General features: G+C 41.6%; 5 protein-coding genes across 5 annotated transcripts; 2 read left to right on the top strand and 3 right to left on the bottom strand.

Annotated features, from left to right (window-relative positions):
* Positions 1–20,895: 20,895 nt before the first annotated feature.
* Positions 20,896–24,333, bottom strand: LOC308288243 (E3 ubiquitin-protein ligase RNF128-like). The gene has a single exon (XM_080729627.1). The coding sequence runs from the start codon at positions 24,015–24,017 to the stop codon at positions 22,911–22,913; it is 1,107 nt and encodes a 368-aa protein (XP_080585753.1). The 5' UTR covers positions 24,018–24,333; the 3' UTR covers positions 20,896–22,910.
* Positions 24,223–32,007, bottom strand: LOC308288785 (RING finger protein 148-like; the record flags this gene model as incomplete). Its single annotated transcript, XM_080730255.1, has 2 exons — positions 24,223–24,270; positions 31,474–32,007. The coding sequence occupies 2 exons, from the start codon at positions 32,005–32,007 to the stop codon at positions 24,223–24,225; spliced, it is 582 nt and encodes a 193-aa protein (XP_080586381.1).
* A 3,194-nt stretch (positions 32,008–35,201) lies between these two features.
* On the top strand, positions 35,202–42,965 carry slc24a5 (solute carrier family 24 member 5; the record flags this gene model as incomplete). Its single annotated transcript, XM_080729253.1, has 9 exons — positions 35,202–35,355; positions 35,839–36,018; positions 36,747–36,830; positions 37,064–37,167; positions 37,653–37,753; positions 39,164–39,444; positions 40,062–40,268; positions 41,366–41,467; positions 42,643–42,965. 9 exons carry the CDS (start codon positions 35,202–35,204, stop codon positions 42,963–42,965), a joined length of 1,536 nt encoding a protein of 511 aa, XP_080585379.1.
* A 1,594-nt stretch (positions 42,966–44,559) lies between these two features.
* On the bottom strand, positions 44,560–58,412 carry myef2 (myelin expression factor 2). The gene is made up of 17 exons (XM_080729856.1): positions 58,224–58,412; positions 56,743–56,960; positions 55,952–56,004; positions 54,919–54,926; positions 54,721–54,814; positions 54,442–54,621; positions 53,238–53,391; positions 53,095–53,144; positions 52,936–52,996; positions 51,442–51,534; positions 49,501–49,545; positions 49,321–49,392; positions 47,045–47,140; positions 46,719–46,781; positions 45,473–45,636; positions 45,163–45,214; positions 44,560–44,953 (listed from the first exon to the last, which is right to left on the bottom strand). Exons 1-17 carry the CDS (start codon positions 58,388–58,390, stop codon positions 44,790–44,792), a joined length of 1,734 nt encoding a protein of 577 aa, XP_080585982.1. The 5' UTR covers positions 58,391–58,412; the 3' UTR covers positions 44,560–44,789.
* A 9,024-nt stretch (positions 58,413–67,436) lies between these two features.
* Positions 67,437–67,685, top strand: ctxn2 (cortexin 2; the record flags this gene model as incomplete). The annotated part of the gene is made up of 1 exon (XM_080729654.1): positions 67,437–67,685. One exon carries the CDS (start codon positions 67,437–67,439, stop codon positions 67,683–67,685), a length of 249 nt encoding a protein of 82 aa, XP_080585780.1.
* Positions 67,686–72,089: the final 4,404 nt, after the last annotated feature.

Genomic DNA, 72,089 nt, shown 5'->3' on the forward strand with positions numbered 1-72,089 from the left:
CAGGCCTCTCATTCTGTGTACCTTAATGACCAAATGAATAGAAAAAAACTAAAATAAAAAGTATGTTGTGACATCACAGGTTCACAGCTCAGTGATATGGAAGTTGAGGACCGCACAGCAAACCCACACCAAAAGTCTAGTGGCTGTGGTTTGGAAACAGTGAACACAAACTAAAACTCTGTCAAGTGCTATTGTCTCTGGTTCTCCCTGTGGTGTAATGATCCTGCTCTATAGCCTGGGGACAGGCTCTTATCTGTTTATGTAATGGTACACTGTGTGCTGGCTGACCCAGCCAGAAGCCACAGAACTCGTACAGTATACTTTTTCCCAGGGGTGTCACACCAAATTTTGGGCCATGGGTACAAGGATTCACTGCGGGGTTTAACCCATTTAGACTGGGAACGCATTATTACGCATTATTTTGTGCTTTAAAGGAATAGTTCACCCCCAAAATGACTTTTTTTTCTATTGATTACTCACGCCATGGAGACTTGTAAATTGTAAATTTACCCCCTTTGATTCCGGATGGGGACCCAAATGCATTTGGGTCCCCATCCGGAATCAATGGGGGTCAATTCATTGTAACCAAATTTTTGTCTTAGGAATGCAACAAAAACCCAAAAATATTATTGAGAGTAATCAATAGAAAAAGTCATTTTGGGGGTGAACTACTCCTTTAACTATTGAAAAATAGCAGATATACAAGCTCACAGCGTGGCACGAGTGATATTTTTGAAAAATCTTTGAACATTTCAAATCCTTCTAAGGTTTTTGAAAGACCTATGTCAGTGGTGCTCAAACCTTTTCATGTAAAGGACCCCCAAAATGATATGTATTTGGCCAAGGACCCAATCTCAAAATATTTCGTTCCAGGGACCCCCCAGAAGCAACATTTGAGTTACAAATGTTTGCTTAAAAAAATACATAATATATATGATTTTCACACATTTTCGCAACTTTTCAAAAATAGCAGATCTACAAGCTCGCAGCGCGGCACTCGGTGCCGCGCTGTGAGCTTGTATATCTGCTGTTTTTCAATAGCTAAAGTATAAAATAATTAAGGCCCATCCACCTTGGGCCCTAGTAACACACTTTACCTCCCCTTGTGACGCCCCTGCTTTTTCCTACCTGCGAGCTCGACCTCCCCTCCCCTGCTTCCAGACACGGAGCAGCCTCGGCCCAGCCACCCATTTGCTGGGACAAAGGATCCTTCAGTAGGATGTAATCCATGCCTTCGTACAGAAGAGCAGTACAATGTCTGCTCTTCTCCTGTGGCACCAATAACAGCCATTGTTTTCAAAACAAAGTCTTTTCACTGAAAGATTTGTATCGTTGCCCATTGAGTCAATAGATCGATCTAAATTAATTAATCATTATAGGGCTGTCAAGATTATGACATTTTACATGACGATTAATTGTCACTCAAATAATTGTGATTAACAATTTAATTGTTTTTGTCATTGACAATTACTTTTCTGTTTGGCTTGTAGGCTTTGAAGTTGCACATGGTAGATATGACACATAACCTAAATATACAAAGAAATTACTGACATTTTTGACAACTTTATACTTAAAATACCATGTCGCCCACTTCCACTGCGCTTTCTGCGGAGACGCGCATTTAACATAGAATGGCAGACAAATAAGACGCAGTAGGCCTACTATGCAGGAAAAAAGGGGGAAAATACCAACAAAGTGTTTATTCTTTTTATTTTCACGTCGCCCGCTACCACCGTGCTTTCAGCTGAGACGCGTTTGACACAAGAGGTCTCCCACTCTCCATCTCCCTTCTGCATCGCGAGCCTAGGGGGGCATCAACCTTGTCCAAAACCTCAGCCAATTGAGTTCCTTGGCTGATTTGATTATTGAATATCTCTCTAGTTCTTGGGATGCATGTCTGAATCTACTATGTATAACAGCTATTGTCAAAGTGGGGTATAGGCCTACTAGCACCCGCTGTGGTTCATGGATCGATCCCAAAATAACTATGTTTTACCGTCTCAAAAAATCCTGTTCAATAGCAGACTGCAGTCTAATTTACAAAAAGATTATGCATCCTAGTTAGTAATATGATATTATTACAGTGTAATAAATCTAATATGTATGTAACAAATTCATAGAATAATCTTAGGCAACGAAATAACCGACAGTGGGTGAATGACAAAGGGTTGAAAAGGTTTTCTGGAACATAAAGCCGCCTGCACAACCCATGAATCCATTAATTATGTTGAAAGAAAAATGGCAAAGTGATATAACTGTACAATGATTACCACTGGTTTACATTTTTTTTATATTATTCACAATTATTTTGGACAATTTAGTACTGTAGGCACTGATGGCATTTTGAGCGAGGGGTGCTGCAGTGCGAAAAGCCACTATAACAGGGGTCTTCAGCGTTTTCAGGCCAGGGACCCCTTAGCTGAGAGAGAGATGAAGCAGGGACCCCCTCTACTCTATATATTGTGTAAAATTGCGTTGCAGATTATAATTCTCCAGAGATTTCTTTGACAGCTTAGACTTGTTTGACAGCACTGTCATCATGTTGGAGTAGTGTGTATTTTCAGACATTTAACCACTTGAACCATCGAATACTTTAGTCTGCTCTTCTTTTCCCTTGCAAACCTCTTTGCAAAAATAGCCGATCTACAAGCTCTCATGGCAGATCTACAAGCTAAGCTTGTAGATCTGCCATTTTTGGCTAATGTTCCACTCAGAATAGGCTAGGGTTCAAGTGGTTAATGTAAAAAACACGATCCTATCACAAAGATTTGGGGGCCCCCCTGTAGTAACTCTGAGGACCACCTAGGGCTAGCCTGCTTCCAGACCAGAGACCCCGCCCACTCTCAGAGTGGACTCTTTCTCTGGTCTGGAGCTTAGTACATGAATCGGTTTTTATTTTCGGCTGTCCAATGAGCGCGCGGGGTGGGGGTGGGGGTGGGGTGGGTCTAACGAATATCCAATCCGCGCAGCAGTTGAAACGATTCAAACGAAGTTGACACACACACACACACACACGCACGAGCGCACTGATTTCACCAAGCTGTTTAATGTTGATTACAAGTTTCTGGTCGCAGTTCTGTGTGGAAGCAGTCACTGGCACAGACAGACACACACACAATCACACACCCACACACACTCCCCGACGGTGCGTCGCGTCCACCGTGCGTCTCGATCACCGTGCGTCGCGATCACTCGCGCGCGGACACGCGCGTGCACGCTCGCAAAAAAGTCCCCCGTAAATCGCTCAGAATGGAGCACAGTTTCAGACTAAAGCGTGAGCTGAGTCTGAAATCAGGCTAACCTAGGGCAGGGGTTCCCAAACCTTTTTGTCTCAGGGCACCCCATAAATATTTTTTTCATTCGAGGCACCTCTACATTATAATTTTCACTCCCAGCACCTTATATTAATAGCATATTGTCTTTCTTTCTTTCTTTCTTTCTTTTATTTATTTCGAACTTCATACAGTAAAATGTAACAATAAAACAATAGTAAAAATATAATATAAAAACAATTCCAATCATCTCAATGAACAATAAATCGTAAATGTGTTCGAAAAGGAGTAGGACAAAGCTGATGCTTATAATATCCTACCCCTCCTTTACAGTTTTATACAGTATATAAAACAAAATATACAGTATATATTAAAAGTAAAACGAAAAACAAATAGATGAACCAAGTTCACACTCATATTTGTACTTTACTTGACATATCAATTCAGTATCCTTTCTATCATCCCCATCAATTTGAAATTTCCTAATTTCTGTAAATATTAAAAATGCTTTTTTTATATCTATTTTTAAATTGTGGCATACTAATGCTTTGTCTTATGTCCTCCTGCAGTGCATTCCACAAATGGACACCACAGACTGAAATGCACATATTTCTTTGGGTAGTGCGTGCAAAAGGTTGCTCTAAATCTTCCTTTGTTCTTAAATCATACCTTCCCTCTTCTTTATCCTTAAACATATTTTGTAAGTTTCTTGGAAGCAAAGAATTCCGTGCTTTGTAAACCATCTGCATTGATCTAAATTTAACTAGGTCCATACATTTTAAAATCTTTGACTGTAAAAACAATACATTTGTGTGCTCAAGATACCCAACATTGTGCACTATCCTTATTGCTCTTTTTTGTAGAGTGCATATCATTTTTAGAGCGCTCTTATAGTTGTTTCCCCATACTTCTACACAATAATTCAAGTATGGTAGTATAAGTGCACAATATAGAGTATGCAAGGCTTTAAAATTCAATATGTGTTTAGTTCTGGCCAAGATGCCAATGCTCCTGGACATCTTTGAACACAGGTAACTTATGTGGGGTTTCCAGCATAGTTTATGGTCTAATATAACACCCAAGAACTTGTTTTCATACACCCTTTCTATCACCACATCTTCAATTTCCACATGAATATTTCCATAAATCTTACGGTTCCCAAAGACCATGAACTTTGTTTTATTTAAATTTAAGGATAATTTGTTTGTATCAAACCAGCATTTTATTTTCCTCATCTCCTTATTTACCACATCTATAAGGTGTTGCAGGTCCTCCCCGGAACAAAACATATTAGTGTCATCAGCGAAAACAACACAATTTAATTCATGCGAGACTCTACAAATATCATTAATATATAAAATAAACAGTTTTTTTTTTTTTTTATATTGTCATTGTCAGGTGAAAACCTTGTATGTCCAAAACCATTTGATTTGTATTTATCATATATAAAATGTACTAAACTAGTGAAAACAGCAGATCTACAAGCACAAAACACCTCGCATCGCAAGGCGTTGTGCGATGGCCTTGTATGATGAAGCAGGGCTTTACTTTGCGAAAGAACAGACAAATTTGAAACTTGGAGATACAAGGTTTCTGCCCGACAGTGACGATATCTTAGTGATTATGTTGCGAGGAAAGCGTTGAGATAATAGCCATTTTGGTTAGAACTGACTGAAAATAACTTCATGTTTAAAATTATACTAAATATTTTTTCAAGTGTCCAAATATTATCAAATGATCTCGCGGCACCCCTGGACTGCCACCACGGCACCCCAGGGTGCCCCGTCACGCACTTTGAAAACCCCTGCCCTAGGGGTCCCGGACCCCCTGTTGAAGACCCCTGCACTATAACCATGAATCAGCTAATTGCTCTTTTCAGTATATCTTTGCCCCAGACAATGGTTAGATTGTATTGTGCTTCATCTCAAGCACTCTCATTGTCATGTTGTTCTCTCACCGCATCTCTCTGTCTCTCTCTCTCTCGCATGCATGCACCAACACACTGTGTAACCTTGGCATCAGCTGATGCTTTCTGTAACAATGTGTGGCTAATAGGAGATAAATTAAAAAATATAAAAAGTAAACTAATTGTTTTATATTCTTCCCCCATGGTGCTGCGGGTACACAGCTGGTTGTAGTGAGACGCTACGTCTAAGGGTGATGATTGATAGTTATGGACCAAATGGGGTCTGTTAACACCCAAGAGTGTACAACTGGAACCAAATGGACCCATAAGGGTCCATTTGGTTCCGTTTGTACTCTCTCATGGTTAAATTAACACTGTAAAATGTTACAGTGTAGACTGGGGTCCCAGATTGATTGATTGAATGATTGATTGAAGACTTTATTAGAGGTTTGCATAGGAAAAGGTACAGTTCACTGATACAAGGTAGACATCTAGAACCTGAAACGCTAGCTATTGGCCAAGAGTTGGCTGCGATATTGAGGCAAACTCCTTATTTGGGCTACTTCCGGCAGTCTTCTGGGTGCTTCCACTGAGCAACTTTCATCGAAATTAATAGGAGGGGGCGGGGCATGTTATATAACTCTATGGGCCTAGAGCATGTCAGTCAAATTGTTGGGCCTTGAAATGAAAAAGGTTTATAATCACTAATGTACAGTGTGTACATTGTGTTTAGTGAGAATAAATAAAACAACATGGAGGTGACTGGCCAGCAAGTGTAAATCCAATTCGCTGGATTATATACGTACAGTATAAAGCCAATAATCAGATTATTGCAATCCATGTAAACACACAGTGAATGAGACCCAACGATTACCGTGCGCCCTTTTCAAATGGTCAAACGTAAAGCTATGAGCATGGATCAGCATCTAAGCACACCGACTGGATGTTTCTCTCTGTTTTTCATCTGAGGCTGTCCGGCCCTATTAAACTAATACAGCTTAGCCTGGCCAGACACCCAAGCCTGCTTCCATCTAGCCGCCTCTTTCCATATCCTCCTCTCCCTTCTAGTCAGGGACCCAGTCCCTGTTAATGGGAGAGGACCTGTGATGTTCTGCCGTACTTTTTATTTCTGTTTTATCTATTAGTTTGGTCATTAAGGTCCACAGAATGACAGGCCTGCTCTGCTAGAAACATCGCGAAAAAAAGTTATGGCCATTTGTATATTCACTGTCCCATCGACTTCACTATACAGGAAAAGAATACAAAAAAATAAATGTGCTTTAAGTAGCATGTGAGGGGTCAAACTAGGGGTTCTTCATGATTCTGAATCCATTGCAAGCATTTGTTTTGCATGAAAAACATTCCTTGGGCTAAATTTTTGCCCCCCAGAATTGTAAAAAGTGATGAGTCATCAAAAAATCTTCACTTTTCACAGTTTGGGGGGCCGATATTTTGCCCTAGGAATGCTTTTCATGCAAAACAAATGCTTGCAATGGATTCAGAATCATGAAGAACCCCTAACATGCTACTTAAAGCACATTTATTTTCTTTTTTTAATATTTTTCTTTTCCTGTAGAGTGAAGTCAATGGGACAGTGAATATACAAATGGCCATAACTTTTTTTCGCGATGTTTCCGGCAGAGCAGGCCTGTCATTCTGTGGACCTTAATGACCAAACTAATAGATAAAACAGAAATAAAAAGTACGGCAAGACATCACAGGTATCACCCCTATTCCTTGAGCTTTTGGACTTGTGGGTCCCTGACTATTCTCACTCCCCTCCTCTCCCTCCCTCTCTCTCTCTCTTTCTCTCTGTGTATGCTCCCTGGCAGTGAAAGCATCTGCTGCCTGCACCAGCCCGCGCCAGCGGACATAACCCACCCTGGCACACTGGCATGGCATGAATACAGATGCCCGAGAAAACCTGGCCCTGCTGGAGGAAAAGACTCACAGTGGAAACGCAATAACATGAAGAGAGAGAGCAGGGACGTGCTGGGCCCCTGATTCAGCCCGGGAAAAAGAGTTGGAGAGGCCCTCATTGCGCGCTATAGAGAGATCTCTCTCTATAGCGCTGCTGCTACTCAAAGATTTGCCATTTCAGATCATGACAAGTGACAAGCCAGTGGGCCAATTACATAAGTTATATTCTTTCGTTGTCGGGTGGAAACCTTGTATGTCCAAAACCGTTTGTTTTGTATTTATCATTTAAAAAATTATTTAAACTAGTGAAAACAGCCGATCTACAAGCACACAACGCCTCGCGGTGCGAGGCGTTGTGTGCTTGTAGATCTGCTGTTTTCACTACTTTTGTGCAACAGCCTTGTATGATGAAGCAGGGCTTTGCTTTGCGAAAAAGAATTACACATTTGAAACTTGGAGATACGAGGTTTCTGCCCGACAGTGACGATTTACTTTGTTGGCCGCCCAGCCCCCAAAATGGAACGAAGGCCGACATTTTATTTTAATTGTTTTCCTAATGGCCGGCCTGGACCGGCCAGGAATGAAGCGGCGGTTCGGGAGTTGTCCAGCTTTTCCCAATGGCCAGCACGTCCCTGAGAGAGAGAGAGAGATGTTCTACACAGCCAGGAAGGAAAACACACTGCATGAGGGCCAGAGGAAGGGATGGACCGGTGACCTCGAATCAAAGATAGAAAGAAACAGCATTACTATTCCCTTTGTTCTAAGCCCAGCTGCACTCGTAGCATTGCTCAGAATAACAAGCAACAGCAGGCATTCAGCGGAAACAGAAAGAGGAAGATCAATATGAGATAGAGCCTCATAATTATAACTTTTGGATTCTGTTTTTTTTACTTTGTACATTTTACCCATTTATACAATTTAGGCATTTAGCAGACACTCTTAATCCAGAGCGATTTACAATAAGCAAAGGTAATACATCAGTATATCAACATCAATACATCAAATGCATAGATATAATAATCTAAGAAAAAGGTAGACCAAGCCCTATATTCAGTAAAAACTATGAAAGATCAAATATAAAAGATGCTATTTAAATTACATGTATGGTCATTGATGGTATAGGCAAGAGCTACGGTAAGTGCTGTGGTAAGGGCTATGGGCTAAGGTGGAGTCTGAAGAGGTACATAGTTCAACCCTGATATGCTGGCGCCATATACAGTAGTTTCTTATACAGGAACCACTTATTTGCACAATAACATTTTAGGCATTTATCAGACATTTGTATCCAGAGCAAGTGTGTCTTTCAAGAGTGAAATCAGAGTAAGCAGAGTAAGCAGGAATGCTAATCAACAAACAACAGATGAAGTCACAAAAGTAAGTGCAAAGTAAGTGCAAAGAGAACAACGTATTGCTTTCCAGTACACACAGTTAGAAAAGTATTAAATGAAGAGAAACATTTAAAATTGTTATTAAGAGACAGAACTGGGGGGTGGGGCAGGTTTCATATTCACTGAAGGAGGCACTCAGTAGCTAGAGGAAAGGCTGTGGGCTCAACCAAAATCAGCAGGGCTCACCCATAAGGGAGCATAAGTGCACTCACCAATTTTAATAGCAATCTGCCTGTTAGATCAGGGCTCTATCAAAGTTTTCAGGCCAAGGACCCCTTAGTTGAGAGAGAGATGAAGCAGGGACCCACACAACCTCTTCATAGATTCCATATAGTTTCATCTTTTGACAGCACGTCAATCATCAGTGTATTTTGGGTTCATGTCAATTTGTGTTTTCAGATATTTAACCACTTGAACCGTCAATACTTATTAAACTTCACCTTTCACTCTGTACATAGTCTGCTCTTTTCCCCCTCTACACCAAAGCTCTTTGCGGAAAATAGTTGTGAGCTTGTAGATCGGCTATTTTCGGCTAAAGTTCCCAGAATATGGACGCTATAGGGATTCAAGTGGTTAATATAAAAATCAAACCTCGGTTCGAAGTGGAGCGGTGAATCTGAGCATATACCCTGTGTGTGTGTGTGTGTGTGTGTGTGTGTGTGTGTGTGTGTGTGTGTGTGTGTGTGTGTGTGTGTGTGTGTGTGTGTGTGTGTGTGTGTGTGTGTGTGTGTGTGTGTGTCTAGTCTGCACAATAGTGCCCTAGAAGCGCTATGTGTTCTAGATCGGTTTTTGATTCTGTGTTTTAGATCTGTTTTTGATTCTATGTGTTCTAGATCTATGTTTTTGATTCTGTGTTGATCTATGTTTTTGATTATATGTGTTCTAGATCTATGTTTTTGATCCTATGTGTTCTAGATCTATGTTTTTGATTCTGTGTTCTAGATCTATGTTGTTGATTCTATGTGTTCTAGATCTATGTTTTTGATTCTGTGTTCTAGAGCTATGTTGTTGATTCTATATGTTCTAGATCTGTGTTTTTGATTCTGTGTTCTAGATCTATGTTTTTGATTCTATGTGTTCTAGATCTATGTTTTTGATTCTATGTTCTAGATCTATGTTTTTGATTCTGTGTTCTAGATCTATGTTGTTGATTCTATGTGTTCTAGATCTATGTTTTTGATTCTATGTGTTCTAGAGCTATGTTGTTGATTCTGTGTTCTAGATCTGTGTTTTTGATTCTGTGTTCTAGATCTATGTTTTTGATTCTATGTGTTCTAGATCTATGTTTTTGATTTTACGTATTCTAGATCTATGTTTTTGATTCTGTGTTCTAGATCTATGTTTTTGATTCTATGTGTTCTAGATCTATGTTTTTGATTATGTGTGTTCTAGATCTGTTTTTTGATTCTATGTGTTCTAGATCTATGTTTTTGATTATGTGTGTTCTAGATCTGTTTTTTGATTATGTGTGTTCTAGATATATGTTTTTGATTCTATATGTTCTAGATCTGTTTTTGATTCTGTGTTCTAGATCTATGTTTTTACATTCTGTGTGTTCTAGATCTGTGTGCACGTGCGTGTGCGTGTGCGTGTGTGTGTGTGTGTGTGTGTGTGTGTGTGTGTGTGCCACTGTGCCTGCACAACAGCGCCCCTCCTTTAACTTGTGTGTTGTGTGTGGCCACTCAAGGTATTGCCAGGCTACAGACATAGCCAGCCAGCCAGCCAGCCAGCCAGCCACAGACATATACCTGTCTATTGGGAGCGCTTTCACCGCTCCAAAAAAGGAGAAAGAACAAGTTCTATCACACAAAGATTTGGAGGACCCCCTGTTGTAACTCTGAGGACCCCCTGTTGAAGACCCCTGTGTTAGATTATTTATTTTTGTATGCAAATGGACATTTTGACCTCAGAGTGGTCCTGGAACTACAACTATGGGGTCACCAGGGGCTCCTCTTCTGCAGAGCATGAAGGTGTACAGCCAATTCCACCACAATCCAGCTTTACAAAGTCTCTTGTCTGTGGGACTAAAGTGCTGGATGGACAGGTGGATATCTGTCAACATCAGCAAATGTCAACTTTAAATGATAAAATGCTGAAAGCAGCAAAACCGAGATGAAAAGCATGGTGGCTTGATAGATTGAACATTTTATTAGTCAGAAGTGTAAACAGCACAAGGTACAGTACAGTCAGACATTTAGGCTAGAAGGATCAAACAAAAAAGTCCTGGGTGCACTTGTTTCCATTGTGGTCCAATAAAGGCTCACAGTGTTAAGACACTCTCTACATCAGGGGTCTTCAACAGGGGGTCCTCAGAGTTACTACAGGGGGTCCTCCAAATCATTGAGTGATAGGATAATTATTTTCAATTAAAAACGTTGACCCCTCGCATCCCTATTCTGAGGAGAACTTTAGCCAAAAATAGCAGATCTACAAGCTCTCAGAGCTTGTAGATCTGCTATTTTCAGTAAAGGTTTGGTGTAGAGGTCAAAAAGAGCACACCAAGTACAGAGTGAAAGGTCAAGTTTACTACGTATCGACAATTGAAGTGGCTAAATGTCTGAAAAAAAACATTAACACAAATCCAACATAGACTGATGACAGCGCTGTCAAACAAGTCGATGAAAATCTGTATAACGCATTTATACAATATGTAGAGGGGGTCCCTGCTTCATCTCTCTCTCTCAGTTAAGGGGTCCTTGGTCTGAAAACGTTGAAGATGCTCTACATGTTCCCAAGCTCCTAGCTTCAAATCCCACCAAGAGTGGCTAATTATTTAGGAAACAGCACTCACAGAAAACATTTGGCAGAGGTGCCTGCACACGCACACTTCTAAATAAATGCTTATTGAATTTTCTTCATGAGCGTTAAGCCATGAACCAGCATTGACCTCTAAATGTACAAAAAAAAGGAGCCAAAACCTCCGACAGACATTTAATGGTCAACCAAATGGCTCTCACACAGATTGTCCCCAAACTGTGTACCAATAACGTCCAGGCTGGCCTGCATGTGGCAGATGGCCTAAGGATATGTGACTGATGTCACTGTGTTCAGGATGTCACATCCAACATAAAAGAGAAAGAGAGAGAGAGTTCATTTAACTCTGCCAAATGGACCTGTAGGCTGATGTGTCCATTTGGCTACATCTGTACATTTGTTTTGGTTACATCTGTACACTCTCAGAGTTACAAATAGGATTTTACTGTGTACAGTATGTCCAATCTACACTATTAACCGAAAAGATATCGAACCACAATCGAACCAATAATCTAATTATAACAAACTGAGTAATCAAGAAACAAGGTTTTCCTTATATTCTCTTCAAATTGAGATGAAAAAAATACAATAGAGTAGAATTAGAACTAAATCTGGTAAGAATAGTGAAAATAGCCGATCTATAAGCTCATGTCACATCGCATTGTGAGCTTCTAGATCTGCTTTTTCACCATTCAAAAGTAATAATGGTTATTTAATCGTAGAGGCAAAGGTTTGAATTCATGATATTCATAAACAAAACAGATAAATAGTACAATGAAACAACAGGAGATTATCTATTCACAAACTAATGTTCACCCTTCATCCTTCCTTCCACTTTACAGTCAGCAAAATCCTTCAAAGGGTCAATTTAAATCTCCAGAGGTTCTGTGTTTTACACCGTCAAGAGTTAAATTAACACTCATTAGCACTCTGACGGGTACATGTTTGACACTCTGGGGTTTAAATGAGCGGTCAGGATTTTACTGTGTGCGTAGCCTTTACAAACATCTCTCAGCATGCGTGTGTGCCGCACCCCCCACCAGCACCCCCCCCCCCCCCCCCCCCCCTCTGCCCTGCTAGTTCAGTGCAATTAAGCAAATGGGTCATTAATTAATCACCACAGGCAACAGGACACAAGAGGAGTTAAGCAGACAGGACGGATAGGACTGCAGTCCTGCAGAGACACACTACATACAGACCTTAAAAAAAAAGATAGTTTTCAAGATATTTACAGTCAATATTTTAATAGCCAAAATGTAAAATAGGGTTCAAGTGGTTAAAACCGGTTGTGATGCTACCTACGGTACCTATTAACAAATGTTTCTGGGGGGTTGTATTTTTTAACACAATTACAAAAAGTAGCAAAGAATAGCAAATCTATAAGGTCACAGCGATGCCACGCGTTGAGCTTGTTGATATTTGTTGATCTACAAGGGTATTTTGTTTTGGTAGTATGAAATATTACGATTTAATTGATTAAAAAGCTGAAAACTGATTAAAAATCAGTTTTCTGTATAGGCTATAAATATATATATTTATTTTTGAAAAAATTAAACATGTTTATCAATCATTCGATTAATTGAAAAAGTTATCAATAAAATAATCGCCAAGAGAATAATTCATAAGTGCAGATCTAAAATATGTACACACACAGACAGACAGACACACACACACACACACACACACTCACACACACGTGCACGCGCACGCACACAACATTTCAGAGAACCGAGCCTCCACTACATGAGTCTATGCGGGGGGGGAAAAAACGAAATGTCAAAGGATAATTAAAAACAGATTGATCATTGATTTCAGTTTGTCAGGCTCTGGTGAATGGCAGCTTGGCAGGAAGTTTTAAACTTGAACAAGAAGTCTCCCTCTAGGCTATCAGGCGGTGCAAGCAAGGCTGATGATGAAAGCCTTATCTATCTGATGGAAGAACGCTGACAAACCCTTCTTTTAAAAGGAAACACAACTAAGGCTGTTGTGCAGTGTTCTAAAGAAACAACATTAAAATAGTTTGATTACTGCAGCCTGGCTCTTAGATATTGGAAGATGCCGTGCTGAGACATCACTCCGGGAGAGGGCCGGTCCACGTGCATTCTGCACAGTGCACGCACTTCTCATTTAACCATTGAAAACCTGGAACGCGTCCGCGTTAGATTGTAACCACTTTAACCATTATTTTATGCCTTAACTATTGAAAAATAGCAGATATACAAGCTCACAGCGCGGCACCGAGTGCCGCGCTGCGAGCTTGTAGATCTGCTATTTTTGAAAAATCGTGAAAATGTGTGAAAGTCTTTGACCCGACTTCTAAATCCTTCCTCTAAATCAGTGGTTCTCAAACTTTTTCATGTCAAGGACCCCCAAAATTACATTTATTTGGCCGCAGACCCCCATCTCAAAATATCTTGTTCCAGGGACCCCCCAGAAGAAGAGGTTTTAGTTACAAAACTTTGCTTTGAAAAATACAGTATATATTGAAAAATCCGCACACATTTTCACGATTTTTCAAAGCGCGGCACTCGGTGCCAAGCTTGTATATCTGCTATTTTTCAATTGTTAAAGCATTCAATAATTCTAGGCCTAAATGGCTTAATACAACCCATTTCCAAAGTGAATCCGTCATATCAGTGGGCAGCTACAAATCAATCCAAGGCCCACAAAGGTGGAAAATCCATTAAAAGTGGGTGTGATCCCTTCACGTACACACATACAGATGCGCACAAGCACACGCACAAGCACACACACACACACGCGCATGCAGTCACACAGTAGACTCGGTCTGTCTCAAACCAGCGTGAGGCATCAATGACAGTGCAACCCTGTGTGTGACAGAACGGTGATGAATGTTTAGAAGGAAGAAATAAAATCACAAGCAGCCTAACATTATGCATCCCTTCAATTCATCTCCTCGAGCAATCAATCACCATAACTAGTCAACAAGTTACCTTAATGCCGTGTCAGCATCTCTCCAGAAGATGGCAGACTTGCCAGCCATTCATTAAAAGCAGGGCAAGCAGGTGAAATGCTCCGAGTTCATGATACAAGTAACACATTCAACAGGGGAGAGAACATTTTATTATAATGATGTAATCCTGTGACATCACTTCCTTCGACTCGACCGTTCAGTCCCGCTTCTCCTAGCTCTCAAATACCTGGAACGCGCCCGAGTCGCGTTAGATTTTAAACACTTTAACCATTATTTTATGCTTTAACTTTAGAAAAATAGCAGATATACAAGCTCACAGCGCGGCACCGAGTGCCGCGCTGCGAGCTTGTAGATCTGCTATTTTTGAAAAATCGTGAAAATGTGTCTTTGAATATCTTTGACCCGATCTTTGACCCGACTTCTAAATCCTTCCCCTAAATCATGTTGTTCTCAAACTTTTTTCATGTCAAGGACCCTCAAAATTACAGGTATTTGGCCACGGACCCCCCATCTCAAAATATGTTGTTCCAGGGACCACCCAGAAGCAAATATTTGAGTTACAAATGTTCGCTTTTAAATAGATATATTCAAACTTGCAAAGAAAAATCATGATTTTTCAAAAATAGCAGATCTACAAGCTCGCAGCGCGGCACTCGGTGCCGCGCTGTGAGCTTGTATATCTGCTATTTTTCAATGGTTAAAGCAGTCAATAACCCTAGGCCTAAATGGGCTAGAAAAGCCGCAGGGAGAAGAGCGGACGGACGGTGGGGCATCTTCCTCACAACACGTCAGTGACATCCCTTCATTCTCCATCTCTTCCTGCCATCTCATCTTGTTGTCTGTCAGCAGGAAGGCTACAGAGACCCGAGGGGGGCGAAAATGACACAGGAAGAGAGGTGGTGTTCCTCCTTGGTTTGTGGGTTTTTAGTCGCGTTCAGCACTATCTGATCTGCCCGTGTTAAAGCAACAGCAACAGGAAGGATGGGGCCACCGGTGCCCTGAGTCTCACACAGGAGGCCCACTGCTCAATGGTGTCGCATCAAATTCTGGGCCCTGTGTACAAGGATTTATTTCAATTATTTTGTGAAAAATAGCGGATATAAAAGCTCACAGCGCGGCGCGAGCTAGTAGATCTGCTATTTTTGAAAAATCGTGAATATTTCAAATCCTTCTAAGGGTTTTTGTAAAACCTAAGTTTCTATGTCAGTGGTGCTCAAACGTTTTCATGTGAAGGACCCCCAAAATGATATGTTTTTGGCCACAGACCTCCATCTCAAAATATTTAGTTCCAGGGACCCCTCAGAAGCAAAATTTGAGTTTGCTTCAAAAATACATATACCGGTATTAAAGATTTGCACACATTTTTTTGACTTTTCAAAAATAGCGCGGTACTCAGTGCCGCGCTGTGAGCTTGTATATCTGCTATTTTTCAATAGCTAAAGTATAAAATAATTAAAGCCCCTCCACCTTGGGCCCTAGTAACTCAGTCCCACTTCCCCCCCCCCACCTTGTGACGCCCCTGCCACTGCTGCTTGTGAGGGAGACCGCTTTGCCCATTCAACATCCAGAGCAGAGCTTCATGTCATAAGACAACATCACTCTACAGCTATGAGATATGGCAGAGCTAAACATGAATGTACAGTAACTATAAGACAACATCACTCTACAGCTATGAGATATGGCAGAGCTAAATATGAATGTACAGTAACTATAAGACAACACCACTCTACAACTATGAGATATGGCAGAGCTACATATGAATGTACACTAACTAAATTGACCTTTTATCCGGCATTTAGTCAGAGATTACTACGGATAAAAAGCCCCTCTGCGCTGCCAATAGACTAGACTTGTAAACTGCAGCAGACATTATTTCTCTCTATAGGGTCCCGTGCGTTTCATCCACTTCATCATCGAGCCCATACATAGAATGATCTGAATGTCTGCTCAGCAAAGCATTCCATTTGATATTCCGACTGCGCTCGCTGGCGTCAGAACAAGAAATGTTTTATGAACTACTTATTGACCAAAATGATTCATTTGGTTCTGCCCCAGCACTTCTGTAATCAAATTTGCCTCCCCTCATTAGGGAGATTACTCAGCGGGCCGGAGACAAGAGAGCGCAGGACCAGAGCGACTAGCCTACTGTAATTTCATTAGACGGCTTTTCTTGATCTGACACTAGACGCAGAGAGCACAGAACACTCTCTTTCTCTCCCCCCCCCCCCCACACACACACACACACAGGTTCCCAAACACTGAATCGGGACCCATTTGTGGGTCGCAGACAAATTTTTATGGGTCCCTTAATCTTTTTGTTTCCTACATGTCTGTTTTTCATTATTGTCATTTCAAAACATTTTCAAAAAACATTCCCAAAAAAAGCACATTTTAAGAAATACCATGTTCATATAGCTTGTAGATCTGCTATTTTCATGCAAAGAAACTGCTCTGGTTCGTTTGTGGTCAATTTTTGTCATTCAATGTTAAATGAGAATGGGGTTAGGGTTTCCTGTGTAAATAAGCCGAAAAGCTTACTAGGATCTCCTTTTAGTTGACCTTGTACCAGTGAACTGTACCGTCATGAAACTGTACCTTTTCCTATGCAAACTTCTAATAAAGTCTTCCTTCAATCAATCAATCAAAAAACCACGACTGGCCAATCAGTCTCAGCAGCAGATTGCAGTTAATCACTGTCTCCACCAGGTGGTGCTGCAACCTCATCATTCAACATTCACTGAAAGGAAGTGAGGGGAGCCTGGTTAATGAAAAAAGCCCCACTGACTTCCTCTATTTTGTGTTTGCTTTCAACGGCCACATGACATGCAGAAAGCAAACAAACCCAACAGCCGCACCCACATGCCCCCACTGATGCTGATGCACACAACTTGAAATTGAAGGTCAATTCGGGTATTGAGTGGAATGAGTGCACACGGCCACCTGTAAATGAAATGTATACCGTATGCCATAAAATAAATGAAAACATTCCGACTCAATTTTCAGCCTCCAACAGCCTCTATAAATCAGATGAAGCAGCAAACATGTCATCTCTGGCCCAGTTCACCATGCAGGGTAGTTAGTTCCTTATTGATTCTCTGCCTCCCCACGTTACAGTACCACGGCGACCTACGACCTCTGAACGCTGTGTAAGCAGTGTAAGGCTGTAACATACACCGAGCCGAGGGCATAGAGGGAATACCACCAAGTATCCTTAATTGGACCATGTGTGTGTGTGGGGGCCTCCACCCAGATAGACTTTCAATCTTTTATATTTTCCTTTACACCCTGCCCTAGAGAAGTGCTTTCACGTGGATCACCTCAACTCACGAGCTGAAAACAGTCGCCGGAGGACTTGCGGGGCCACCTTGAAACCTAAGACTGCTAGCAATAGTCACGAGTGTGCAGTATGTGTGTCACACACACACACACACACACACCCACAATAGGAGAATGGGGACGAGGCCAACAAGGTGAGATAAGGTGTAAGGAGAGAGAGTTGGTTAGAGGTGAGAGACAATCCTCTGCAGCTCCTTTGGATGGATAGTCACATTGCTGCTAATAAACTGCCTGGTTTTATTGACTCCATCCTTACAGGGTCATCTGTCCTCTCAACAACTTCACGTGTGTAGACTACAGTATACCCCTGTCTTGGCCACGTTTAGTTTAGTTGAAAAGTATTAACATACAGTTAAAAAGAATACACGTAATACAAAGAAACAAAATAGCCTGCACATATACAACACACTACTGGAACCTTTTCCAGTAACCAGGTCCAATATCGCCTTCAAATATCGTCTTCAAATATGGGTGATTATCCAGCTTAAAGTCAGGATGTGAGAGGACTGGTTCCCTCCTGTGCAAAGGTAATTACAGACCCGCTCATCCCCAGCAGTCAGAGGATATCGTTACACTGTGAACTCCTAAGTGATAATTTAACTCAGAGTACATGAATGAAACCAAATGGAATAAGGGTCCAATTGGTTCACATTACACAAAAAAAATATAGGGACAGTGTTTCCCCTATCATTGCAAGTCACATAAAATGTGTTTTACTACCATCACAAGTTGCCTAAAGGCACTTGTCTTTCACATAGAGCAGGTGTAGACCATACTTTAAACTCGAAAGGTGCAATTCTGGGAAATTGCAAATGTGGTTGCCTATTTATTAGGGGTGTAACGATATAATAACTGAATCAAAAAATCGATTTTAATTTGCAATGATCTACTATATCAATATGCAAAAGCAAAATATCGTACCGTTTTGTATCGTATCGTTTTACAATACAGATAATCGATTTTATGGAAACTAAGTATTTTGCCTTGTATTTAGCAATTTGAAGAGGGAAAATAAAAAAGAGGGGTCTAATTACTTTTTTTTTACTAATTCCATTCCATATAGCTACTCTTGGTCTATTGGTAAGTGTGTGTAATCTCTGGGCTCATGTCAAGGTGCAGGTTTTTTCATATGAGTTGAAATATAATGTCCATGTATTTGCTAGAGAATCAGTGTTTACTTATTTATATCCATAATTATAGACTTTCCCTTAAGAAAACCTGCACTATTGACATCTCTATTAAATGTATCGCTACACCCCTACTATTTATAGCCTATTTAGCCTATATGTTATAACATGTGAAACTTGACCAATCCTTGAGCTTGCACTACTCCTCCATTGAATGTCAGTGGACATTAGGAGTTGTTGGGCAAAGGGTTACTCTATAAAGTTGGGGTTTGGAGTTACTAAAGTTGGGCAAGAACTAATAGCAGGGACGTGCAGAGAATGTTAGAGAGGCAGGGGCTGAAATTCGTCGGCTATTTTTGTTACTTGATACCACGCTAAACTAAACTTAATCAAGTCGATACTGGAGTTGTGGTGTAACGGCATGGATTTCAAGCACAGAGAGGGCATTTCTTTCATAAGATGCTGCATTCAAGTTCAGGGGAGTTTGGACAAGACAATTCTCTTGAATGCCGCCTTCAGGTATGGCATGGAAAGAGGGCATTTGCATTTCTTTCACCATAGTAAAAGCTGCATTCATGGTCTGGAGAGGGCACTTTTTACAGACAGGTAAAAGGGCAGGGGTAGTTACAGAATGTGCATCTGATGTCTATGTGTGCACATACAGTACCCTCATTGGCTAAAGGTTTCTCTATAAAGAAGAATAAAGTTGGGACAGTACTATAGTGCTCCCTCATTGGCTACAGGTTACTCTAAAGAGGGACAGTACTATAGTGTTGCCTTTGATAGATAACTAGCTGTCATAAAAGTTATCTGACCTAGAACAATAGTTTGTTGCCTGTACAGAAACCACAATTAGTTACACAAAACGTGATGTTATGTATCTAATTTATGCTGAATGACCAGCCACTGTTTTATTCAATTTAATTTGAGAATCTATTTGAATCTTCCCAAGACTGTGAAAAACAAAGATGCACATTCTGTAACTACTCATGAAAAAACTATATTCACAACTTTCCAACATCCCATTGTGCATTGCGCAGAATGTGCAGGTAGCTTCCGGCGCCGCAGCCGAGAGTGATCTACAAGCTCACAACGGTTGCATCTGCGACGCGACGTGAGCTTGTATGTCTGCTGTTAACCGGAAGTGTCCCGCAAATAATGCTACAGTAAATTCTCGCGGAAACAGGTGGATAGAGCTGAGCGCAATAGGCTCAGTTGCAATGAGTTGCATTGGTGTGGACTGTTCTTTAGGGGAACAACATAGTTTTGAGATGTACACAATATAATTTTGAGATGTAGGCAACAGGCATAGATGACATGAGTTAGAGGATGTACAATAGGCCTACTTTTGTAGTAGTCAGATGGTCAAAAATGTATCTCACAAAGCAGGATTAAAAGTTAGCCAGATAAGGCCCGGACCGTGGCTTAGTGTCCCGGGCACCTAGGCTCTAAAAAAGCAGCATTGCGGATTCGAATCCCATTCCCGACAATCTTTGCTGCATGTCTCTTCCCATTTCTGTTTCCTGTCCAATTCCACTTTCCACTATAAATAAAGACAGAAAAAGCAAAAAAAACAAAAAACAACAAGTGGCCCGTGGGCTAGAACTGCCAGCGATAATATCTTGCCCGACAAATTATTTTTCAAATGTATTTAGGATAAGGACAGCAATATCTTTGAATTGCTAACCGGGTAGGATGAACAAATAGTTCCATTTGCATTCTTTGAATGTAATGTTTTCACTGTCAACTTTCCTTTTGGACGAAAAACCTCACAACCCAAAGCTGTGTTTCACATGCCTTAATTGTTTCTCTCCATTCTAAGGGACCCTGAACACACGAGAGAGCCCTTGTTCAAAAAGGAGTATCCGTCTCCTGATAAGATATTATTTTGAAACTAATTAAAGTTCAAGGATGAGGCCAGGACAAAAACGACTGCATTAGCGTTTAGCGCCAGTTCCAGGTCCTAAATTAGCCATTGGTTGTATTCTGGCACACAATCTAATGTCTAAAGATTTTGGACCAAACTTACTTTCTGACCTCTGCAATGCGGACCTCTAACCCTCAACATGGTTGAAACACTGGATCAACACTGAGTTGATTTTACTGTGTGCTCTTACTGTGAAAGCATGATTAGATTAAAAGGCACACTGTGGTCTTAGCTGAGATCTCACACTCACAGACGTCCACGTCCACGCAGACAGAACATCATACGCATACAATGGCATACAGTACAATGGAATTCTGGTGCAAATGCATGTACGTTTGTTTGTCCTCATATCGAGGGATTTATTGCATTCTAATAAGCATCAATGTGATTCAATACAGAAAGTTGGACTCATCGTCACGGAAAAATTCAAGACTCCTGAAATCCGTACATACAGTGAGGAAATTGATTCAATATAGAAAAATACATTCATTGTTTATGATTATCATCACCTTGTCATAGACAACAGCAGATAACCGATTTAGAGAGCTTTGTTGTTAGAGATAGGCTAAGACAAATCTTGGGAGACAGCTGAAATCGTGTCTATTATGTTAAGTTGTTGGTTTAAGAGTTCAGACAGAGGTAGACCTACAAGTGGAATGAACTGCATTTAAAAATAATTCAAAGAGCAATTACCTATATAGTTTTTCTTTTTTCTATATTGGTTGCTTAGACCAGTGCCTCTCCAGGGGGGGTCCGGGGACCCCCCCCTGGAGAGCCACTGGTTTAGAGACCCAAAATTATGGAACATGGGAGATCAAGCCTGTCTCACGTCATAAACCCTTCAATCACATACGCCCACGACCTTAATGGAACCACTAAAGCAGCCTATTTAAGCAGACTGACACTCATTCTACTGTACATGCTCAACAACAACATACTCTCTCCACTACCACTGCCAGCTCATCTGTGTCCAAAGTCCCACCACCTTCCCAGCTGGTAACCGGAACGGTCGGTACAACAAGTCGGACCCTTTCTTTTTACCGGACGCTCGGCCCCAGCGGTTCTCGTATTCAGCGGTTCTCGTATTCTTGTATCCATTTTACTGAGGTTAATGATAGGAATAAGGTTTAGTCATAGTTTTATCGAGGCTACTTTCCCATAGTAGCATTCAGGTCTTCATTATCTCAGCATGTCATTCAATGCAGGTTCACATCATGTTCATTTAGTAACTATGCATCTTTCATTTCAACCCTACTGAGGTTCATATTATATCCTCTATGTGATAACTTTATCTTGCCTCATGGGGGGTTGTTAGTTCAGAGTCAAGTCTGATGTCAATCATGCTTGTTCAGATTAGTTCTGGAGCATCACAGCAGCAGAGCCACACCTCCACATACAATGCATATAAGGTCACTGCAATAAATGGTTTTCATCTCCATGAGTGTCCCGACTGCACTCCATTAGCTATTCATGGACAGACATAAGTTCATTATTCATATATCAATACCTCAATGTCATATTGATTTGAACAAATCAAAACAGAAATAAACACATAAGGAAGAATTATGCCCTGTTCAGCAGTCAATGTGCTTTTTATATATGCTCCGTCATATACAACTGTCATGGAGCACTTAATGTAATTTATTGCCTTGCCACTTTTGTATGGGACTTTTTTTTTAATAGGCCCATCGTTCTTTATTTACAGACTCTGTTTAATGGATCATAAGTAAAGCACGTCATAACCTGGAATACGTCATTCATTCATTCCTCCAGTGCTATGCAGCCTTTCCAGTTTTGCTGGGTGTTCATAATTCTTGCAAAATGCAATGGTAAAGTGATTATTTTTCTTATGGGAATTGCAGCTAGATTAGGCTACTTCAGCTAGTATTGTATCATGTGGCTACCAATGTTAACGTTCAATACTCTGCTATATTTCCTCCAAGAACACTGAAAATGTTCTGGTAGAGTGAACATTCTTAATATGGAAAAATAAATTTCTTCTGGCACTGATATTAGTATGTGCAGGCCATTTTCTAAACAAACCCAAAAGTAAGAAACTTTGCATCTGAGGAAATGACATGAAAATGTCATGTCATACTACCAGGAAACAGTCATCCTTATGTGTACATATTTACACGCAGTCAGAGTTAAATTAACACAGGATTTTACTGTGTATGAGCAGATGAATTCAAAGAATCCCTTTGACATTTTACTCTAGCATGCCTGATTTGCGAGGTGGACATTAATTGCAGTTGATTTCATTGTGCCAGACAATAACAACCCCCTCCCCCCTCCAAAAAACAACAACTAAACAGTGAATCCATTTGAAAACCCTGTCCTGTGGTTTACAGCTGTTGCCGTGGGTCCTGTGAGTCTCCCTCAAAGCCTCTGTTGTCATAGAGATGTGGATGCCTCCCGAGGTCAGGGGTCGGTGGGTCACCCAGTGGCACCTCGTACAGGGGCTCCCCTCCCGAGACAGTGACCACAGTGACATCCGGCGGCGACGTCAAGGACGAGTCGACCTCCTCCTTCTCCTCCGCCGCCTCGACCCCCAGGGCCTTGAGGATGTCGCACTTGCACATGGGGCAGGTCCTCTTCTCCAGCAGCCACGGCTCGATGCAGGCCTTGTGGAAGATGTGTCCGCACGTCAGCACCGTCACCACCTCCCCCACCGCGTAGCCGTCGATGCAGATGGCGCAGGTGTGACACTCCGACGCCGTCTCCTCGTCGCCTCTCTTCATGGTCCGGACCTCCAGCTGGCGGATGGCCTTCTTGGCCTCGGTCTTCAGCCGCCGGTCGGCGCTCCGCTGCACCCGCAGGTTGTGGAGCCGGTGGGCCGAGATGAACACAAAGTAGGCGATGGACGCCGCCGTCACGATGAAGAAGGCGATGGACAGGAAGTATAGCCAGTACGTGTCCATCCAGGGTCCGTGGGCGTTGCCGGGCTCAATGACCATCCTGACCTCGAGGCCCCGTTTCACCAGGTTCACGATCTCCATGCCCGGGTAGTTGCCGATCATGATGGCCACGATGCCGGTGGCGTCAGAATGTGCCATGTTAGTTGTCCTGTTCCCACTGCCGTCCTCATTGTACAGCACCACGGCAGCCGCCCCCTGACGCTTGGCGGCGTTTATTTTCTCACTGAAGGTGCAGTTTCCCCTCTTGATCAGAGCGATCCACGGCGGGGAGCTGGCATTGCGGTTGCTAAAAGGGTCCGGGGCACAGCCCAAGGGGTCCGAGCTCGGCAATGTCACAATGCCAGAGGCTGCCTCCAGGGGGGAGTTACGGCCGTACAGTCCACACTCGCAGTATCGGTTCACTGTCTGATTGCTCAGGTTGTCGTAAAAGTTGATATCCACCAAGGCTGTCCAGAACAACAAGGCTGTTGAACGCTGGACAAGCCCCAAAAAACCCACCACCAAGAGAAGATATAGCTCTGTCTTCTTAGCCATGGCAGTGTTCTCTCCTTCAGAAGAACAACAACATGAAGCAGTCTATTGGGGTTTCTTTGGCTTGCAGGAGTAGTCCCTTGTCAATTCCAGTTCCTGTTTGTCTGCTCCACAGCGGTCTGACTGCTGCTCAGTTTCACTCTACCTGCTGTCAACGGTAATCTGATATGAGCCTTTGGTAACATAACACGGACTTTGCGTCAGCCACTCACCTCTCCTTATCTGCCTGAACCTTGAACACTGAGCACTCCTCTCCCTGAGAGGGCAGGGTGCTGGAATTTAACAAGTTGAAGTACACAAAAAAACACGCAACGTTCCCGACAGCCAAAGGCACAGCGTACAATAAGGGACAGATAAGAAATTGATAAGGACAATTTCACGGGCATAGGTCATTAAGACAAAGAGTCAGCTCAAGTGGAACGAATAAAAGCTGTTTACTTTTCCATTTGTCACGATGAGGTAGAAACTCTTCCTGTTTTTCAGGTTTAGCTGGTTCCTTCTTTGGTTCCTCCTCCCCTTTTTTACAGTGACTGACATAAAAGTAAGGTGAGATGCAGCTAAATGGTTTCACAGTGCACGTGCAGTACTTCCCTTATGGCACTACACACTAATACGCACATTATCCTAAAAGTGTTGGTTTACCCAACATGGACAGGAATATGCAATGTCAACCTGCCCCTATATCCTGCTGCAACAAAATACACATACTGTACACACACCAAGTGTACACAGAGGAGTCTTGCCAACTTGCCATTGTACTTTGCCACACAAGTGACCACCCCCCAAACACACACACACCGACAACACACACACACACTTAATAATGATCAACGGATATTATAATTATGTTAGTCCAATATTAGGAGATCAGTTAAGCACCTTACTGTTGTTTTTTTAATAAATAGTTATCGAATTATGGAATAAATTGCAAAGTATATTTTCGGTGTGAATATAACCGGATTCTAGCTGGTTGAAATGATAGCTAAAAAATAACTAGTCGTGTAATATCCGACTATTGCTCAGTGGGACTATAATGTGGTGTTTTTTATATAACTTGTTGTTGAGTCCGCAGTTCTTGATAACCAAATAGATAGTGTGCCACAGTTCTTCAAAAGATAATTCCTCTATTGAGGAAGATGTTATTGTATAAGAATAGCTGTTTTCTTGAAATCAAGTTACTGGTTTTTATTTGAGTAAAAAATCTTGGTAACACGTTCTATGAAGCCCTATAATGCATTATGAGGGCATTCATAATGCACTATAATGCTTTCATAATGCATTCATAATCATAACTACACTCATAAACACACAGAATGCTTCCTGATGCACGATATCAACAGTCATAAAACATTACAATGTAAGTGTTACCTAAGTCTTTTTATGATTTAAGAGCAAATACTGTCACCTACTGGTTGCTTTTGGAGTGGCATAGAGAGAGAGAGAGAGAGAGAGAGAGAGAGAGAGAGAGAGCGCATGAGTCTGAATATTGTCGCTGTCAGGTGGAAACCTCCTATCTCCATATTATTATTATTATCATTATTCATAAATGAATGCCCTTGATCACACAAAAGTAGCACATCCACAAGCTTGAGCTTGTAGATAGGGGAAAATTAGTCGCCCAGAGGCAGTACAGCAGTATATGGATATTTACAAAGTTACAGAGAAGTATGAAAAGAATAAAAAAGAACAGTACAGTAAAGAGCAAGGTACAACAAAGAAGGAAACAAAGAATATATACATAAAGTGTCAAAGAAACTGTCAAAGCTCAACGTGAAACAGCCAACTTGAACAAAAAAAAGCCAACCTTAAGCACAACTATAATACAATATAGTAGCCTGGGCATAGGCGATTTTAAGGGGTGTCCCAGGGTGCACTTGCACCCCCTGGCCACCAGGCGGCCATTTCTTTTTTTTTCTTTTTTTACTTTTTTTTTGTAATGTAACTTTATTTTATAATTATTAAATAAAACTGTGATCGTGGTTTGTAAAATGTGCGCAAAAAGAGAGGAGGGGCAAGTCTTTCTGTTAACAGGTTAGACTTGGCAGGCACTATGGGTGGTCTGTGAGATTAACACCATTATTGGCATTTTACAGATTGAGAAAGAACACAAAATTAAACTGCAGCAAATAATTGATCAGTATGCAAGTGCCAAAAACCAGAGGCTGCAGTTCATTGTGTAATAAGGATGATTGCTTGATTGCTTGATGATTAACTTGATGTTTGGCTTTATATGTCCTGTGCTGCCTCTGCCTGCAAAATATAAGTAAATAACTTTGCTCATGGTGTCTAGAAAAAGAAGCACCTGTTTTGCACTTTTCTTGTTTATATTGTGTTACATTTGGGTAAAAAATAAACTGCAGAAACCCGTTAAAACAGGCTAACAAATACAGTGCCCAAACAAAAGTGTCCATAACAGTCAATGTTAGTCAGTGCTACAAGTATCTCACCACCATGTCAAACACTAGCAAAATACTCAATACTACTAACACGACCTGATAGTGCAGAGCCAAACAAAAAAAGTGTCCAATGGTCAGTACAAAGAAAAACAAGAAAGATCTGCTAAAAGGCAAAAGTAACAATTTTGGACATTTCCACCCGACAGAGACGATATCCTAATTCAAATCTGACTCCAGATTTTGGACTCATGGTCATAGAACCCATTTCCCTTTATGGTTGTGAGGACTGGGATCCACTTGATAACAAAGACTTAGCAAAATGGAGTTCTGCAAATCTATTCTCCAGTCCACACCCAACGCAATACACCAAATAATGCTTGCAGACCAGAATTAGGGTGATATACACAGAATTAGCCTCTAATTATAAAAGTCCAAAAGAGAGCATCTAAATTCACCTAAAAGAAAGTGGCCCAGACACACTCCACTCCTAAATAGTTGATGGTGCATTTATATACATGTAGCACCTTTATCCAAGGCGCTTTACAATGATTGTGCATTATATTCACACACACATTCATACATCGATGGCGGAGGAAAACATGCAAGGCACCAACCTGCTCATTCGGGAGCAACTAGGAGTTCAGAGTCTTGCTCAAGAACACTTTGACATTAACTCTGGGGGAGCCCGGGATCGAACTGGGAACCTTCAGGTTCCCAAGCGGCCACTCTACCCCTGAGCCACTGCCACCCCTATAGAGAAACTGCAGACTAGAAAGATGCCCCTCAGCCAGGTGGTTCTGGGACTATGTTCACATATATCAGGGGTCTTCAACAGTGGGTCCGGGACCCCTAGGGGGTCCTCAGAGTTACTACAGGGGGTTCTCCAAATCTTTGTGTGATAGAAACGTTTTTTTTTTCTCTCCTTTTTATATTAACCAATGATGCTAGGGTTTGAGAACTTTAGCCAAAAATGTCTCATGCTGCGAGGCGTTGTGAGCTTGTAGATCGGCTATTTTGGGCGAAGAGTTTTGGTGTAGAGGGGACACCATGTACATGGTGAAAGGTCAAGTTTGGAGTTAAGTATTGATGGTTCAGGTGGTTCAATATCTGAAAACACAAGTTGACATGAATCCAAAAGCCAAAGTCAAGTTTATGAAACTACTATGAAACTCTCTCTCTCTCAACTAAGGGATCCTTGGCCTGAAAATGTTGAAGACCCCTGACATATACAGTAGAGTACACAAGCAGCAGAGCCGTCAGACAGCAATCCAACTAAAACTAATTATAAAAGAAAACAAAAAGAAAGCTATCTGACACATTGGAAGGAATCGACCCAAAACAGAGCAAATTGTAATGCTATTGGTTCTACACAGAGAATACACAATGTGGCAGAACACCTGAGCATTGGGAATGAGCCAAAACAATTGAGGAAATAATTTGACTTGTGTACAGACTCTGTGAGCAATGAGCATACTGTACTCACTCGCGAACAACAAAAGGCTGCCACAGGCAGACCTGGCTCCCAAGAGAAGACTATGTACCGGCACCCACTGCACACAAAATTAGCCGGAAACTGAGCTGCAATTTCTAACAGCTTGCCCACTGTGCCAAGACATCAGAGACATATAGGCCTACTTCCCTCCCACAGATTAAAAAGAGAAAAGAGAGTTGACCAAACATGACTAATAAGGAAAAGCTCATATCTGCTGGGTGATGCACAATGATGTGCAAACACAGCAGCAAGATGTGTGAGCTGTTCAGGTGCAGGAGAAGGGTGTCCAACAATGGAATACAAGCACCTTAAAGACTACTAATCATGTTTTGCATATTCCAGCAATATCTGAACCATGCTGATCTCAGTACATAGATCTGAACATGCAAACAGGCAAATACCATTAAACACAATTGCAATGTGATACAGCTCTGTTTACACGTGTTTATTCTATTTTAACTATTGGTTTTAATTGTTGTCTCCACCAGCCGAAGGCTGAGGGAGAGTATGTTTTCCCCTCCGTCCGTCCGTCCGTCCGTCCGTCCGTCCGTCCGTCCGTCCGTGCGTGCGTGCGTCCGTGCGTCCTCGCAGTTTGTGAGCAGCTAATCTCAGTCACCGTTGGCCCGATCGCTGCCAAACTGAGCACACACACTCCCTGGATGCCAATCTAGAACCTCTGCCCCACATTTTTCAAATCAGCCTCATGGTGGCGCTATAACAGGCCGATTTGTGTGGCCTGGTTGTTACCAGCTAATCTCCGGCGCCGTTGGCCCGATCGCTGCCAAACTGAGCACACACACTCCCTGGATGCTAATTCAGAACCTCTGCCCCACATTTTTTAAATCAGCCTCATGGTGGCGCTATAACAGGCCGATTTGTGTGGCCTGGTGGAGACCTGTGCTCGGAAGAGCACTGCTTCTAGTTTAGTTTCATTTCACACTCGCTTTGGTTATGTAAACGTATGTTTCCCATGTAAATAACCATTGGAATTGAATTGGGCATGATCATTCACCTGTAGGCCTACACTGCATTGTTTTGTACCTGACTGTGTGTGCACTGTGCAGTAATATGTAGGCTAAACTCACATACAAACACCACAAGGGGGTACCATTTACCCACTCTTGTTTCTCACATACAGTATTGGTCAATAACATTATCCTCTCTCAGAAAATAGGTTAGGTTGATCACCTGTGACTGTATCTCATCCAGTATTGCGAAGGAGGGCAGACTATAGCAGTTAACTTGACCACCACCTGCGAACAGTGATAACGCCAGGTCATTAAAACAATTTTTAACAAAGTCTGATATTATAGGCTAGCCTTGCTGTTTTGTAAGCCAATTTTGTAGCCCAGAGGCATGAGTTCAAACATAAGTAGGAAACATTACTGTTTGAAAATAGTAGGCTAAATATAAACTTTCCACTTTGCATCGTGCCATCATTAAAGTATGTAAAATGTAGGATACATGTGCGAAGTTCTGCGAAACGAGGCATGCCTGAACATATCCCTGGGACTCTGAGGGATCCCCCAATATTGGCTACGTCAGTTTGCGGTTTGACTTTGCACTTAACATCTTTGTCAATATCTTTCTTCAGTTTTTCCCCGCTATGGGGCCACACTCTGCACACACTGTAGAAAAGTATATTAATGAATGAGTACTTTCTACTTTTGGTACTTTAAGTACATTTTGATGCCAATACTTTGGTACTTTTCCTCAAGTACATTTTGAATTTCAGATTTTTAATTGTAACAGAGTATTTCTATATTGCAGTATTGATACTTTTACTTAAAGGGGAATACCACTCATTTTCAACTCTGAACTCTGTCGTTGTTTGAAAATAAGTCTGTGTTGCCTAGAGCTGGAGGATTGATTGTGGGGTCATGTGATCAGTGACATCATGAAGATGTACTCTGCAAGCCAAAGAGTACATCTTCATGATGTCACGAGCATTAGTGAGGACCAATTATATGAAGATAGGTTGAAAATGGGTGAAGTCATCCTTTGCACCTCCATGTAGCCTACTTCTGGCAATGGTTATTGCGACCATAGGTCGCAGTTAACTATGATAACCGTCACATCTTGTCTGTACGTCCTTCTGTAACGCCTCAATGTCTATAGCTGTTGTCACATTGACATTGTGACATCTCATCATCAAAGATCAAACCCTGAATACCCATGACATCACATTGTGACATCACATTCAGTCCTTGTTTCTTGTATGCCCATATATGGAGATCCCTGATCCCTGATTTACAGTTGTAAAAAACAATTTTTTTCAGTAGAACCACCGATACAACCAATATGCCCATAAAAGGGGACAAGTACTAAGAGACATACTGACATGCACAGATGCATGTCTGGGGTCTCGAGTCACAGCACACAGCTGGTTTTACAGACAGGAAACTCCATATATGGTCATAAAAGGGATTATATGTATGATGTCAGACGTCCTAGACGTCATAGGACTTTCACATAACGAGTAACCGAGTAAGCATGTCAGTGGTCTCACAGCACACGGTTGTTTCTACAGACTCCAACTTTTGCACATGGATATCTCAGATCTTTTCCTACAGTATGATCTAGATGGTTCCCCTGCCGTTACTGTACTTGCACAATGTACAGTTGTATGAAACTTTTTTTTTTTTTTGTAGAACCGCCGATCCAACCAATATGCCCCATATCTCCATATAAGGGTAACAGGGATCTCCATATATGGGTAACTGGTCCAATATATATTAATAATGAATTCCGTCCAGTGCAAATTCCTGGTATAATATAGGCTACATGTGCTTCACAACTAATAACTAATTTGTTTCTCTCCCAGGCCTGGGTCTGTCTCAGGATATAGCAGGGGCTACGTTCATGGCAGCTGGAAGCTCCGCACCCGAGTTGGTCACAGCCTTTCTGGGTAAGTAGAATCAAATAGTATCAGCAATTATGACAATGAGCTCCAATGGCATCAGTGGAATCAACATTTAATTTGATTTATTTGTTCCTTTGGGAGACAGTATCAATGAACAGAACATTCAAATACAGCACAGTAAGAATGTGGTGTAAAAATAATAGGGATGGTCCGATCAGGTTTTTTGGAACCGATCACCGAGCACCGATCACAAAAGTTTGATCACCCGATACCGATCAATCACCGATCCGATCAAGTTATTATTTATATATTATTTATATTTTCTAAATGTTAATGTTTTAACTTTAATTAATTAATTCACTCATGAATTCATTTATATATTTGCCTTATAGTTATTTACCAGCATTACTATGTATTTATTATCATAGCAGTAACTAATTATTCCTTCAGCACTGTGGAAATCAATACCCCAAAATGCCCTCAAGTGGGCATACTGAACGGCTGGTTGATCGGATGCACCGATTGGATCGGATCGGTGAATTTACCTTTTGATCTAAACCACCGATTATCGCCGATCACGCTTTGATCGGCCCGATCCGATCCATTGCCGATTGATCGGTAACATCTCTAAAAAATAAAGGTTAGTTAGGTAAGGATCATCCTTAGTCCCTGACATAACAATAATACAAGATAACATTGACTCATAACAGTCTTCTCCCCGACCCCGTTGCCGAGCTCAATGACCATCCTGACTTCAAGGTCCCGTTTCACCAGGTTCACGATCTCCATGCCCGGGTAGTTGCCGATCATGATGGCCACGATGCCGGTGGCATCAGAATGTGCCATGTTAGTTGTCCTGTTCCCACTGCCGTCCTCATTGTACAGCACCACGGCAGCCGCCCCCTGACGCTTGGCAGCGTTTATTTTCTCGCTGAAGGTGCAGTTTCCCCTCTTGATCAGAGCGATCCACGGTGGGGAGCTGGCATTGCGGTTGTTGAAAGGGTTGGGGGCACAGCCCAGGGGGTCCGCGCTTGGCAATGTCACAATGCCTGAGGCTCCCTCCAGGGGGGAGTTACGGCCGTACAGTCCACACTCGCAGTATCGGTTCACGGTCTGATTGCTCAGGTTGTCGTAATAGCTGATATCCACCAAGGCTGTCCAGGACAACAAGGCTGTTGAACGCTGGACAAGGCCCAAAAAAACCACCACCAAGAGAAGATAAAGCTCTGTCTTCTTAGCCATGGCAGTGCTCTCTCCTTCAGAACAGCAGTCTATTGGGGTTTCTGTGAAGCAGTCTATTGGGGTTTCTTTGGCTTGCAGGAGTAGTCCCTTGTCAATTCCAGTTCCTGTTTGTCTGCTCCACAACGATCTGACTGCTGCTCAGTTAGCCAAAGGCACAGCATACAATAAGGAACATACAATAAGGAACAGATAAGAAATTGATAGGGACAATCACGGGCATAGGTCAGAATGAATAAAAGCAGTTTTTTTCCATTTGTCACGATGAGAAGAAACTCTTCCTGTTTTTCAGGTTTAGCTGGTAGCTGGAGAGGAATTGGTCAAAAATCATCAAGTTTGCGCAATTGTTGAAGAGTTTTTGATGGGAATGGGAATAAGGTTTTCAAAAACCATCGCAAACGAGTTGGGCTCACCCCCTACTAGTGGTCTGTTTGTAATTAATCAAATATTAGATAGGTCAGTATATGGTTGAAAATCCAAATAATTGATAAAAGAGATTTTTCAAAGGGACCAACTAATTTGGGAGCAATTAGGGGTTCAGAGTCTTGCACAAGAACACTTCGACACTAACTCTGAGGAGGCCCGGGATCTAACTGAGAACCTTTCGGTTTCCAAGCGGCCACTCTACCCCTGAGCCACTGCAGCCCATATAGAGAAACTGTAGACTAGAATAGAAAGATGGCTCTCAGCCAGCTGGTTCTGGGACTAGTCTGTTCACAAGCAGCAGAGCCATCAGACAGAAACCCCAGGCCACTAAAACCAAATTATAAGAGAAAATAAAAAGAAAGCTATATCTGACACATATGAAGGAATCGACGCAAAACAGAGCAAATTGGAATGCTATTTGTTCTACACAGAGAATACACAATGTGGCAGGACACCTGAGCATTGGGAATGAGCCAAAACAACTGAGGAAATAATTTTACTGTACACTCACAAGCGAACAACAAAAGGCTGCCACAGGCAGACCTGGCTCCCAAGAGAAGACATACTGTGCTCCGGCACCCACTGCACACAAAATTAGCCGGAAACTGAGCTGCAATTTCTAACAGCCTGCCCACTGTGCCAAGACATCAGAGACCTATAGGCCTACTTCCCACCCACAGATTAAAAACACCCAAAGAGAGTTTGAAAACATGACTAATATGGAAAAGCTCATATCTGCTGGGTGATGCACAATGGTTCAGGACAGGAGAAGGAGGGGGTCCAATGGAATACAAGTACCGTAAAGACTACTAATCATGTCTTGCATATTCCAGCACCATCAGAACCATGCTGATCTCAGTACATAGAACTGAACATGCAAAACAGGCAAATACAATTAAACACAATTGCAATGTGATACAGCTCTGTTTATACATGTGTTTATTCTATTTTAAAAATTGGTTTTGATTGTTTAGTTTCATTTCACACTCGCTTTGGTAATGTAAACAACGTATGTTTCCCATGTAAATAACCCTTGAAAAGAGAGAGAGAGAGAGAGAGAGAGAGAGAGAGAGAGAGAGAGAGAGAGACCTAAACTACGTCATAAATGTGAATATCATCTGAAATCATAAAATATTGAATTAAGAAAACGGTTAATTTCAATGATGATGATGATGAGGCCAATATCTCTTAAGGATAGCATCTTCCTTAGACAATTAGGGAGGCCTACAATTCAAATGGGTCTAACTGTGGCCACAAATTATTATGCAAATTGGGCATGATCAATTTTCACCTGTACACTGCATTGTTGTGTAGGCTTCTACCTGGCTATGTGTGCAGTAATATGTAGGCTGAGCTCTCATTAAAACACCACAAGGGGGTGCCATTTACCCACTTTTGTTTCTTACATACAGTTGGTCAATAAAACTATATAGCCTCTCTCAGAAAATAGGTTGGGTTGATTACCTGTGACTGTATATCTCATCCAGTATGCGAGGGAGGGCAGACTCGCAGACCACCACCTGCAAACACAACAGTGATAACGCCAAGTCATTAAAGCAATTCTTAATCAAGTCTGATATAGGCTAGCCTTGCTGTTGTAAGTAGCCTAAACCAAAAGCAGAGTTACAGTTTAGGCATTTAGCAGACGCTTTTAATCCAAAGCGATTTACAATAAGCAGAAGAAGGAAACATTAGTCTACTGTTTAAAGATAGTAGGCTAATTCCTAATTATAAACTTACCTTACCACGTACGTCACATATCGTGCCATCATTAAAGTCTGTCAAATGTAGGGTGTCACAACATGTGCGAAGTTCTGCTAACCGATGTATCACCCCAACTCTCCCAAGTCTGTGTTATGAACAGGGGGCACTGATTTGGAGGCATGCCTGAACATATCCCTGGGATTCTGAGGGATCCCCCCATATTGGCTACGTCACTTTGCGGTTTGACTTTGCACTTGTAACATCTTTGTCAATATCTTTCTTTTTTTCCTCTCGCTATGGATGGTCATGGATCGAGCCACACTCCAGACATTGTGAGCTTGTAGATCTCCTGTTTTCAAAAGATTTCTTTATTTGGAAACTTTAAATGGGACATTCTGCATAAAGTAGACTAGCCTACTTTCTACTTTTGGTACTTATTAGCCATAAATCATAACTCTTGTAGAGGTGTTTTATTTTGGGACGTTTTCTTATAATAAAATAAATAAAATACCTCTACAAGAGTTATGATGTATGGCTAGTAGCCTACTTTATGTAGATTTTGATACCAATACTTTTGTACTTTTACTCAAGTAAATTTAGAATTCCAGACTTGTATTAGAGTATTTCTACACTGCAGTATTGATACTTTTTAAGTAAAACATTTTAGTAGCCTATACTTTTTCCACCACTGTTTGTACGGCCTTTTCAAAAGCACATGACAAGTCCTTCCCATATGACTTTTCATGTTGTGTAAAAAGTCCATCCTAATGTCCTGTACCATGGGGGTATTAATTTAACAAGACTGGAGTGTGTTCAAGCCAAGCGGAATGACTGCATCTCGTGATCCCCATTCTTAGTAGTAGGGCAGCCTCCAGACCTTTAAAAGATGCTCCCCCCTAATATTCTCCTTTGCAGCTCGTAGTGTGTAGTGGTAGACGCAGTTTATTTATTTTTTTACTGGCAGTGGCAGTTAATTGTTTTAATGTTTGCCTGGCTTTTTACTTTACTGTACAGGAACAATCAAATGAGTCCTTAAAAAACATTTCAACCCTTTTAATCAAATAACCATGAATCAAGCGACAGCTGCGCACAAGAAGAGAAAGGATTTTATACCTTATTTTTTGGGTTTGACATTAATTTCCTATGGCACAATTCATCTTGTATCGTTCACTGCTACGTCAGTACAAGCATCCCAGTCTAGCAGGGTGCGTCGGGCTCTTGGTAAGATTGTTTTGTTTTCAGATTTTATTTTATTTTATTTTTTTAATGTGTGTGATGTGTGAATACATTGTGACGTTAAAGTATTACATAGCCTATAAGTTAACTGCAGCTAGCAGGACAAAGTCCTTTGAAACCTTTGCTAGATCATCTGGGGTCCTTTCTTGGAAGCTTCCATAATGGTCTTTTTTTCACTATTTAGCCTCTAAGTTAGTAGTATTGAAATTACTTTTATTTATTTATATTTTTCCTGTTATTTAATTGTTTATTTTATTCTATTTAAAATAAATGTTGCTCAAAGTGAAAACAACAACTATAACCAACCAAAAGTAGCCTATGATAACAATTAAAAAGTAGTAAAAAAAATTATCAAAAAAAAATATATATATATATATTGTGGTTGTAAATCAGCAACAGGGTTTTTGTTTAATGAATACATTTTTAGATGTCTTGCCATGCTTATCAGCCATGCTGCTGTTATTTCAGAAAATGAGACGGAATGCATCTCACCACAGTCATCTGAGTTTCCTGGGGGCTTCTTCACCGAACAAGAAAGAAAGGATGGAGGACTTGTTATATATTTCATGATCATTTTCTACATGTTCTTAGCTGTTGCAATAGTGTGTGACGATTACTTTCTTCCATCCCTAGAAGTTATCAGTGACCGTAAGTAGCATGCACTATTTAGCCTTTAACTTGACTATAAATAATACTTTATTATTTGGCAGAACATTATAACCTTATATTCCAAAGCATGCAGCATAATAATAATTTTGTTTTCAATCGTACAAAATGTGCCTTTACTCTCGAGATGCCAATACACACAATAATTAAATGCCATCTCGAATTGAAAGTTTTTACTTTCAGTAAGATTACAGTTCACTCAATATTTCTGCTTATACTTAAAGGATGACTTCATCCATTTTCAACTTATCTTCGTATAATTGGTCCTCACTAATGGCACCATTTTTGTCTACTCTGTGTCTCAGAGGAGGATTGTGGACAGTTCATAATCCCGCCTACCAGTGACATCATTGATGGCGAATCCAAGCTTATAGAAACTGCATGCAGGATTTCTATTCCTGAAAAGTTAGCATGCTATAATGGAAGCCATTGTTCTTGTGTTAATACAAAATAAAAATACAAAATGTGAAATGTTGCTGTCTAACAAGGATGGGCTTCTGAACTGTCCACAGCCCTCCTCTGAGAAACAAACCGAGTAGATTTCTTAATCATATTATCATGAGCATTAGTGAGGACCAGTTACAGTATATGAAGATAAGTTGAATGAGTGATGTCAACCTTTAATCACACTTTTGTACCAGCACTTCTGCAATGGTTATATACTGTAGGCTACATGTGCTTCACAACTATAACTCATTTGTCTCTCCCAGGCCTGGGTCTGTCTCAGGATGTAGCAGGGGCTACGTTCATGGCAGCTGGAAGTTCTGCACCTGAGTTGGTCACAGCCTTTCTGGGTAAGTAGCATCAAATAGTAGCAATGAGCTCCAATGGCATTAGTGGAATCAACATTTAATTAAATGTATGTGTTTATTTGGGAGAGACAGTAGGCTAGCTATACATGTATATCCTACAGTACAGTAATGATTACTGAAAGTTCTGTGAAGATCCTTCATGCTGTATCATTTGTCAGCATCATCTTCAGTAGCGCCGTGTCTTACGTTCATCCAGATGTTGTTTTGTTCACCAGGTGTTTTTGTAACAAAGGGAGACATTGGAGTAAGCACCATCGTGGGATCAGCAGTCTACAACCTCTTAGGAATCTGTGCTGCCTGTGGACTTCTGACCTCTGCTGTATGTTCTCAATCTCTCTCTCTCCCTCCCTCCCTCCCTCCCTCCCTCTCTCTCTCTCTCACACACACGCACACGCTCTCACACACACACACACACACACACACACACACACACACACACACACACACACACACGCAAATGAATTTGTATTTACATCCCTATGGGGACCGAAAAAGTAAGTAGCAGCCCCCAACCATACCCATAAATGGCTAATCCTGTAACCCTGACTGCAACCTGAATCTTTTACTTATAGTAACTTGCACTCGCTCGCTTGCTCGCATGCACGCACGCGCAGTCGCGCACACACACACACACACACACACACACACACACACACACACACACACACACACACACACTCACAAAGTTATGTGAAAGATTGCCTAACAATGAAACATGTAAGACAGTGACAGCGTTCTAGGTCAAGGTGGAAGAATCATTGTGTACATTTCACCATAATAAAGCGCTGTAATTTCCTCTCTCAGGCGGGTCACCTCACCTGTTGGCCACTGTTCAGGGACTGCCTGGCCTACGGCATTAGTGTTTCCGCTGTTATTGCCATCATTTCTGATAACAAAGTGTACTGGTGAGTGGATGAATCATACTCAAATGACACAGTATAATTGCTTCCACACAAACATTTTGTGTCACAGCATCATATTGTATACACACTGTGCTGTATACACTAGCAGCACAATTTAGTTTGTTATGATAAAGGTAAAGAAGCTTTTTCATGTTACTGGATGATCACCCTGCCCACAGCAATATGTAACAGCGAATGATAATCAGCCCTGTACTGTATGTTTGTTTGTCAGCAAGAAGAGGAGGGAAGAAATGGGCAATTTTCATGAAACTCAAGGGAATGATCAGTAGGCTGCTCCGAAAAGATGATCAAGTTTAGACTCAAACTGGTCAAATCGGTTTCACAATTCGAGAGACTTATAACAAGAGGTAGAGAGAAGAATACCTGGGCGCTTAAGGAGAGCCTAGCCAAATAAAATACTGTAGCACTCGACTGTTCTGCACGTATTTATTATTTTGCAGGGGTGACTGACATCTTTCTAGGGCATAAAAATAGCGTTCTATTTTGATTGTCTTAAGTACCAGCTCTTATGCCTTAACTTAAAGGCCTGTCCATACTGTCTCCAACCACCGATCTTTTGAGGCCTTTAAGTTAAGGCATAAGAGCTGGTACTTAAGACAATCAAAATACAGCCCTAGTGTCAAGTAAGCGGTGCTATTTATGAGTTCATATCATCAAGCGTCCCTCTAGCCAATCACAGCGTGTCCTGCAAAGCTTGGCCAATGGGACCCTGGGTGTAGAACAAACTTTGAGCCGTTTGTGCCAAGATGTAGGCCACATCTAGGCCAGACGTAGGCGCTTCAGTTTACTTTAGCCTTGGACATTTTTGAACGGGTGTTTTTCCCACCAAAGCCAGATGTTGGAGCTTAGCTCCTGTTCCAGGAGCAGCGCTCAACAAGAGGTGTTGGTGTGTACAGGGCAGGGACGTGCAGAGAATGTTAGAGAGGCAGGGGCTGAAATTTCTAAAAGGGCCTTTTGGTGGAAATATCGAAAATAGCAGACCTCCGAGTTCACAGCTTGGAGGTCGGCTATTTTCAGTGCATGACACCACACTGAACTAAGCATAATCAAGTGAATACTAGAGATGTGGAGTATGGTATGGATTTCTACACAGAGGGCAATTATTTTAACATAAGATGCTGCACTCAAGTTCAGGAGAGTTTTGACAAGGCAATTCTCTTGAATGCCGCCTTCATGTATGGCATGGAAAGAGGGCATTTGCATTTCGTTCACCATAGTAAAAGCGGCATTCATGGTCTGGAGAGGGCACTTTTTACAGACGAATAAAAGGGCAGGGGCTCAAGCCTCCTTTGATGGCTATGTGTGCACGTACCTGGTACAGGGTTTGCTCCACAGCTGCATTAGTTCAATTTATAAAGTTTCACTTTCAAATAATAATTATTCATTTTGTAGGTATGACGCTGCCTCTCTGCTGCTGGTGTATGGGGTCTACATCGTGGTGCTGTGTTTTGATCTCCGCATCAGTGACTTTGTCCTGAGGAAGTTCAGCCCTTGCTGCACCCGTCTGGGGAAGAAGTCTGAGGAGCCAATAGAGACACAACCTCTGTTGGGCTGGAGCACCGACAGTCTCAGGGTCCACAGACGATCTAGATCAGACAGCGGAATCTTCCAGGATGACTCCGGTTACTCCCACCTCTCCCTTAGCCTGCACGGCCTGAATGAGATTCCTGAAGGTTAGATGGCAACTCATGTCTCATGTCTATGTTCATGTCTCCACCAACTAGGACATTATGTAGTGCAATGCATTGGTTCTCAAAGTGGGGTCCGGGGACTCCCAGGGGTCCTTGAGGGAGTTCCAGGGGGTCCTCAGCTAAATGATATTTAGGAAGAGACAAATGGAACCAAATGGACATTTTGGTTCCATTTGTACACTCTCTGAGTTAATTAACATTGATTTTAAAAATTGGGGTCTCAGAGATAGAAATGCCATTAAATGGGGGTCCGTAGGCTAATGCATGTCAAACGGGGGGCATTGAAATTAAAATGGTTGGGAATCACTGCTAGAGCCATGACAACCCTCTCTTATGGGGGTCCCTGGCATATCTTTTCAAATGCGGGTCTGCGGGATAGTGGGATACTAAGTGTTGGGGGTCCTTGACATGAAAACGTTTGAGAACCACTGGTGTAATGTATTTGCTGTAAATACTCAGCTTACAAGTTAAGCCTAATTTTCCAGTTGAAAGTCAGTTATTCTTGGCAGGCGACATTGTCGTACAAGACAATATTAATGAGGCTCTACCTGTCTGTCTGTCTGTCTGTCTGTCTGTCTGTCTGCCTCCCCATTTTACAGTAAATAAAGGCGTTTTTGCCATGCCTGACCACGACCTCAAGCGGATTTTCTGGGTGCTGTCTCTGCCCGTTATCGCCCTACTCTTCCTCACCATCCCTGACTGCAGAAGGAGGTTCTGGAAGCCCTGGTTCATGGTAACCTTCTTCATGTCAGCCGTCTGGATCTCAACTTTCACATATGTTCTCGTGTGGATGGTCACCATAGTTGGTAAATGCAGAATTTTGTTTTTAATCAATCAGTGATTATTTCTGAACGTATTGGACATTAAATCAGTTTTTAACCTTCAGGCCATACTGTACTTTGTAGCTCTGTTTCCTTGCAGGACTGTCATGGGAATCATGTTTAGTCCAAAATGCGTATGGAAACTTTCATAACGTGACCACTTTTATCTCAAATGTATTTCTCCAAGTTGTGTCAGTCACTCACTATAAGTCACGGAACCCCTGCATGTTTGAAACTTGTGAGAAACGTTTTTTTTTTTTTTTGATATTTAGAGTAGAATCACATGTTGGTCTGCTGGGTAATTCCTGGGATGCCTTTGTCCCGCACAGTTAGGGGGTAGTGTAGCTCCAGTGAGCTGTGTACAGTACACTATGCATGCATGAGGCTTCAGCCCAGCAAGCCACAGTGGGATTAGGGTCTGCCTCAGCCCCAAGGCAACACAGTCATGTGAGCCAGGGTTTTGTGTGTGCTGAACAGTCATGGGTGCAGCAGGAAGAGTTTTACCTCCCAGTACAAGAGAAAGAAACAGTAAACCTGACCATAAGATCAGCCTGGAAGGGCAGCTTGGTCATGTGACGGTAGTGGAGCTATTGCAATATAATGGGATTATTATTCCTTATAGTCGCCAGAAAGGCTCACGTGGAGAAAAGATTAGAACAGGTAGGCTACTATGAATTCCCAGCCCTTGGAAAGCAATAGTCAGTAATGGTTTTGATTTGTCTTGTATCATTGTTGCCTGCAGCTCTGGTGCGTTAACATCTGCAAAATGGAACAATGGACACTAGCTTCTCGAATAGGCTCAGCATGTTCAGAGAGTTCAACTGTTGCTTGGGAGGACCAGTAGTTTGTTAAAATAACACATCTTTAAAATAGAATTTACAGTATGCAGACGCTCTTAATCCAGCGACTTATAACAATAACAATACATCAACATCAATACATCAAATGCCTAGAAATAGTACTCAAAAAATGTAGGTAGACGAAAACTATTCAATCTATGACTGTATAGAATCTAATGACTATAATAGGCAAGCTTATCTTTACCCAGCTATATTTTGTTGTTTTTTGTCTATTGTGTACAGGCGAGACCCTTGGCATCCCTGATACAGTGATGGGCCTGACTCTGCTGGCTGCTGGGACTAGTATACCTGACACTATAGCAAGTGTTATGGTGGCTAGAGAAGGTAACCCTTTCACTGTTTAACCCATTAAAACCAGGAATCAGTGGTCTTAAGATTTTAGTTTTTCAGGACTTACAACAGTGGTTTAGATTTAGAACAGTGGTTCTCAAAAATAGCAGATTATACAAGCTTTTTTCTTTTACACTAATCTTCTCTTCTGGGGTTCACACACACACACACACACACACACACACACACACACACACACACACACACACACACACACACACACACACACACACACACACACACACACACACACACACACACACACACACACACACACACACACACACACACACACACACACACACACAAATCAGATGGGGTTATTTTATGTTATGTATGCAGGTTAGGTGGGCTGAGCAGCCTTGATATGCATAAAACCCTGCCCCACCTTCTCAGACCCCCACTAGATGGCAACATCGTTCTTTTATCGCTGAGCAGCACAACTAAAGCAGTTGCTCTTAAAGGAATAGTTTAACACCAAAATGTTTTTTTTTTTCTTCTATCGATTACTCAATCCATGGAGACTTGAGTTCAATATATATATATATAATATATATATATATATATATATTCACCTGTTTCTGTGGGAGTTTACTTGAGATTATTTGGACCTGTTTGGACCACACTTCCGGTTTAACAGCAGACATACAAGCTCGCGTTGTGAGCTTGGAGCTTGTAAACACACTCGGCTGCGGCGCCGGAAGCTCGGTACAGCGTCTGCGCAATGCACTATGGGGTGTTGGAAACTTGTGGATATATATATATATATATATATATATATATATATATATATATATATATATATAATTGTTTTTGTTTAGTTTTTTTGCGTTCTTAAGCAAATAATTTGATTTTAGTACGGATGGAAACACAAATGCATTCGTTTCTGAATGGAACATTTATGACCTACAAAAGTATAGGCCAGGGGGTATGGACACTATAGGATTCTTTTACCCTTGATTAAATCTTTACCCAGTTAATATTTTCAAACTCAATCTCCAAACTCCAAACAGGTCATTTTGGGATAACTTTAAACTAATCAAACCATTCTGTAAATTGCACCTCAATCTTTCCGAGTCCATGTTATCATATACAATATTCAATCATGCAGTAATTGTAGTTAGGCTATAGTATCAAACCTCGAACACCTGCTGTCATCTGTTCTGCAGGGAAAGCTGACATGGCCATGTCCAACATCGTGGGCTCCAACGTGTTTGACATGCTGTGTCTGGGACTGCCCTGGTTCATCAAGACTGTGTTTGTAGACACCGTCAACCCAGTAGAGGTCAACAGCACTGGGCTGGTTTTCGTCACATGCACACTCCTCCTTTCCATCGTCTTCCTCTTCACAGCCGTCCATGTGAACGGATGGAAGCTGGACTGGAAGCTGGGAATCGTTTCACTCTTCTGCTACCTTGTCTTTGCCACTTTGTCCATCCTGTATGAACTTGGAATTATCGGAAACAACCCCATCAGATTTTGCAGTGACTAAGACGGGACCAGAGCAAACCATACCAAGAAAACTAAAACAGTAATCCATAACCCTGACCGTTAAGGGGTGCCGGTCGCTGAGTGGTTGAGGCACATGCCACATAGGCTCTGATGCATGACAGCGAGCCCCAGGTTTGATTACAGAGCCCAGCAGACGTATGCTGCATGTCACTGCCCGACTCTCTCCCCGTTTCCTGTGACAATTCACCGTGGACTATCAATAAGGCAGAAAAGGCCTAAAAAACATCAAAAACAAACAACAAAAGACCTTTTTGTTAAACCAAAAGAATCTCCTGTTCTAATAAAAAGGAATCACGGTCAGCAACTACCCTGTTAGGAATTAGTGTGCTGGTTATATCTTGACAAGAGAAGTCTTTTAAATTGTTTATACTATAATTGTACATCTGTACCATCTTAAGATGATCAAGTTAAGTATTGCTACAGTATTCTCATTTAAAGGACTTGCTTCAGGAATAGCAAATGGCCGTCTGCTTGATGAGTGAATGACCCAAAACTGACCAAGTGAACTCAGGATATAATAAAAAATGTGCCCAATAAAGTCATGTGAAATAAAGTCTCTTTCAAGTCAGTGAGTGAGAAACACATAAAAGGAGGGGGAGGGAAGTATCACCCAAGTAATTCTCATAAGCCTTTTATGAGCAGACTGTCCTTGTTGTACTTAGGAAAGGTGGACACAGAGCCATAAATAGAAGAATCCGAAAGTTTCCCATTGCCTTATATTGCCTGACTGGTCAATACAGAATGACTCAGGATCCATGTTATTCGGTCCCTATCCTATTCGGTCCCTAAAGTTTTCATTATGGTTTGCAAATGTACTGACATCTAGTGAATACATATTCCAGCATTAGGCCACAGGGTGAAGCACTATTTTACCTTAAGTGTGTGTATACATAGTAGGAAACATGTTTGTTTAGAAAAAATCCTAGTTTTTAGCTTATTTTAGACTTTGTAAATCTGCTCAAGGAATACCTGTGTTGCTTGCCTATGCGAGGAGTGAGGATGCATTTGCCCACCCACTTGTAAACCTGCAAGTATCCAGAGCATGACATTAAGGCTTGTCCTCTTGTCTGGGACAACTAATACATCTTTATGGACAACTTCATTAAAAATGTACGCTCTTGGTTTCACTTTTTCTGTGATGCTCCTACTCCTAGCATCTTTGTGCTGTATGCAGACTGTGGTCTGTGCAGTGGAGCGGGCCAAAGGGAGTCTTATTTGTCGAATAAAAGTAAAACAGAAAAAGAAATTACTGAAATGGCAAATTTATATCCAGACTTTTGTGCCTGGACTAGTGAATGGGAAATGTACTTGTCAAGCCCTGGTATCCATTTAGGTACTTGGCTCAGTAATAGAGGGGGACAAGTTCTAGCGGGGACGCTTGTGCACAACCCTACCATACCCGTGTGTGAGAAAAACTGTTAAGTGAAGCGACCAGTGCACCCCTGACAACTACTGTTTATACTGTATCAATCAACACTATAACAGTTGGATAACTTCATATTATGGTCAATAAAAATTATGCCGGGACGCTGACTAACCAAAAGACTTTGATCTGAGAAGACTTTACAAGCGGCCGGTTTAAAAATTAAAAGGTTTATTGATCAAATAAATTGCTCCACAAATTAAAAAGGGTTTACAAAACAAAGATACAAGAAAAGAAAAAAAGAAAATGACATATAAACAAAAGTTTGGAAAAAGCTGTGGACAAAATGGAGATATGGAATAAGTGTTTTTAAAACAAAACAAAACCTCATTGGTGAGGGCTTTGAAAGTGATCGCCCATTCCTCTGTCACTCTGAGGGCCCTAGGCGTTGCGATCTATGCGGACGTCCACCTCTCTACCGTTTATCTTGGTTCCATTCATCATCCTACAGGCCTGCTCCGCACTCTCCGGAGAATCAAACCTCACCGTCCCGCAGCCTTTTGACTTCCCGTTCTCCATCTTAATCTCTGCAAACATTACCTGGCCTGCGGTGAAGATGGACAGAGGGAGGAGAGTAGGTGATTAAATTTTCTGATACAGACTGTTTAAGAGAGCAGCTAAACATACATCTTGCAAGTGTCTCTCTTTTGGTCATCGTGTGATCTCTGTGTCAATGTCAGCGGTAACCGAGTCAATGTTTGAGTTATGCAAATGAACTTGTACAGATTCATGTTGGATTGAGTAGAAGACATACCACAGTGGCTGAAATTCTCCTTCAGTTTTTGCCAAGAGAGGTCATAAGACAGCTGTGACAAAAGACAAAAACAAGCTTTAGTACATAGTAACTTACTGATGGCTCTACACTTGGAATTTCACCTTTCTATTTGACAAGATAACCTCATTAACTAATGTGAACATTCTTTTTGACAAGATAACCTCATTAACTAATGTGAACATTCTTTAATTTAGATCCTATTCGAAATCACATGCAGACATTTCTACACTAAAGCTATCCTACAACGTTAGTTCTAGTCCAAACCACATAGAGAAATATCTCCCCTTACATTTCGCACAAAGATTTGACAGCCTCCCTTGGATCCAGAGCCTCTGTCGCCCATGCCTCCTCCCCCATAACCTCCAAAGCCACGGTTCATCTCCATTCCTGCCATGCCCATACGGTCGAAACTGGAGCCCATGCGGTCCATTGCCATATTTCCCATTCCACCACCTACAACAGATACACACACTCACGATAAGAGAGCATCTTCTGTGTCCTGTGGTGCAGCTTATAGAAACGTTATCACCTTACAATCATTTTACATTTTTATTTCAGTATCAACCTGTCTGTATCCGTAGATTAAATTACACATTTTTACTATTTTTGCTCAAATATGCCATACCAATAATGCTGTGTAAAAAGGTGAATGACTCCAATAGTTAGTGCTGACTTGGAATCAGCTACTAATGACAATGTCAAGTCAAGAAGTGAGGAATATTTAGAAGATAACTGTCACATTGTGGACTCATGTATTCTAATAATGAATCCAAGCCCACAATGCCTCAGCAGACAATGAGAGAACAGACTCATATCAGCATTATGTCTCTTTTTTCCTTATCATCCAAAAATGTCCTGAAGAATTGGCCATGCCAAGAAATGTAATACGATAGTGCTGCTGACGTTATCAACACAATGTTAGATAACCAAGTGATGAGTTAAATCATTTTATATATATATATATATATATATTCAAGCTTTCTGCCAAAAGTTATCTGTAGCTGCTGAATATGGACGAAAAGCTCTTTCCTTTCACACAGCAAGCAGAATGCAGAGTAAGAACCATTAGTCTACTCATCCAACGCTAAGGAAGACCGGGTTTAATGGATTAATCTGATTAATCTTAAAACCAATGAGACATTTTAAATTAGGCTTGGGTATGCATGTGTTAAATACTGCATGCCATGAGGTTCAGTGTGATATCCCCAAGATAGGCAGGCGAAGTGGGCCAAAGTCAATCAAACATGCTAGCAGGATGTTTCCCTCAAAACTAAGCACCTTGTATTTTATCATGTTACAATATTAGAGATGTGATTTAAATGCGTCCGTCTCCAATGAACAGCCAGTTCATTGCTGTGATATGAACTGATAACCAGACTGATTGCGTAACTCAAGAAAGAGTTCACTGTACAAAGCAAGTGCTCAAGGCAGGTTCACAGTGAGCCCTTGTGTATTTACGGATGAGAGTGAATTGATGATGTGATAAAAGCAAAGATTAAAGGAAAAGGAAGTAGCTGATGATATGCTTGATGTACCTAATCCAGATCCCATATGCCCCATGCCAGCATTGACCATGCCTCCTCCAAAACCTCCTCCTCCTAAGGGAGAGAATACAAGCCAGCACACTTTAGCTGAAAGGTAATGCACAGCATCATCACACAACGCAACATCATAACAGTCAACTCAAAGATCTGGCAGACCACACCACGATGAACAACTCCCAAACCCGTCTCCCAGCCCACCTACAAGCTTTAGAAATACCAACAAACACATGCATAATTCTGCTGTGGTCTGTGGTCATGCCGTTCAGTATGAACTGACTGCGAGGTTTGTTTGAAGTAATGGGTTTCACTGTACTCACCCATTCCACCGAATGAATCCCCGAACCCTCGGTTCATGGGCATATCACCGCGGCCAAAGTCCCTGTCCATTCCACCCATCCCTGACCTGTACATATCTGATCACAGGCAGGAATAACAAACTTTAGATATATACAGTATATATAAATAAACGTATGTACCGGTATATGCATATCCATCTTTTAAAAAAAAGTAGAATATTGTGTTAAAGAAAAAGCATGAGTTGCCAATTGCCATAGCACCCCAAATCATCACCGACTTTGCAAACTTCACACTGGACTTCGGAAGGTTGACATTTCTGTATTTTAAATCCTTGTTGTGACTTGTGAGGTCTTGTGTAATATTGTAATATTTTGAGGGATATTTGATATTCATGAGCCATATGCCATACAAAGTAGTAATGTAAACAAAAAGGTTATGAATATTTCACTGCATGCACAATGTATCTAGAATATATGAACGTTTCATTTTTTGAATTATAATACAGAAGAAAAATGAACTTTTACACAATATATATATTCTTCTTAGATGGATCTGTATTAGGGATGCGAATCTCGACCACTGAGGCGATACGATACGGACCTCGATACACTGCCAGCGATACGATATAATTGCGATACATTGAAATCCTGCCGATACGATACATCGCGATCCACCCGTTCCCGATACGATGCGATACGATTCACGATTCACCACGATTCAAGCCCAAATCCCAAAATTTACAAAACATAGCGATTTAAATTTTACAAAAAATTTAAATTCAAGGCAATTTATTGTTTCACTGTAGTACTAGGCTCTGTCTAACAACCCAACATAGGCCTATAGTATTCTGGGAGAACACAAAGCTGCTGGCTATTGTAGAATTGTTTCATAACTAATCATATAGAAGGCCTATGTCATTATTAGTAGGCCTATATGTCTTCAACTGGGAGTCAGGGACCCCAATCCAGGGTTATTACAGGGGGCCTGCCAAATATTTGTGTGATACAGTAGGCTATAATGCCTAGCCAACAGCGAAGGTCCCTGCTTGATCTCTGTCTGAGCTAAGGGGTCCTTGACCTGAAAAACAATAAAGTCCCTCCCTGGTTTGTATTATTATATTATATTATATTATATTATATTATATTATATTTAATCCAGGATTATGCAATTTTTATAGCCAAAATGTTTTAAAACAGATCTACAAGCTCACAGCGCGTCGCATCCACGACGCATTGTGAGCTTGTAGGTCTGCTATTTTAGGTGCGACACCCTTGTACTGCGATGTATAAATTAGGCTTCTTTCAAGTGAGAGAGTTGCTTGCATCAACAGGAAAGTTGTAGAACAGTGACAAATACTTTGTTTTAAACGCAAGCAGTAGTCCTACAACACCCAGCAACATTGTTGTTGTGTGTGTGTGCAGTTAATATAGCGCAGAAGATGATCTCAATCAATTGTCCGTCGGAGATTCGCTAAGAAACGGCTGTTGATTACATATCACTCGATCAGCCTGTGCTACTCTGTGACAACAATCAGCGCAGCGGACTTGGATGATATAAAGCTAAGTACTGTACAACTAATCTTGCATCTTTTTAACCCGTGGGGCTGCTAGTTCGTCTCACTCGTTGATTCACTCGCATTTCGCTGCACTGTCTGTCTCCCTGGTTGCCTGCATGCAGAGTGCAGATGTTGTCCGTCTGTCCGAGTCGCAGCTCGCGTTAAAGACTGGCTTTTGGGGAGGGGGTTGAACGGCTGATGATGGTGCATTCATGGCGCCTCGGAAACACAGGATATAATGAAATACTATATGGAAGAACCGATACAATCGCGGAATTTACCGATCCAGACACTCACGGTACGATCCATCACGATTTCGGCCGTCTATTGTACCGGTACACACTGAATGAACCGATTCAACCGTATCGCGGACGTTTGTATCGCGATTACGATCCGTACCAGTATATCTTCGCATCCCTAATCTGTATATCAAACTCACATGACATGACCAGCATTTTGCATACTTTAGAAGATTACTTTATTTATACTCCTCTCTCTAACATTGCGCTGTACTTGCCAGCGATCACAGCACAAATTATATTTATTGGGAAAGGGCCATCATCACAAGGAGTTATTTTATCCTTATCCTACATGATGTTCAGCCTAAGGGCCAATATTGCCAGAGAAGGCTAAGCTGCACTCACACAAATACTAGGTGTCAGAATAGTCCTAGGACAGCTGGTTTATAATGCAAGGAAGAACCAGTAGGGGAAATGGGCAAAAGTGGGCATGTTTCCTTACCTCCCATCCGGCCCATGTCTCTGCCAAAACCACCCATGTTGCCCATGTTATCCATACCACCAAAGCCTCCACCTGTAGAAAACATATTTTTTACCACCAGTTATCTACCCTTTACTCCAAAAACAAAAAGAGATGACCAGTAAATCAGTGCAAAAAGTGGTAGATAGACTAGATACCCACCTCCAACTCTGTTCATTCCTCCATAACCTGGACCGGCATCCATGCCTAAATCAAAAATCCAGCAAGTCAGTCAACATAAATATATAGGGATTCAAATGCAGCTGAAAAGGAGGACACTATGGGTGCGTTCGGAAATGCGCACCTGGTGTGTGCTCAGTGTAGTGAGTGCAGTGGGCGTGACGTTGTAGAGTGTGTTCAGTGTGGCTTGTTTACGAACGACCTGTTAAGAGACAGTTGTGCGCTTTTTCACTCTGAAGATAAACTTTCTGAAAAGCAGTAGTTGCTAACGTAACGTTGATATTGAAAGGATATGTAATTCATAACATTGGCATACCTGCTGTTAGTTTACACGTTGATGTGTGTGAAACTACCAAGCCCAAACGACCAATGAAGCTGCAAATGCTGCATTTTGTGGTATTTTCCTCCATTGTAGACAGCTGACAAGTGCTCGAGACATGGCCATGAAAACCAACCAATCAGAACACCGCACTGACGCACCACCCTGCCAAACCCCATCTTCTGAGTAGGGTCGGTCAGTGCGTGCACTCAACACACCCGTGCGCCACGCACTGGATTTTCGAACGACAACGCACCAAGTGCACCGAATAAACGAACGACAACATGTCATTATATGGGGGTCGTCAGTCAGTCCATAAAACGCAGCCATTACATTTAAGTGTGACTTCACCCATTTTCAACTCGCCTTCATTGGTATGCTCCTGATATAATTTTACCATTTATTTCTACTCAGTCTGTGTCTCAGAGGAGGACTGTGGACAGAAACCCACCTACCAGTGACATCAACGGGGAGTCCAACCTAATGCAGGCTTTCTATTCCTGGAAAGTCAGCATGCTATAATGGAATACTTTGTTCTCGCACAAATACAAATTTTAGCTGTTCGACCATCATGAGAATTAGTGAGGACCAATTACACGAAGACACCGTAGGTCAAAAATAGGTTAAGTCGTCCTTTAGGTCCAATATTTCAGTTTGTAGGAATGTTGCTCGTCGTCTGATCATTCACGTTATCAGCATAACCCACATTCAAGGTGCAGCAGGGTCATTGGAGACGCCAGGTAAGGATGACACATAGTTTACACATTAACTAAGCATTATATGTTTTCTGGGGTATTTTGAAACAATGCATTTCTGGAATGCTGTTTAAAGTTTTTTCATATGAATTATATGGCGTTATGTAGGCTCGGACTGGCCAGAGACTTCTCATGATTCCCTGAGCTCCTCTCTCCTCCTCTCCCTCTGTTTGCATTCATGTCCCATAAATCATTGGTTCTCAAAGTGGGGTCCGGGGACCCCCTGGGGTCCTTGAGGGAGTTCCAGGGGGTCCCCCAGCCAAGATATTAAGGAACCAAATGAACCCTTTAGGGTATGCAACTCAAGAGTGTACAAATGAAACCAAATGGACGGTTCCACTTGTACAGATCATAGGGTAATTTATTTTGCCTTGAAGGAAGGTAATTGAATGGCAGATGGAGTTTGCTTTTTTTGCCTGGAAAATAATAAAAGGCATTGCTTAATTCACTCAAGGACCCCTAAATTAATGTTTTTGACTTCACACCCCATCTGAAAAATATTTTGTGCCAGGGACACCCCATACAAGAGTTGGGTTATAATGTTTCAAGAATTCCAAATTGCTCAACTATTTTCAAGATTACTTTGAAAATATAAGATATATACATACAACACGTCGCTTTAGTGATATGTTGTGAGCTTGTAGATGTGCTATTTTCACTACTTCTTAAACACTTGTTTTCTAATTAATGGAATTTCATAAAATGGAAAATCTGTCCGCGACCCACAATGGGTCCCGACCCGCTGTTTGGGAACTAGTGCCTTACAGAATGCAAGAAACTAGAGACACAGAACCAGTGCAAAGCAGTGTTTCTGGATGGTGTGGTATGTGGGAAGATTCTCTGACTGACCTCCAGGCCCCATGGCACCTCGTCCAGTCAGTCGGTTGGGATCGATTGGCTGCCCACCTGGACCCAGACCCATACCGATGCCACCCAGACCCCCTACACACACAAAACAACATTTGTGTACATTAGTAGGAGGGCAAATAATGATTATTTCATCTTGACTTAATCTCAGTTATTCTTCCAATTTATCTTGCTCATCAAGTTATTTGAACCAAAACTCCTTAATATGTTTACCAACCAGTCAACTCAAAAACATAACTTTTCATTTGAAGGGTTGCAAATAGCAACGGTTAAACATTTTTAACATTATACATCAGGAAGTGGCACCCCCCAGAAATAATATCTGGTAGCTATTATGTCCAAATAGAGAATTTATCCCCACCTGAAGAATGTTTATTATACTTATAATCCACGTGAGTGATTGCTGCAAGAGCGGTCCGACTGTCACACAGCTGAGCTGACTCCTGCTGCTGTGTGCACAAACTGCGCTGTCAGTGCTTCAATTACGCTTTCCTGCCTCTGTCTTTGGTGGAAAGACCTCTTTGAAGGTGCCATGATTCGTCTTGTGGTGCAGTATAAAATTATATTGGACAGCTAACACTTTACTTTATTGCACAACACAACAGCTTTTCATTGATGCCACCTGGTAGAACGAACACAGGAATGGACAGCAAACGTGTCCGTTCTTCTTTAAATACACGGTCAACTTTCCTCTTTATGTTTTTGGATGTGGCATTTTCTCTATTATTCCTAACTTGCCGATTTAAATGTTTAGAGCAGGTGTCTTCAACGTTTTCAGGCCAAGGACCCCTTAGTTGAGAGAGAGAGAGATGAAGCAGGGACCCCCACAACCTTTCCATAGATTCCATATAGTTTCATTGTTTGACAGCACGATCATCAGTGTATTTTGGGTTCATGTCAATTTGTGTTTTCAGATATTTAACCACTTGAACCGTCAATACTTAATAAACTTGACCTTTCACACCTGTACTTAGTCTACTCTTTTTCCCCTCTACACCAAACCTCTTTGCCGAAAATAGCCGATCTACAAGCGTGAGGCGTAGCTTGTAGATCTGCTATTTTTGTCTACAGTTCTCAGAATATGGACACTAGGGTTCAAGTTGTTAATATAAAAAGGATTGGAAGATTTGGAGGACCCCCTGTAGTAACTTTGAGGACCCCTAGGGATCCTGGACCCCCTGTTGAAGACCCCTGGTTTAACGACCTCAAGCTGCAAGTATAGCGGGGAACAGGCCCCAGCTGCAGCCAATCAGGCCAGTAATGACATGATATCTATATCTGTTATCTTATGAATTTAAAATAGCCAAATCTCACATGTATCATTGTGAAATTTAAACGGGTCTGACAAACACTTAAATCTCAGATTTAAAAAGGGGGTCTCCAAGTATAAAAGGCTGAGAACCACTGGACTAGGCCTTGCTCATTATATACAAGTTTTAGTATCAGTATATGACAGTTTGAACACAATTTACTTACTTGGTAACTGAGGTGCCTTTTCTATGTTACGGAAATCATCAGGCACAAGAGATTTCTCATCCTAAAAAAAAAAGCACATCAATGTAGAAAATCATTTCCTCCTTGTTTCATACTACTGCTATTAATACAATGATAAATGTATCAATACACATGTCATACCATTTTAACATGCATTTGTCTGTCAAACAGCATCTGACCGTTGAACATGGCTGAAAGTAAAAGTCAAGGAGAAAGCAGCTGCAAAATGTTTACATCCATGTGACAATGCATGCATTTCTTGTGAGATCTGAGCTGTAGGATACAGATGGCCTGTACAGCCTCCAGTGGCTGCTCAAAGGTCACCGTTCCCATCCCTCTGCTTTTGCCATCCTTGTCCTCCTTCACGTCAGCACGCTTCACCACACCAGCCATGCCGAACACCTCTTTCAACTTCTTCCAACCCACCTTGAAATCCAGCTGAAATTCAAGGAGCCATCATTATAAACATTGGTGAATGTATACTCTATTCATTCCTGACCTGATTACTTTAAGCCAACGTTCACATACATGACTATCAGTGGTCATAGTCAGTGTAACTCAATTTGATAGTTTTCAGCTTCTTCTTGTGATCTAGTTGTTTACATACACCTGAAGTGTACATTTGTCCAAAATGTAACTAAATTGCTTTCTGGGCAAAGCCCTTTTCAAAGGGATTATGCAAAGTAAATCTGCCAAATTCTTCCAACTAGCCCTTACCCGTTCAAAGATATGAGCTCCGAAATGATGTGCAGTGTGTGGATTATGGGATGTGCACTGTGCACACAGTATATGAGGGATGGAAAGTAACTTTAACTGGTGCTTGCATGCTAATATGTAGGAGCATCAATGTAAGAAATACCCGTTCCATTTAACGGCTACAGAGATACTGTGTACCGATCTGCATGATTTTGGACAACATCTGTAACAGGGCCAGAACCAACCAACACACACACACTACCCCCCCCCCCCCCCCCCCCCCCGTGTGTGTGTGTGTGTGTGTGGGTTTGTGTGTGATTGTGCATGGCCTGAACAAACAACAGCGCCCCTCCCTTAACATGTGTGGTCACAAAAGGTACTGTAGGCTAAATAGATATAGATACACCATAAAAATGCAATTATACAGCATACGATTTGTGAAAGTGACAAACGGGCTTCACAGTTATGTCAGGTGTGTTCATATGCTGATGGTGATGCGATTTCAGATCAATTGCTCCAGCCACTGAGGAGAAACGCGGTTTCAGACAGACAGACACTCAGACAGACAGACAGACATTCGGAAAATTATATGTTAGATAACTTTCTTCTGACATCAAGACAGTGGCGGGCTAATCACAAAGCATCATCTGACCATTTAGACCTGAAGACGATTCTAGAAGAGTAATCTAACTTATCCTTGTTATTCATAGAATGTACAAAAATTTGACACAGGTGCTGTCTAGCAACTGGAGTAAAAGTAAAACTAACTACTAAGATTAATTGTGTGCTCACATTGGCCACAAACACTGTAGTGCCCAGACGCCCAGCCTGCAGTGAGCTGATGACCTCTGGTGGGATGTTGGGGTTGTTGGCAATGGAGGGAGGTACATTCATGCCGTCCTGCCCTCTGCCTCCCTGGGGAACTCCCCCCATGCGCTGAAGCACGCGGCGTGCATGTTCCCCATCAGGGTCCTGGTGTGAGAAACACATTGCAAACTCAACTCAACTCAAATGAAAGATGCTCTTGGCAGCTGCTTGAATGCCAAAAAGAGTGCATTCACGTGTCCATACCTCTTTGATGTTGAGCGGCCTTCCACTCAGGTCATACTTGTTCATTTTTTCTATGGCCTTCTTAACAAATTCTGCATCTTTAAACTCCACAACACTGGTGAGAGAGGGATAAGCATAATTATAAATACAAGAGTAGGGCATGTAGGCTTATGATGTATTGTTAAATCTAGATATTAACAGAATGTGACAGTTTCTTACCCACAACCCTAAGGAGCAGCATCATTGAGTTCAGGAATCAACATTCATCCAGAGTAGAAGGAATACATAAAAAGAGTTAGGATCAAATAAAACGCATGAACAAGTCTAGAGCTTTATAAACTGTCTAGACATGTATTAACATGCTTCTGGTGTTTAATGTGAATCTACATGATGTTGTGTTACTCGTGTTTGCGTGCCAGCTTGTGCTAGCAGGCTTTTGTTTGTGACCATGATGTATTTTCAAAAGCCAGATGACTACAGGTTATTGACATCATCTAGACTAGAGCATCAGAGTGTTGACATATCACAGAACTGGTCTAAGAAAAAGAGATGATCAGTAGAGTTAGAACAAGTTTTAGGATAGTGCACATATCAAACAAACAATAATGCAACCTTATTGAAAATAAAGCCTACTTGATTTGAACAAATGTAAAATGCAGAAAAATATTCAATTTAATAAAACTGAAAATAACTAAATGTTATGCATTTAGCTTGAGAAAAATGACCAGTTTTGCTGTGACATTACATCAAAACAGTGTGCAGTAACTTCTGTATGGTTTTCATAAACAGCTGTAGAGTAAAGAAAGTGTTTTTGTTCTGGAAGTTAAGCTAAAATGTGTCAAAAGAAAAAAATAACCATTTTGTTTCTTTGAAAAGAGAATTGTGCCATATAAAATGAGAGAATTGTAAATATCTGAATTTGAGACAGCGTTATGATCAATCAATATGACAAATCACCTCAAGCAACATTTCCCTTTGGAACATGGCCAAAACAGACAAACTCTGACACCAATTGAAGTGACAACAGAACTTCAGATAAGTTCGAATTATTATTTTCCAGAATCAACAGGACAAGTCCCTTTCAAGTGAATATCAATCTAAAGCCAACTATCAGGCTCTAAAACACAACCCATCTCCAATTCAGTAACATAGACAGACCCAAAGGATCAGTACCTAAAATAACACTGGATGATTAAGGAGACTGCGGAGGGCATTTAAAACCTCGTGCAGCAAGTTGGACCACATCACTTACCCTTGACTTTCCTTCTGCATCCTTAAAGAGCTCCACGTATGTAACCTCACCAACTACATGAGACATACAAAGGAAAAATACCAAGAGAACAAAGGAATTTAAGTCACCAGTCTTCACTGCGCCGTTGGCCTTGGCAACGCTGCTACAGGCGAAGATGTCCCATTAATGATCAACAGTCAGCCCAGACCAACATCCCACTAGACAACACCATGCCTTTCTGGGCAGTGACTGAGAGCCCCAACAGGCCAAGGCCAAAGAATAACACAGCTACAGTTAACCTTTGGGGATTCAAAAGGCTTCAACATTGATCAGTGGGTCAACACAATTAACTGTTGTTGGAATTTCCCCGGTGTCCTGTCACCTTTCAAAAAAGTCAACAACAGGTTCATTCATACAAACATGGTTCACCTTATAACAGATGCAACAAAATCATACTACAACAGTCAATGCTACTACTGCTGGTCTGAGGTTACATGTAGGAGCTTACAATACCATATAAAAACAAGGAACAAAATAACTAAGATTCTTCCTTTCTCAAACTCATATCAGACCAATCTAAACTGGGGTCCACCCAGTGAGTATAAATTAATCCAATAAGCTAATGTCACACTGTTACTACGTCCCTCTCTCCTTCACTAAGTGCATCCAAAACAAGGTAGAACATCTAATGACTACTGTAAGCAGGCTGTTCCATCTTGTAACAAGGAGGGGAGAGAGAGGTCAAGACCTCCTGATCAGCTGAGGAGACAGAATGGGAAAACATTTTCATCCCAAACACAGCAGGAAATTACCTTTCTCACGCATCAGGTCTTTAATTGCCTGCCACTTCATGTCATAGGGGATATTGCTAATGAACACCCGTTTCCCGTCAGCAGCCTTCTTGTCCACGGCGCCGCCGTGTTTGTCTTTGTAAGGATGGTAACGGTTCCCTCTTCTGTTGCCAGAGGACTTCTCCTTCTCTTTGGACCCGGGCTTCTGAGTGGGGGGCAGCACAGTCTCCTCAGCTTCTCTGCAAGATGGGCGTAAAGCAACAGTCAAAGGCCATTCTTCAGATTTCTTTAAATGTCATAATTCTGCCAGCTGGAAAACATTAACATTTTTAAATCAGGCGTTATTTGTTACACTGTAAATCAAATAGCTATATACAAAATAAGTATTAGGCTATTACTACTAGTAATACTACTATCTGTGAGATGCAAAAGACAATCAATGGTTGATTGGAGTGTGCAATTATAGTCATAATAACCAATTATAATCATAATATCATTTTATTTGTATTGGAGAATGGGACATGTACAGAGTTAAACACAAATGTTACCATGTAGAGTTCATAGCATTTTTTTGCTGTCCATTATTTTATTCTACTCCATTCACTGGCTAATGTATAGAAGCGCTTTAACATTGTTACTAACTGTAACAAGCACTCAAGTAACTCACAGCTGTACGGCACTTTGTATAAACATGTAACTGACGTTTCTACGACTGGTAACCAACATCAAACCAAAGAAGCACTGTGTGTAACTTGGTGCCTTGTTGTCGATTCAACCAAGTAGCAGAGGTGTGTTAGCATAGCAATATTATAGCTTAGCAGGCAAAAGCAATTATATTGAGCCTCTAACGTTCCGCGTACCAAACGTTATTGACACCTTGGTAAACAATTACTCAGAGCATCATAGCTTGTATGCCTTATTGCTAACCAACGCAACGACTCTCCACTCTCCATCTTCTTGGCTAATATAGATGGGATTTATGTCTCTTTGAAGTGAGCCGGGGGATCCGTTCCTTTCAAAGAGCCGTTAAAAAGACTAATTTTAGTTAGTTACTTTGTAGATTTTGATTATAATTACAAATCATCTACAAGCTCACCAGATCTGCTATTTTCAAATGATTTTTTTACATTTTATTCATTGGAAGACCGGGACATTCTGCATAATGACTACTTTCTACTATTGGTACTTTTTAGTTTGATACCAATACTTTTGTACTTTTACTCAACGAACATTTTACTTTTACTTGTGACAGTATTTCTACATTGATGTATCTAAATTTGATATCCCCCTCATCAAATAATAAATAAATAAATAAAAAAGAAGAAGAAAAAGGAACGGCTCCCTACCGCGAACCGGGATCCCATCGTTCATTTCAAAGAGCCGTTCAAAAGACTCGAGTCGTTTGCGAACGTCCCACCTCTATTAGCTAACGGTGGCTAGCTGTTCAAGAGACCGCATTAGCAGCGCTGTCTGGCAGGGCTAAACAACACGCTTTCACTTACGTTTTCTCGCCATTGGTGGTCGTGTCCTCCTGGGCTGGTTCTGGCTCTGGTTCTGGCTCTGGCTCTGGATCCTCGTCTTCAACCTGAGCGGGTTCGCTAGCTTCCTCTTGGTTTTCTTCCTCTTGGCTTTCTTCCTCTAGGATTTCAAGGGTTTCAATATCTGCCATGTTCAGGTTTGTTAGGTTAATAGGTTCACGGCAGGCACGCAAAACACACACACATACACAATGCTGCTCCTGTCCCTGCGCAGTATGAAATCTCTCCAGCAGTGAATGAATCGGACAAGTACCGCGAGACTTGGAGAGTGTTGCTAGGCAGCAAGTAACCTCGCCTCACCAGGCTTTCCTGAGAGGCAGCAAGCAGCCCACAGACACTGGAAGAGAAGGATCGAGGAGGCAAATGTTTTAGTAAAAGTAAAAGTATCAATACTGCAATGTTGAAATACTATGTTACAAGTAAAAGTTCGGAATTCAAAATGTACCAGAGTAAAAGTACGAAAGTGTTGGCATCAAAATGTAGCCTACTAAAACTTAAAGTACCAAAAGTAACAGTACAAAAAATGTTTGAAAATAGCAGATCTACAAGCTCACAAACAGGTGCAATGCGAAGCACTGTGAGCTTGTAGATAGACTATGTTCAAATAGCCTAGATATAAAATAGGGCTAAAGTGGTTAATGTAGCCTACTGTATGTTTTATATTCCATCTTGGAGAACTCCTCCCACCCCCTCCATCTAGAGATCACCAGTTACTGGAGTAAGAGAGGAAACGACCGCTTTACCTACCCAGTACGGAGATGTGAGAGATTAGGAAAATCTTTTCTTTACCGGCTGCCCTTAAGCTGTACAACGAGACACATAACGGACGCTTGAAAAGGTCTCCCTTCCTAACTTAGACTTACGGAACCATTGCTGTATTGAATTTGACCTCTAAGGAACAATTGCTGTATTGACTTTGACCTCTAAGGACCTTCCAGGAAGAGTGCTCATGTGCGCCTTGCGGTGACACGCTTCCTAGTTTCTTCTTTTTTCGCACTGATTTTTGACACTGCACTATTAGGTTGTTAGTGTTGGTAGTTTCTGAGTATTTTTGCTTTGTTTAACAATGACAGTGAGATACTTGTTTGCACTAACTAGCATTGACTGCTATGGTCTCTTTTGCAAGACACTTTATGTATATATACTTATATATTATTCGCCCCCTCTATTGATGCACCTTCTCCTTATTGGTACTGTACTGCTCTTGTCTTTGTTTTTGTTTTTTTCCCTCTTATCTATCTTTCTTACGTCTCTGTAACTTTGTAAATAACTGTATACTGCTGTGCTACTACTGGACAACTAAATGTCCCCCTTGGGATAATAAAGGTATCTATCTATCTATCTATCTATCTATAATATTTCTAGTAAGACACCTCAGGGTGACATGCGACCTCACCCTAAAGGGATTCTGTTAGAGTGGTTCCCATGACATCACAACATACAATATATGTTATGCCCATACATTGAGATTGCTATCAGAACCAGCCACACAGATATGTGATATCACCTGTGATGTCACAGTGATGTGTCAAGGGAACCACAGTGTCAGGCGTGACCTTCAGAGATACACGGATACGTGGACAAGATGTGCCGGACATCACAGTGACATCAGAGTGGCAAACCCATAGACTGTAAAAATGTGTACACGTACCTCTATACGCGGACAAGCTGTGACATTTCTCATGGTAAACTGCGACCTTTGGTCGCAATAATTTAGCCTATATCTGCAAGTTTTCAAATAATTGTATTGGAGTAAAAGTTCAATATTTGGATCCGAGATGTAGTGGAGTATAAGCAATTGGGAATTTCTGGGAGGACAATTATTTATTCACCATTTGAGCCACGGATCACCAATTGATGAGTCTCTCAGACCCAAACCGTAGAATATTTTGCTATCTTTGGATAGGATTTTGTCCACAATTCCATGCAACATTGATGTTGGTGCCATAGGAGAGATAACAGGCAAATAATTAGAATTCTAGCAAATTAAGTAGGCCTAAAATGCAGATGTTTAACAGTAAATGTAACTATGCCATTTGGTTTCATTTTACGCTCAAGAACGAAAGATCTATAAGGGTCCATTTGGTTACCAACTCTCTATCAATTAGCAGGGGACCACCTGGAACCCCCTCTGCACCACTGGGTGAGAACCACTGCCTTATAGTCCAGTAAAAATAAGGCTGAGGTTGGACAAAATGTTATTATTTAGTTTTTCAACTGATTCTGACAGGAAATTAGGTCTACTAGCCAGGATAAAAAATCTACCATGATCTGCTCACTGCAAATACCCACAGTGGCCAAATCAAGTTGGGCTCCCATCGACTTTCTATACAGGAGGAAAATACCCAGAAAAAAAATCTGCTTTAAGTATGATGTGAGGGGTCTAACTAGGGGTTTGTCATGATGCTGAATCCATTGCAAGCATTTGTTTTGCACAAAAACATTCATTGGCCCAATAAAACGCCCACAAAACTGTGGAAAAGTGATGACTCATCACTTTTCATAACTAAACCATCATTTTCTGGGGCCATTGTTAGCCCAAGGAATGTTTTTTTGTGCAAAACAAATGCTTGCAATGGGTTCAGCATCATGTCAAACCCCTAGTTAGACCCCTCACATCCTACTTAAAGCAGATTTTTTTCTCTGGGTATTTTCCTCCTGTATAGAAAGTCGATGGGAGCCCAACTTGATTTGGCCACTGTGGGTATTTGCAGTGAGCAGATCATGGTAGATTTTTTATCCTGGCTAGTAGACCTAATTTCCTGTCAGAATCAGTTGAAAAACTAAATAATAAAACTTTGTCCAACCTGAGTGTATTTTTTCCCTAGATTTACTAGACTATTATGACCGGTCCTCACCCAGTGCTCACAGGCTCAGGGTCCCATGGCAAAAAGCATAGCCTAATTCAGTCACAGAGACTACCAAACATGTAGGCCTACAATATCAAATATGGCAAATATTACATTTTCAAAATAAGTATAACACAAGTCTTAAGTTTGTAACCCTATTTACAGCACTAGCCAATAACAAACTCATTGGGATCCTTGATACAGGCTCTGACATTTTATAAAGGATACTAAAACTTTTGACCTGTTAGATGTTGGCAATCAAAGACCAAAGTGCCCTAGAACAACATGGTCACTGAAACTGTGCAGTGACCATGTAGCTTCAAAGCAGGTTTTAAACAACATCTTTAAAGGCGTTAGGGTTAGTTACTATTTAACTGAGAGACCTCAATATAATGTGATTATCACTTATTTGTCTCCATGTTGGTATAGTCGTTAATGGTTACCAGCTCATATGTCCCAGTAATTAAAATGCACAGCCTTGCGCAGTCCGTATTGGATATCAACTCTGGCAAATATAAGAGTCAACTTGATTATGTTAGCATAACTGCAGAAAAACATATAGACGTTCTGTGTTTCAGATGAGTTGAGGAACTTCAGGCAGAAATGGGAATTTCATGTCACCTCAAATTTGTGAGTGTCTGTACTGTCTCATATAAATGTAATGCTATGGACCTGCTCTATAGGATTCCACCCTGACTCATTCGCTATTACTGCAGACATCTCTCTTTAATGCTGATTTGTTAAATAAACAAATAAACACTTCAGAGGCTATATACATCCACGTATGATAGCAGTATTCTATGGTTGTCAAGGAATATCACCTCAAACACTATGTGTTGTGGCCTACAGAGAATATAGGTTGCGGCCTTCAGGAAGGAGATGGTGTTCCAGCCTACAATAGAGAATATAGGTTGCTGCCTTAAGGAGTTAGGTGTTCCAGAATACAATAAGGTCAGTCTTAAGAGGTCCTTTGTCCATCAGTCGACATTGAGGCTTAATCAGGAGTTTGGCCGGGGCAGGGTAAGCGGTGGACATTGCTCTTGTCTTTATGTACGTAATCTTGTTTTTGTTCTTTTGTGTTGTCAAATGTGTTTTGCATACATGGCTGCTGGGTCACAAGACACATTTCAGTGTGAACTGACAATAAAGTACTACAACATATGGCTCCTTATTGGGAAACTGTTTATGATGAAACACATCAGGGTGTCTTTCAGTATATCAAAAGGGCCATCCTCCTGGTATGGGAAGATTGATGGAGGTTAAGGCCTACAAAATGACGTAACTCTCGACTTCTGAAATTTGCACGTTGGAAAGTCCAACTCACCGAACATTTCGGAGATACTATGGACAAGCCTTTAGAATGACAAAGAAAGAGGAAAGGGAGATAAGATGGGGAGAGAGATGGGGAGTGACACAAAGCAAAAGTAGTCGGGATCGGGAATTGAACCAGCGATACGCTGTAAGGCTACACTGAACCTATGTGCTATGCACCTGGACCGGTAGACCAGTGGGCGCCTCCAGATGCTCTCTGTTTAAGTCTAATTCATTCATTCATTGTACAACAAAAGAATACTGATTTTCAAGCTGCATTAAGTTGTCATAACTTTACCTTGGGAGTCTACTATCATCTTACTGTAAACCTTGCACTTAAAGGAGTAGTTCACCCCCAAAATGACCCTAACCCCAAAATCTTTCTAGTGATTACTCAAACCATAGAGACTTGATTTCAATATATCTTTTTGTATTTGTTGCATTGTTGCATTCCAGACAATAATGTGATTACAATAAATGTACCCCCATTGATTCTGGATGGGGACCCGAATGGGGGGTACATTTATTATAATATATATATATATATTTTTTGTCTTAGGAATGGTGTCAGGCATAATCGCCTATAACATTTTCGCCAGGTCTTTTCGCGGGGCACTTTTGCCGTGGAGGAGAGTCTTTTCACCTACCTGTCTGAGCCATTTCGCCTACCCTCAATTCTGCTGTCAGACTGTCCATGTTTTCATATTATCTCTTTGTCATTTAAATATTATAGTGACTGTGACAGTGGTGTTACATGTCAAACCTACACACGGCTATCATATGCACTCCATAGTAATCACATAAATACAGAGCTATTGGAATCAGGTGCGCCCAAATAATTAATTAATCCATGTCCCGATACTATACATTCTTTGGTGCAGTATTGAACAGTATTGTAAAATGAACAGTATTGTAGGCCTATATTGTTTTAACATTAGGCTATACAAAATATATATGTAGGCTATTAGCCTATATAGGTCTATATAAGATATGCTACACCTAAATAGCCTATAGAATCAACCTTGCCTGTCAACAGGCATAAAAAACTATTTTGCCATTTTTTAGGAATAAAATGTGATGTAAATAATAAATGTCAAGTAAACTGTTAGATTCACTTGACACCACTGTCACAGTCACTATAATATTTAAATGACAAAGAGATAATTTGCAAACATGGACAGTCTGACAGCAGAATTGAGGGTAGGCGAAATGGCTCAGACAGGTAGGTGAAAAGACTCTCCTCCACGGCGAAAATGCCAGGCGAAAGGACCAAATGCGTGTAGGCGAATATGTTATAGGCGAAAGTGCTGGTGACCTACAAGACCTTAGGAATGCAACAAACCCAAAAAGATATTATCGAAGTCTCCACCTTTCACAGTGGCCATTTAGATGGATAAATACAGCTGAAGATAACATAATGTAAATTCAAAATGTCTGCTGTGAAAAAAGGTTTCCCTGGGGAAGAATAATCAAAGAATATTTGATAATTTGCTAAATTTGTCTTATTTTGTTTGTTTTTTAAATGTGGGCTTGTTTAGAGCTTTATAAGTTAAATGTTTTACAAACCCTTTCCACAATCACCACCTCACTACTATACAATAATTATGTTGTTCATTACAGTGTAAATCAATGTTAACTCAATATTTGGTTTGGGAGAGTATCTTCCTGCTTATGTCCTTTTACAGTGGCAATTAAACTCAAATACAAATCTCTTAAGTCCTTGGCATTGTGCCCTATTCTTTCTTTGAATGTTTCTTGAACAGAGTTCACTGCTATCACAAGCTGTGATTCAGTGTGTGTCAATTAGCATTAATGGGCATATTAGTCAGTTTGCTTTGCTGACCTGTTGTCTAACCATGATAAAAGTCAGGCAATCTTTACCCTAATGTCCTCTTGGACAGTATCCTGATATCATTTATCTTCAGCAGGACCTGAGCCAAATTGGAAAGTGTGCAGGCCCCCAAGGCACAATGGCATATATTCTGATAAATATTTGAAAGGCAATCAAGGGGTCCCATAAATCAATGTGTGATTACACTAGTACAACAAATTGTATTGCTATTATCACAACACATAACATCACAAAAGCATGAACAAGCATAGATCTATTTGATTGTTAACATAGATTCCTATTTCTATCTTATTTGTTCAGCCAATTTAAATGAATGCAATAGAATTTAACTTAACTTCAAATATTGTTTTCCTACCAAATTTCCCCATAGGAATGCAGCTGTGCGTCAATGCTACTTGCATGCATTTGTATGTGTCTAAAATAACTTTACAATAAAGATCTACAACTGTTATTCCATGTTTTTAATGTCTTACGTGAGAGACTGGCTGCTATTCAAACTAACTGATAGTTACTAAAATCCCCAACTGAAATACCACATGGCAGTCTAAAAATGATCCCTGGCCAATTATGCCTCATATGCCTTAATACATTGTAATCACGCTCTATAACTACAATTAAAAATGTATTATTTCGTTTAGAAATATAGTTAATATTTTACTCAAGGGGGACCACACCTGTCGCAAGTTGATTATGTAATTTGTCCATGTGTGGTCCAGCAATAAACAATCAAACTTAACCTAAACATAACTAAAATCGAACATAATACTTCCTAGGTTAATATCAGCATCAAAACAAAATGTACTTGCGCAAGCAGAGCACGCAAGTACTGCGCACCAGTAGGCCATACATGGCATACTTGTGTGTAAGGAGCAAGTTGGCACCTGGACAGAGTGCATTTCTAGTTTAAAATGTTTTGATTAGTACATGCATTCCATACATTGAATAGGGCTGGACCACATGGACAAATGACAAATCAACTTGAGACACCCTTGAATAAGAAAAGATGAACTATTTCTAAAATAAATCAAATATTTAAGGTGGTTTTCCTTTCAAGAAGAGTGGACTGCCTTATAAGGTGGAATGAGTGACATAAAACTCTTGAAAACACTGACCTTCACCTTTACAGTTGCATTCCATTAGTGAGCTTCCTGTATTCTCATTAAACGTAACATACAAGTTGGCAAACATTTCTGAGATGAACTTGCACTGCATAAATTACATAGTAGGTTGTGTTTATAAACTACAGTATAAACACCTGTATACACCTGCATTTGGGATACTAGTGGGCAGTAAGTTGACCTGCTGTGTATTTCTTTGGAAATACTGTACAATCCATTACTGTGGGGGGTCTCTTTAAAAGTGTCAATCTCCTCCGCCTAATCATGCTCATGAGCACGGTGGCATAAGCCTTGGAGCAGAAGGGCCAAGTCAATTTGATTAGAGAGACAGTTGCACCAATTAAAAAGCACATAATCAAACCAGGCTGTGATGTGATGTGATACTGCTTTGCTGTACCAAAAATACCTCTGCGACAGCATACTGGCCAGCAGCAGCAAGAGGCAGCATTGCTCCTGCTGGCAGCACTATGATATTCTTGTCACATTTTAAGGGGAGTCATTTTGAGAAAAGCCAAATAAACCAGGAGGAGGAGGAGGAGGAGGAGAGGAGAGGAGAGGACGAGGTGGAAGTGGATTCTCCTCATGTGCAATGCTGCATCCCTCTCGGAGCCGCTGAGCGGGAATGCTGTGAATGACTGAGGCGGCAGAGCAGCTGAGTGCGATTAACAAGTGGTTGCCATGCAGCAGAGCAGGGAGCAAGTGTGAGCGCCAGTGGAGGGAGAAGCTAGAGAAACAGAATAATAATGAGTTAGGAGGCAGCAAGTAAAGAGAGCACCAGAAGAGACAAGCTGACCCTCTGAGAAGAATCACATTCTGAATCACACCCTTTTTTCTATCGGTCCTCCTGCTCTCTCTCTCTCTCTCTCTCTCTCTTTACCACACACACCCTCTCTCTCGCTCTGCCTTCTTGTTTTGATGTGAGGTTAGTGGCGTGTATCCGATACGAGGACGATGGACGGATTGACGAGTACGGGTCTGCGGGTTAACCAAAATGAGTGGAGTTGCCCCAAAGAAGCAGCAGCAACAGGTCTGTAAGGATGCAACGATAATGATGGTGAGATGCATCCTTTCCCCATCCTCATATATACTACTGCCACATCGCAGTTACTCTAATGCAGTCTTTCACCCTCCCTCCTTCTCTCTCTGTCGCTCTCTGCCTCCCTTGCTCACTCACACACATGTGCACCTTATTCATTCTCCTTCCTCATCCTTTCCCTGTCTCTCCCCATTCTCTCATGGTCCTACTGTATGTACACCCCCTCCCCTGACTCCAGCCACCTGCTGCTTGTGTTCGTATGGCAACATGTTTGGGAGAGAGTCATGAGCTGAGGACGCATTCCGGTTGCCGTGGCCACATCATTTCTGTGAAGATGCTTAGAATAGAATTGTGATTGCTCCTGTTTATATCAAATTATACCTTTCCCTATGTACAGTATGTTTCTGTCATGCCTGTCATTCTGAATCCCGGGGATGTAAAAATGAATGCAATCTGTACAGATCTGTCATATTTTGACTCAGATGTCCTTTTGATATTTCGAGCAAGTCATTTTTATGAAGCCTCTCTCACACGATCAATACTTGTATTTTCCGTCCCCCTGTGAAATTCCCAGAGGCTGGCTGTGTGTGTGTGTGTGTGTATGTGTGTGTGTGTGTGTGTGTGTGTGTGTGTGAGAGAGAGAGAGAGAGAGAGAGAGAGAGAGGGAGAGACGGAGAGACATCGAAGTCTGTGGGGATACGTATCTGTTTGATACCATAAAGGCAAGCTATTTATAGAAGGCTAACAGTTCCTGTGTCACGGCCATCCTTCCACACTGTTTGCATTATCATGCTGGCCTCCTTAACTCCTGCAGTATATTGCAGAGAGTGTGAGTAGTTAGGGAAGATACTGAAATCTAAGATGAACATTTGTAACGATTTCCTCCTTTTCTTAAAATCACTGCACTAATCCCAAGCCTTCCTTTTTATAACCCCTGTCCAGGTAGCATGCAGGCGTACAAGTGGCTGACCACATCAGAGCAGAGATGAGGCGCCTGGATGTCGGTTTACCATGTGTAGCGTCCACTACAACTACTCCCTCGCTGCCATGAGCGGGAATGACATGATGGCGCACTCCCTGACTCTGGAGCAGAAGACTGCGTTTGCCTTTGTGGGAATGCTGCTGGTGTTCCTGGGCTTGCTGATCATACGGTGTTTCCGGATCCTGCTGGACCCCTACAGCAGCATGCCCTCCTCCAACTGGGCCGGCGACGGCATAGAGGGCCTGGAGAAGGGGACGTTCGAGTATGCCCTCACCTAACACAAGGGGAACGCACATCGTGCACAGATAGAAGATGACAGCAAAATATGTACAGTACAGACCAATGCGCACAAATGCAGAAACGCACAAACAAGCGCCCCGTGTGCACGTGCGTACAAAGCACGCATGCACAAACGCCCGTATGTGCACACGTGAACGCGAACACCGACACAAAACCCATAACCTCATCCACGATGTAACGCAGTCATTGCACCCGATGCTCGGACACTATTAAACCTCTCTGCGACAGATTGGACTGAGATACTGACGTTTATGTCATTTCCGTGTGTGTCAACTGTTAGCCCCGAGCAGGAGTAGAGTCGATCTACGTTACTATTGCCATGTATGACCGTGTGGCTGGTGTTGTGTGCCTGACCCAGTGAGGCAGATGTCCTGTTCTCTCTGACCTTCTGCCTGTGAGTACACAGAGATGCCGGCGGCTCCCTTTAACCCCCAACCTAGAAACCCAATGTCTCTAAACGATAACACAGGGAGAAGTGGATGCTTGAGTGACAGGGTGGAGGATCTGGTCTGCAGGGGGGAGTATTCAGACATACAGTTTGAAGTCTCAGGGAAAAGATTCATTGGAAATGGGTTGGTTTCACGTCTGCGCAGCAGAGAGACGCTCTGCCCACATGCATACGGATGGATACAGGGTATTCTGTCAAACTTGTGCTTTGAGAAACAAATCAAGTCCAATCTGCTGGGGACCCGCAGGGATGTTGCCGCTGCTGCTTCTCTGCACACAGATTGGTTCTATTCCATGGTGTCTTGTTTTTGTACTCATGCAGAAAGAGGCAACTGAACAAACTGTGATTTACATTTCGGTGTTTTACTGTTTCTTAAGTGATGCAAAAACGACTCCACTGCTGTCCCTGGCTGATGGTATCCTGTATGTCGTTGAAACAATCACACGTTTGAGTTAAAGATTCACGCAAGACTGTTTACTACTTTATTAATTTTGTTTTAGTCTGTGCAGGAGCCATCTCAGATGATACGGGACAATATTAATCATGTGCCGTCAAACAAACCGACAAGCTATGGACAGGAAACGTGTAAAAGGCGGGTGTCCAGAAAGGACTGTCATCTCGGCATGGCTGGTTTTCTAATGTCAAGGATAACTCTGTCACTATCTGCCTGGCAGTGGCAAAGGTCACCTGCAGAACAGGGGTGGGATGTCTATCACCACTGCCCTACTCTCGTCCTCACCTCCCTCCGCATCCCTATCCACAACTTTCCAACGTCCCATCGTGCATTGCGCAGAAGGTGTGCGGCAGCTTCCGGCGCCGCAGCCGAGTGTGATCTACAAGCTCACAACGGTTGCATCTGCGACGCGACGTGAGCTTGTATGTCAGCTGTTCTCCGTAATGCTACAGTAAACTCTCGCGGAAACAGGTGGATAGGAGAGGAGAGACAAGACGGCCCCAAAATGACACACGATATACAGTAGCACCACCACTCATTTTTGCAATGCATTGGACGCCCCCCCCCCCCCCCCCCTAGTGCTGTGAATCTGCCTTACAGTGACCTCCTGTGGGTTTATGTGCCTTCATCTAGACATTAGAGCACCTCTTTGTGTGTGTGTGTGTGTGTGTGTGTGTGTGCGTGCGTGCGTGCGTGTGTATGCGTGTTGTGTGTACGTATTATACGTGCGAGCACTCGGGTGTCCGTGGCGTGCGTGCATTCGTCTCACATCTAGTGTGTCTGTGGATATGGGTTTGTATGTGTGTAGGGGTGGGCGATATGGAAAAATTCTATATCACAATATTTTTCCAAGCGGTATCACGATACACGATCTCATCACGATTCTTTTTCATGTTGGTTTTTATGGTTATTTTTCAAGTTACTTAATAATACAACCACCTACAAGGTAACAAAAACTAAAAGAAAAAGATCCTTTTGGGAGGTCTAAATTGACCCTTACAAGTATGTAACTAAAAAGATCCTTTTGGGAGGTCGAAATTGACCCTTACAAGTATGTAACTAAAAAGATCCTTTTGGGAGGTCGAAATTAAAAATTTACCCTTACAAGTATGTAACTAGGGGAGACCTTGACATTGTAAAGTTTGAGAACTACTGATTTATACCAAAATGCAAGTTTAAATGAATTCTGCAGTGAATCTCTGCATTAACAATTCAACAGGATTTTTTATAAGGCTCCCTCATTGTATCACGATATATACGATATCTCTGAAAAGACATTGTGGAGACATTGTATCGTCTCAACGATATTTATCACCATATCGCCCACCCCTATATGTGTGGCTACTGATGCAAGATGAGTGTATGTTTGAATGCATGTACAGCTGCTGTGCTGTTGTTTCTTCAGTTGGCGGCACAGAGACAGCTCACTGAGACTATAGATTTGATTCATTTGGAATTTGATCATGACTTTCGACACTTAAAAAGAAAAAAAGACAAATCAACCAGTCGAGTCCATGTCACTCAATCAATCACTGCCATTTGATTTGCATGCTGTCACCTCAAAATAAGCTATTATGTACTGGGAATAATTCACAGTCATTGAATAATGACGGCTGAGCCTTGAGGCTGATACACAATACAATCCAGAGGGTTGTATCTAACTTAAATTGTAAACGGTATAGGATCCTTTTACACTTTCAGGGTTGTTGTTTTTTTTATATTCAACCAACAACATCCCTGCAGCAACTGAGAGAGGAAGAGACAGTGTGCTAGTGAGATACAGGGAGAGAGGGAGGTAAAGCAAAAGCGGGAATGAGAAAAATATATACTGTATACGTGGTAGAGAGTAGAGAGGGTTTGTGGTGTGTGTGTGTGTGTGTGTGTGTGTGTGTGTGTGTGTGTGTGTGTGTGTGTGTGTGTGTGTGTGTGTGTGTGTGTGTGTGTGTGTGTGTGTGTGTGTGTGTGTGTGTGTGTGTGTGTGTGCGGCCGTGCGCGTTACTGTACTCTGTATGTGTGTGCTTTGTGTATTTGTGTGAATGCTGTACGGGGGTACATAATTATGGGAAAAATATTAATTAATCATCCCAATTATTTTGCTTAAAATCTTTATCATTAATGTTAATCACGATTCATAATTATTAGTGATAGCTAACAGCTATCAGTCAGGTAAGGCGGAAGTCAGGTAAAATTACATCACCCCACTACACTCTACTGTGTAGTGCAGTGGTTCTCAACCTTTTCAGGCCGCGACCCCCAAAATAATCGTATTTTAACTGGGGACCCCCACCCTGACGAGCACTAAGAGTTGAGGAATTACATTTTGTATAACATGGTTCTGTTGTGAAAATAGCAGATCTACATGCTCACAGTGCCTCCCTCGTGTTGTGAGCATGTTGATCGGCTATTTTCACAATTCCTGCCTCTAATATTTGACAATTTGGCCAATGTTTAATTTGTCATAGAGGTATTATTAAGTCCTTAAATTGTCACTTTAGAAATGTGTAGATGCCCTCTGTACACTTAAACCTTATGTTGCTTTGTTTACTGATGAGAGAGAAAACAATATTGCACATTAAGCTACCGGTAATCGTCTGGGGATGATTTTAGGGACCCCCCCTGGAGGTCCCAACCCACAGGTTGAGAACCACTGGTGTAGGTGTGTGTGTGTGTGTGTGTGTGTGTGTGTGTGTGTGTGTGTGTGTGTGTGTGTGTGTGTGTGTGTGTGTGTGTGTGTGTGTGTGTGTGTGTGTGTGTGTGTGTGTGTGTTTGCAATTTTGTATTTTGTAAGTGTGTGAGTGTGAGACAGAAAGCAGCCAGTGCAGTAGCAGTTAGACAGACAGACAGACGACAGCCCGGTGATAAGGCAGATCTTTGTAGTAGCGCACACACACCGCCTGCCATCACCTCCTGCCTCACTCAGTCTGCAGGAATGCCACCGTTATTGCACCACTTCCACGTTTCCACCTTTGTCTGATGTTGATCTCTGTCACCTGCGGTATATATCCACATCCTTATCTGAAGACCTACTTTTAGAACCTCAACCTTGAAGGGGCCTTTCACCCGCACTGTTTTGTCCTCGCCCTCTGTGTCATCGATTCTTTTTCGAGACAGAGCAGACTGCAGTCCATTAACATGTTATGGATGAATTGAATTCCTCAAAAGCCCAATTCAGCAGTCTAAAGATGTGACGCAGTTCAGCAGTTTGAAACCTGAAAACTGTTATGTTGCATTTATGTTCTTCTTTTCTTTTCTTTCTTTCTTTAAAGATAGGGTGCCATGATTGTTTTCCCCCCATAAAACATGATGATCAGGTATTATGATTATACTACAAAGTTTGTAGATCTTTTTCCAAAAAGAATTACAGAATGTTAAAATTATGTTTTTATGTGGCCACAGTACCACCAGTTCATTAAGTGTGCCAGATTGTCAGGTGGGTGGTGACCGAGCTGAAGTTAGCCACACCCACAGTATATGGTAAAA

This window comes from Nannobrachium achirus (genome assembly GCF_963921795.1).
Source record: "Nannobrachium achirus genome assembly, chromosome: 7".
NCBI classification, from domain to species: domain Eukaryota; kingdom Metazoa; phylum Chordata; class Actinopteri; order Myctophiformes; family Myctophidae; genus Nannobrachium; species Nannobrachium achirus.

Bases quoted from the DNA above. Each gene is read 5' to 3' on its own strand.
- LOC308288243 (XM_080729627.1), bottom strand. From the start codon at position 24,017: ATGGCTAAGAAGACAGAGCTATATCTTCTCTTGGTGGTGGGTTTTTTG.
- myef2 (XM_080729856.1), bottom strand. From the start codon at position 58,390: ATGGCAGATATTGAAACCCTTGAAATCCTAGAGGAAGAAAGCCAAGAG. The intron at 53,145-53,237 runs GTATCCTACAGC...TTTTACTTTCAG, and splicing joins GGAGGCTGTACAGGCCATCT to CCATGTTCAACGGTCAGATG. The intron at 51,535-52,935 runs GTAAGTAAATTG...TTGTGTGTGTAG, and splicing joins AAAGGCACCTCAGTTACCAA to GGGGTCTGGGTGGCATCGGT.